This window comes from Camellia sinensis, unplaced genomic scaffold (assembly GCF_055761805.1).
Source record: "Camellia sinensis isolate YWXY unplaced genomic scaffold, ASM5576180v1 Unanchor1, whole genome shotgun sequence".
Lineage (NCBI taxonomy): Eukaryota > Viridiplantae > Streptophyta > Magnoliopsida > Ericales > Theaceae > Camellia > Camellia sinensis.
This window is the reverse complement of record NW_028128987.1, coordinates 26,438,119-26,510,207: the sequence shown is the minus strand read 5'-3', so window position 1 is coordinate 26,510,207 and position 72,089 is coordinate 26,438,119. Positions and strand designations below refer to the sequence as shown.

Sequence of the window (72,089 nt, the reverse complement as noted above, 5' to 3'; positions counted from 1 at the left end):
GATCATGCTGCTCAAAATTTCTCGTCTTTTGTTTATGCATTAGACACTTCATCTGGTTATAGTGTACACCAAGGAAGTTCATCTTCAGGTTTATGTGTAACAGATTATAAGTTATAGTTAACAATGCTTGTGATTTTTTATTTTATTTATTTATGTATTTTTAAAGTCCCCATACCCATCGAAATAATTACCTTAGATGATTATATGATAATTTTTATTAGAAATTAAGAGAGCAAGTTCAAGTAATACTTGACGTACACCAAGCCAGAGGCCACGATCTCAATTCTTGGCCAGACATTTTCAGATCCATAAGATTTTCACTCTCTGAAGTGTTTGGTACCGAATATTTCTTTAAAAACCTCTCTGCTTCTCTTTTCAGATAGACCAGAAGTGACATCTTTAGAGGGACATCTTCTCTGCATTGTTTTCTTTCTTGTTGTCTTTGTAGTTCATATTTTTACTCGTTAACTATAATAACAAAATTTCTTTGTTGCTGATCCATAAAAATAACTAAATAAAAACAAATTGCTGAAAATTTTGAGGTAAAACTTTTTCTTACTTCGTTAACACAGGATGCCGAAAAAGTGTTTTAGACTGCTGGTAAGTACTGGGCCTGAGCCCTGGGGTTGACCTGCAGTTTTTACAATACTATTTTTGAAGTGTATCTCAGCATAAAATAATGCATCATTATTAGTTTGAATCTGGTGCATAGCTACACCATTGCTTTGTTTATCTGATGTATTCCTTTAATTTACTAAATGGTTATGACAGTTTTCTCCATGCTTTTTTCACTATAATTACCATCTAGGTAGCTCAGCCTTTCGTTCTTTTTGCATTTGTTATGTAAATGCTGTAGAAGCAACTCTGCTGGTGGGAAACCACCATGCTTACAACCACCTTTGGAACATCACTTCCCAAAATAGTGGATGTACAAAGTTCTACCTATGCCAAGATGGCAATTTTTCAACAAATCATTTTTGACGCAAAACCCAAATGCATAGCTGTCCTACCTAGAAAAAGATTGAAATGCTTGAAGGACTGATATGAAGCTTATTTTTGCAGGGTTGCAATGTAATGCTGATTGGAGTTGCAAGGATAGCCTATGGGTTTCAGTTATTCATATCAGCTGTTGTGCCTCTCTATTTTTTGAATCTCATTCAAGCTCAGCGCATGTCAGATCAGATACCATTCCTCAATGAGCTGGAATGTATTGTTTTTTTTTAATCTATGCAGAGGTATGATTGCATGGATATGATTTTTGCTGAAATCTTGAGGTTATCTGAGCATTATGATCTGTTTTGGTCATTTGCTTCTTCTACCAGCGTTGAGGACGGGTTCTCGGATGTAAACACTGTAAATGAGTAGGGTCATGCTGTATGAATGACTATAGGATGGATGTGATCATGTAAATTGACAGAGGTGAAAAGAAATAGGTTAAAAAAAACAAAAAAAAGAGATAGGAAAATAATTAGATGTATACCTCCTTATCAAGGGAAAGAAAGGAAATCATTGTGGCTGGAATTTGGCGTTATGTTTTCGGCTGCAGTTTTGAAGTGCTCTAATTGATGAAAGCGTTTGTTCTTTCTTTGTCCAATATTAAACCTTTCTTGTATTGTTTTTTTAAATCGATCATTTGTTCTCTCTCTCTCTCTCTCTCTCTCTCTCTCTCTCTCTCTATGCTCTCAATTGAAGAGGAAAGGGGAAGCCACCAAACCTTACCCAGGTGATTGTCTGCCGCAATTTAATATTAACAAATGCTATGCTGATCAAAATTTGAGTAGTCTGATTTGTCACCATTTCATTGGTTTAATGAGTCCTGTCATTGAACTAATTTTTATTTTTTATTTTTTTGAATTTTTCAAACTATTAGTGTACCAAAGAAAATACGTATGATTGTAGAGGTCAAAGTCAAATAAATGAAAAACAAGGGATAATTGGCCATAAATTCACTATTCAAGTGGGATAAGGCATTAAAATAAATAAAAAAATAAAAATAAAGTGGGAACAGTTCATGAACTAAAAATCAGTTATATTAATGGGAAATAACAACTCAGCGTATCTGTAAAAAAAATTAAATTAAGGATAAATTTTATAAATTTTAATAATTAAATTCATAAAGTTTTTCATGTTTCAGTAATTACTTTTGAAAGATAAAACTGATTCCTTTATAAATGAATAAAAGTAAAAGCAATATGCAGAAAATACAAAAATAAAAATAAAAACAAAAAAAAAAATTAAAAAAAAAAGATCCAAAGGGCCAAACAAAAATCTAACAAGAACTACAAATAAAAAAGTTGTCAAAAAAATCAGCTACTGTATTGGGAAATTTACCAATTTTATCACAGATGTGGTTTGAAAAGAATACTTACAATAGTAAGGGATGATTGAGAAAAAAGTTGTGAGTGTTGAAAATTTAAAACTATCTCTCTTCATAGACATAAAAAAAATTCAAATTTACACGCTGAAAATGTTAAAGGTGTATAACATATGTAAATCAAAAAGTCTAGGCGCACAGAGGATCGAACATAGATCCAAACACAAAAGCTATATGGAGGTCATCGGGCTGGACAACGGGGCAAAACTCGTCGACTGCAGTTGTCATGGTGTCTTTCAATCGTCTGGTGGAACAGTTTTTATGTTTGGTCCTCTATGTGCGCAGCATTGTTGTAAGTAACTTATGTCATTTGTGAGTTTGATTATCACAAATAACATAACACAATATTGTGAGAGTTATAACTATAAAAAATAAATAAATAAAGTAGTTATAACCAAAGATCACATGAGGTATAACCAAAAAACTCTTGAATCATAACCAAAATTATGTAATAACTAACATCGTATCATAATTGACAATATAGTAGATTATAACTAAATATGTATATGGTAACAGAATTTCTCCTCACTTTTCTTTTTTAACAAAAAAAAAAAAATTCTATGGAGACAACATTTGTAGGTCCTGGCTCTAAGGTAGTTGGTTGATGGCCAGATTTAACCAAATTTATAGAAAAGAATCCATCATTGGGGTAAACAATAGACCTCACTCACACCCCACATCAAGAGATGAGTCTAACAATAAGGTCATGTTTGTTTAGGTGGACTGGATTAGCATTCCCATGACTAATAGTCTTAGGATTACGAATCTGTTGGATTATGTATCCTATCTTAACTAATAGTCAAGTTTAAAATAATTAGTCCGTACTTAAATTGTTTAACCAAACATCGGATTAATAATTTTATTGGACTATTAGTCAAATTCCAAACTCATGTCCACCCAAACAAACATGGCCTAAGAGTACAATGCCAACTCTAAAGTGTGCACCCACCAAGTATCGAACCCTACTATTCCGAAAAGCAGGTACATTATCCATGTTACCACCAACGCCATTACTTTCTACACCAAGACTGCTGCCGCTATTTCCGACAACCATTTTCCTGATTCAGCGATTATTTTTCCAGCTCCCATTTTTTCAAAACTACTGCATTGTGGACAATTTGATGGCAACAAATAACTGATATGATATGGGGGATGCATTGTGTTTAGGCTAAATTATATTGCAAGTAATATCACATTAACAATGTTATTCTTGGAAGTGCTCTGCACAACTAATGGTGAAATAAAAATAGAAGATAATTTTCATTAATATGTCATAATGCACAAGCATGAGTGTTATATATATATATATATATATATGTTATTATACAATTGACCCGTGCAATGCACCTGTTATTTTTTTTCAAAAAATATTTAATGGTACAATGTGGGTTATAAAAGAATAATTTTAATTTTAATTTTAATTTAAAATTAAAGTATGATTTTAATTATTTATTTTAATACTACTGGCGCTATCGTTCTATAAAATTATTACTTATATATATATATATATATATTAATTTTAGTTAAATTATTTGTGTATTTTGATAATTTTAGTTCTGTCGTATTATAAAAATATAATTATTATATAATGATTTTGTATGATATATATTAAATTATAAAATAGTAAAATAAATATTCATTTTGATATTAAAAATAATAGTTAAATTAGAAGAAGAATTAGTAACATAAAATTAAAAGTAATTCTAGCTATTTAATTTTCTTTTATATTAATTTGAAAAATAAAAATATGTAGAAATAGAAATTATATAATTTTATTTAAAAAACTAAATATAAATTTGTTATAGTTGGATTATCCTATAATGATTTTATATGATATATATATATATATATATTAAATTATAAGATTATAAAATAAAGTCTCTTAATTAAATTAAAATATCAACTATATAAAAAAAGGGAAATCCTTGGTTCCTTGAATTGAGCTACCTCGAATGGCTCGAATTTGTGTTCACCGGACGACTGGCCACTTGTCTATTGCGGTTGTCACCTTGTCGATTGCGGTTGTCAGCCTTTTTACCAGACGACCGACAAAACAAAATTCGAGCCATTTGAGGCAAGATCAAATTCAAGATACGTAGCATTGCTCATAAAAGAAATTCAGTTGTGCTAGGGACCACCAGCACCCCCAGTTTTTTTTTACTAGCCATTTTTTTTTTTTTTCTTTCCTTCCAATCACCCACAGCCACGTGGGGCTGGGGGTCACTGGGGGTGGGGGTCTGCCGTATTTTTCAAAGAAATTCAACAACAACAAATCAAGAAAGAATCACATAACAATATCTAAATCCAAAAAGAAAAAATAATAAAAACATCCAAATGATATATACATCTCAGTGTATGAAATGATTAATTATCTGTAATATGATATCAAAACATGAAAGGACTTACTATTCAACAATTGAAAAAGTAACTTAAGCAGTAAATCCAAACTTTAGCGGTTCCTTGAAAGTATCATTATTGTACAAGTTTTTCCTCCAGTAAGTTATGATTATATAAAAATAATGTAGGAAATGAAATATAATTTCATATATAGAATCACTATAAAATTTAAGCGACAAATTCATAATATAGAATAATATATAATTGGTATTGAGTATAAAATAATGCACGGAAAAATAAGGGAGGGGGAAAAGGCAATTTAGCATTAAAAAAATCCTAATACCCTTAAAAAAATTACGAAGAAAAATGTGAAACGCAAAATTGGTATTGGATTTGTGGATTATTTCAATTTACCATGAAAAATATATAGAAAAGAAAGAGTAAATTTCATTTTTACCCCTATACTTTTACACGATTTTCAAGTACACCCCCAGATTTTGAATAATTGCAATTTTACCCCCAAAGTTTTTGAAATTGTATCAATTTTGCCCCTACCGTCACATTTGACACGGAAAAATTTTAAAAAAATTACATTTTGACCCCAAATTTCAAAATAAGATGCAACCTCACCCTCTCTTACCCAAACTCACTATCTCTTCTCTTTTTCTCTTCTCTCTAACTTAGAGCTAGGGTTTTTGAAGATTTTTACTCCAATATTGCTCTAACAACTTTGAATCTGCTCATAAGGTTCACATCTACACCAAACCCACTTACTTCTCTCTCATTCTCACCCTCACCCTCCTATTCACATTCTCCCTCTCTATTCTCCTTCCTCGCAATTGCATCATCATCAAAAACCATAGACCTAATTCCAACACCATGGCCTTACCAATTTTACTCCCTACTCTTCATGAACCACAATAGAACACTCTAGAACACAGACCTCTGGTACAACTGGCTTAATGGTCGCAATTTCAACATCATCTAGAACCAACTTGGCAATAAGCTCACATACGACCTTCAATGGAGCAACGACACTTCCTATGTCTACACCTTGGATGATTTGGACCCAGAATGCCAAGTGTTGCATGTTGAAGTCGGAATCCTCAGACCTAATTGGCTCGACGACGCCAACTACCTCAGCCAACACTACATTGATGGATTTCTTTGCAATGTTTGGGAGAAGATTGAGTTTGTTTAAAGGAAAGAAAGTAAGAGCTTCTCTCTCTAGATTCTAGAGAGAAAAACCTCTCCCCTCGGAGTAACATGGTGAATGGTCAATTTCTCTACACATTTACAGTGAGAGAGAGTAAAATATCTATGTATTTTAGTTAGTTATTGTGATTGTAATCTGGGTGTCCTTGTTTATTTTTCCAACTGGTTGTGTGGCTTTATAGAGTGACAGAAAGCTTGGTGGTTTCTATAGATATGCTGTATAGATGGATATTGGATGAAAACCTCCATTGAGGAGTGGATGTTTCAATGGGTTTTCTTGAGAGAGGAAGCCATGCTTTTCAAAATGGCTTTGTTTCTTGGAATGGGTTTCATGTAGTCTAGTCTGGCGAGGTTGTGTAGAGATGTTGTAGATTCGTTTGTGGTGTCGTTGGTTCTTAGTGGACATCCAACCAATTGACCCAGAGGTCGTCCGGCCGGTTGACCGGCTCCGGTGTTTGATGTGTTGATATTAGTTGTTGTTTACTGGTGTTTTCCATCTGTAGGGTGTGTTATACTCTCATTGGATTGTTGTATCAATGAAGAGTTAGAAGGCAACGTATTAGTCTTATGTTCGGTCACCACCGGTGCTAGTATGTTCAGGTTCAAATGCAACATGTCACGACCCAAACCCGCCCCTATGGGTTTAGCACCGTAATCGACCAGTAATCCGTGATTACCGAAGGCCTGCTTAACAGTAATAACAGTAATATAGAGTACAGGGGCTGGCGGAAGCCAAAACAGTAATAAAAGATGTCCAATGAGCTGTGACAGTCTGTATGCAAAAAGACTTTTCATAACACATTCACATTCGGAACAAAAGCAGTATGTACATACATATACAATCATCCAGGGCAGGGACCTAATCCCTATTAGAACAGTATAATACAGGTATAGTCAGTCTATACAAAAACAGAGACAGAAATGATGAATCTAAAACACCCCAAAAAGCCCTAGCTTGAAGGACTTGGAACTTCTCAGTGAGGCACAGTGGTTGGCTTGACAAAAAGGGAGTTAAACCCAACGCTCCTAGCTTCGATCCGGTGCCTGGACACCTACATATATATATATATATATATAAATAGTGAGCTAAAGCCCAGTGAATAACATATGTGTAAAGAGGTTAGGAATGAATGTCCTTCTAGTATTTAAAACAGTCATTTGAACAGTATATCAGTTATTCGATCATAGCAGTCATAAGTGGTACATCCCATAACAAAACAGTACAGTAGGTCTTAACAGACCGAACAGTCAGTTGATGGCCATCATATCAGTAAACAGTAGTGGTTCCAAACATGGGAACCGACAGAGATCTCTGTGATAGTAGTAGTATAGTACAGTAACAGTAAATTGCTATGGACGCCACGAATACAGTTCGCAAATAGGACAAGCATTCATTCAGTAAGAAATATCATTTCAGAAAGCAGTACAGTTGATCATTCAGAAAATATTCATGATTGAATATATCTTTACAACATTGTCACTCACAGAGCACTAGGCTACAGATAGGCTAGAGCGTCATCGGATGCCAACCTTACACAATTACAGAATGAACACACACTAAGTTACACACTTGGGAATCAATGACTTAGTCCCTAACTTGACTCGGTGTGGTTCTACATCAATATCCTCATTAAGATGCCTTAAACTAGGCCTAGGATGGAATGAGGATGCAAAGATGTGCTTTAAAACACTTTTCAAATTTTTGTTAAAATAGGGGTCCCGCTCGAGCGTGTCTTTCTCCGCTCGAGGGGACATGCAGACAAAAGAGCTACGCTCGAGCGTGACTTTCCTCGCTCGACAGGACTGCAAAAGTACTGGATGCATGAAATTCACGCTCGACAGGCGCTCGACCCCCGCTCGAGCGTGAGACATAAGTCCTCGCTCGAGCGTGCATCCCCTCGCTCGAGTGGACTATAAACACATGCAAAGTACTGGATACACGCATTTCACGCTCGAGCGGACTGCATGAACTCAGAGTTTACGCTCGAGCGTGGATCCAAAATTTGGAATTTCTAGATTTGTCTCAAAGCATGAAACTCAACATTTAAAGCATCAAATCCGATCCTTTTGGGCTAATTTTCTGGAAAACACTTTAAAACTCATAATATGACATGTTTCAAAGATCAATTTGCAAAATCAAAGCCTAAAGATAGTTCAGTTAAACACAAATCCAAACAACACTTCATGAACATAATGCATATGTAACATGCATGAATTTAATCAACTTCAAAGCTTCTAATAAAAGAACAAATGAGTCAATCCTTCCAAAATCATGCTGAATTCATGGACCAAAGCTATAATATGAACATGCATGTAGCAAATTCCAAGAAAACAACCTCAAAATGCTAGAACACGTATATGCATGCATGATTTAAGCTTCAATTCAACATTTTGAACCAATTCTAGACTCTAATCACCAAACTTCCATGAAACATGCAAGATACAACTTAAATACAAGTTCAAGAAGATGATTCTCCTACCTTAGATCCTCAATTTCAAGAATAGAAGCTCAATTTGCTATTATCCTTCAATTCCTCTAAATTTCATGCCAAGATTTCAAGATGAATCAATTCTCTCCCAAGACACACACTCTCTCTCTCTCTGTGTCGGTTTTGGGTCTTGAATAATGGCTGAAGAGGTGCTAAGGCTAACATATATGAGTCAACTAAATGGCCATAGAATAATCTACTAAGTGGCAAAAGAGTAATAAACATAACTAGTGTAATTCAACATTATTTAATCCAATTTAATCATACCAAATCAAATTTCAATTAAACATACCATAAAATCACATAAATTCTAATTAACATGAAACACTAATCAATTTCATATTTGGCCGCCGATAAGGCCTTCAATTCACAGTTCGACACTTAAAACATGAACAGATCAATTAACAGTCAAACAGATAGAAATGCGTTTAGACTAATACACTCAATCAATCATTTTAGAATGTCAGTCAAATCAGTTACTTAATCATGTTCAGTCACAGTTTAGCATTAATCAGTAGTATTATCAGTAAACAGTGGTGAGGGTTGTCACACAACCCAATTCTTAATTTTCCATAACCATATCTTATGCGTTGAAGGCATGATATTGTGAGTTTTCACGGCAAATGAGTTGAATGTTACATGAACATACAACCCAGCTCTCAATTTTAAAGGACTTCGTGGTAGTGGTGGTGGTGGGAAAGATGACGACGAATGAGGGAGGAGGAAGTGGCAGAAGGATTTGGGTAATTCAGGGAATGATGAGAGAGAGGAAGAAATTGTGAGTTTGCATATTTATTTTGAAATTTGGGGTCAAAATGTAATTTTTTAAACTTTTTTCATTTCAAATGTAACAACAAAGGCAAAATTGATACGCTTTCAAAAACATTTAAAATTGAAATTATTCAAAGTCTAGGGGTGTACTTGAAAATCATGTAAAAGTATAGGGGTAAAAATGAAATTTGCTCAAAAAGAAATATTTATCAAATAGAGTCCATATAAAATAGGTAAAATTAATATAATTTAAATTAAGTTTGAGTTTGTGTAGAACTTTATATGTAATCAAAAAAATACATACAGACATAACTCTCTTAAAAAAAAGTAAGCCCTTATAATGTGCTCACATAAACATGGGGAAAGTACTACTTTTAATAATATATATATATATATATATGATTTGTGTTGCTAGGGGCACTCTACACCCACACCCTGAATTTTTTTTAATTATATATATAATTCAATTACAAATTTTATGTTGAACATTTTAACCCACTTTTTTAAACACTCACCACAGTTAGAACACTCATCCAACCCACTTTCTTGAACACTTAACCCAACTTAGCCCAGTTGATAATCTTTTAATCAATATATATCCTTTGTGACGGATGCATGTTTTGGAGTATTCCTTTCTCAGCCTGTGCAAAGTAACCAAACCAAACCAAGCCTTAAGTCCCATCAAATGGGGTTGACTATATGAAATTTTCTTTTCCACACAACTCTATCAAAGGCCATTTCGTTAGTCAAATTAAGTATATCCATATCTCTATTTACAATCCTAGCCTACGTTAATCTAGGCATACCTGGTCCCCTAACACTTCCATCTACTGTTACTACATTGCATCTCTTAACTACTGCCTTTACTGGTCTCTGTTGAATATGACCAAACTATCTCAATCGATTCTCTTTCAACTTATCTTCTATCGGTGCTACTCCTACCCATTTCCGAATATACTTATTCCTAATTCTGTCTTGTCTAGTCTTGCTACACATCCACCTTAGCATCCTCATCTTAACTACACTCATCTTATCTACATGTTGTTTCTTGGTTGCCCAACACTTCGTCCCATATAACATCGCTGGTCTAATAGCCGTTCCATAGAACTTACTTTTTAGTTTAGTGGGTATTCATTTATCGCACAGTACCCCAGACGCACTTCTCCACTTACATCATCCTACCTTAATCCTATGGGCCACATCCGCATCAATCTCCCTTGTTGTTGTGATAATCGACCCTAAATAACGAAAATGTCCACTCTTAGGCAGTTATTGGTTCTCAATCTTCACTTCTCCTCTACTTTCATTGTTACTGTTACTAAATTTACACTCTATGTACTTTGTCTTAGTTCTGCTTATCCGGAATCCTTTAGATTCAAGTGTTTTTATCCAAATCTCCAACTTTGTATTGACTTCTTCTCTAGTCTCATCCACTAGCATGATATCGTCTGTAAAAAGCATACACCATAGCATGTCATCCTAAATATTTCTCGTTAACTCATTTATAACTAAAGCAAAAAGATAAGGACTCAAGGTAAATCCTTGGTATAACCCTACAATGATAAGAAATTTATTTGTCTCTCTAGCAAGCAATCTAACAGTGGTCACAACCCTTTCATACATGTCCCTAATCACATCAATGTAACCTTTTCTCACCATTTTCTTCTCTAACACCCACTATATTATATCCTGAGACATTCTATCATATGCTTTTTCAAGGTCGATAAACATCATATGAATGTCTCTTTTCTTTTCTCTATACTTTTCTATTACTCTCTTCAAAAGATAGATCGCTTCTATGGTTGATCTGACAGGCATAAACCCAAATTGATTCTATGACACCTCTATTATACCTCGCAATCGACGTTCCATCACCCTCTCCCACACTCTCATTATATGACACATTAGCTTGATTTCTCTATAGTTGTTGCAATTCTGGACATCTCTTTTATTCTTATAGATTGGCACTAAAATACTCTTCCTCCACTTATCTAGCATGTTCCTAGTTAACAAAATTTTGCTAAACAACCTAGTCAACCAAGCAACCCCCTTTTTATCCACACACTTCCAAGCTTCAATAGGGATATCATCGGGTCCTAGAGCTTTATTTGATTTCATCTTCTTAAGTGCAATCTCTACTTCAAAGTTCCTAATTCTGCGATAGAACCTATAGTCTTGGTTTATCACATTACTGACTGTTTCTTCCCCTATTAATGTACCTCCATGTTCCTCATTTAATAATTTCTCTAAATAGTTCTTCCATCTTTCCTTAATCTCTTCATCCTTCACTAATATCTTATAATCCTCACTCTTGATGCACTTAACTTGATTAAAATCCCTTGTTTTCCTCTCCCGTATCTTAGCAAGTTTGTATACTATCTTCTTTTCCTCTGTACTATCTAGTCTAGTGTATAGGTCATCGTGAGTTTTCAACTTAGCCTCCCTCACTACTTTCTTGACCTCCTTATTAGCTAATATATAGCTCTTAAGGTTTTTCTCAATTCTATCTTTCTGTCACTTTTTAAAGCACTCTTTTTTTGCCTTAACTACCGTTTGAACCTCTTATCTTCACCACCAAGTTTCCCTAGAGCTAGGTCCTGTTCCTTTCGACTCTTCAAGCACTTCCTTTGAGATTTTCCTCATACAATTGGCTATCGAGTTCCTCATAGTGTTAGCATTATCTTCCAAGTCCCAAGTACCTTCCTTATTTATTCTATTCTTAAATATTGTTAGTTTATCCTTTCTAGCTTAGTATTTCCCTTTAAAACATAAATCTAGTACCAAAATCCTATGTTGGGAGGTCAAGCTCTCTCTAGGAATTACCTTATGATCATTGCATTTTAGGCGATCCACTTTTCTTACTAAGAAGTAATCTATTTGGCTCTTACCTGACCCACTACTTAAAGGTTATCAAATGCTCCTCCCTCTTCTTGTACATAGTATTGGCCACCACCAGGTCAGAAGCCAACACAAAATCAAAGATTCTCTCTCTAGCCTCATTTCTGTCATCAAAACCGTATTCACCATGCACCCTTTCATAACCTAGTTTATCTTTGCCTACATGGCCATTAAAATCTCTACCTATAACCGGGTTCTCTCCTACGAGTATTGTCACGACCCAAACTTGCCCCTAAAAGTTTGGATATGACCGGCCTGTACTTAGGCCTCAAAACGAGATTTCCTTAAGTTTTACTCAACATTGGGGCTTGAACGGAAGCAAATATAACATCAAAATAAAACATCCATTAAGCTGTGTCTAAATGTCAGGATTTTAATACAACATATCATACATATTTACATATATATATATATATATATAAGATTTGCATATACTACATGTAAGTCTATACAAAGGGTAACAACCTGAAAGTTAAATACTGGTAATGTAACCAAGACAAGTCATTCAAGATTTAACAAAATATACCACCACATGTAACTCCCCAAAATAAAACAAAAGGGCCACTTCGGGTGACTCGACAAAACAGGTCTAACAAAAAGGCTCCTGGAGTTGACTTAGGGTTGCCCTCTGGACTGATTACCTACATAACATACAAAAATATGCAGTGAGCAAGGATCAGTGAATAATAGTGATGTAAAGAGGTTATGTGTATGAGCATAAATTTTGTAGTGCATGATCGTAAGTCGTAAATCAGTCTTACTTATATTTTCATTTCTGAACGGCCTCGGGCCCACATAAGACAGAATGGCCTTAGGCCCAATGTAATACAAAACGGCCTTGGGCCCAATATAATAACGGAATGACCTTGGGCCCAACATATCAACAACTATTTGGAACATTAGTGTCACACCCTAAACCCGCCCCTAGAAGTTTGGGCATGACCTATGTAGAAACGGACACTTTACCTGATATATAACATAGGGGCCTGAATGGAAGCATTGATTTAACTGCTAATATCTAAGAATGCATAACATCCATTGAGCTTCTATTACTATGCCAAGATCACAGACATTGCATAAGACAAATGGAGTTAAGGAAATACACATTTGAGCTAGATATATACATGTAGATACAGATCCAGCCCCAAGGTTGGGCGGATAACAAAAATATTATGTACATTTCATCTTAAGCCAAAAACTAAGAACGAGCCATAGTCTAGGAAAACTCCACAAAAATGTACGACTTCGACCAAGTGCCTGGCTATGCTTAGGCTGACAAAAATGTGACGGTGACAGGACTAGGACCGACCTCCAGGTTGGTTACCTACAGAAACAGACATAACATAGAGTGAGCCAGGCTCAGTGAACAATAGTACGAAATGATTCGATGCGTAATTCAAATAATAATACATTTCAAAGCATAAGTGAATGCAGAAAACCATGTGCTTAGTCTGATTCTGTACAAATTTCCAGAACGACGGTTCACGATTTCACAAATAGGCCTTTGGCCTGAGGGTTCACACATTCACAATTTGGCCCTTGGCTTCATAGAGTCATAGCTTCACAAATTGTCCCTCGGCCTCATAGATTCCTAACTTCACAAAATCTTTCGATGTTTCCATAATTTCACATTGTTTCCCAAGGAGAATATATGTCAACATAGTTTCTTGCGAAGAACATAACTTCAATAACAATAATTATTAACGATGTTAAAGGTACATCGAAGTACTATTACTCACTGGGTTGCGGCGGGGCACTAGTTCCTCTTGAAGCGTGTCCTACACATACACAAAGATATAAATTAATTCCTTTTTTTTTTCTTGTTACATCAATTCTTGACTCGTTTTACTTCGACTGAATTAACGACCATTAAAACAACATCTATTGCAGGTTTCGACAACATTAGAGGACCCAACACATAAAACAGAGCATCCCATGTTTTCCAGCTTGGGCCATACGTGCGGCTGTGAGCCCCGCACGTGCGGCAAGGACTCCCGCACTGTAACAACCCTCGTACTGTTTACTGATTTATGACCGATTGATTACCGTTAATCACCGATTACTGTTAAACGAAGCTGATAATGACTGATAACTAACTGATAATCGAACTGAATGAAATACTGAACCGACTGACTGAAGTTGAAACTGAATTGACTGAGTATATGTTAGTTAATTGCATTCTATCTGTTTGATTGTCTGATTATCTGTTCATGTTTATATGTTTAAACTGCTATTTGAAGGCCTTATCGGTGGCCGAACTAGAAACCGATTGATGTTCCGTGACCCTCATAATTAATGTGATTTTATGGTATAAGTATCTGAAAATTGATTAGGTATGATTAAATTAGATTAAAATAAGCCAATTAAAGAGTTCGGTTTATTTACCATATTGCCACCCTTAGTGGCACACTACCTAGTGATGCTAGAGCCTTGCACACATTGAATCAAAACATTTCCTCAGCCTTTTCCCCTCTCATTGTCGACCATAGAGAGAGTTAGGGAGGGAGAGAAGTGTTCTTGTTGATTTAGCTTGTGAATCTTGAGGAATTGAAGTATAGATTACATATTTGAGCTCCTAGTCTTCTAATTCAAGCTCTAGGTAAGGATCTTATCTTCTTATTGATGCTATTGAACTAGTTCTTGCATGGTTCATGCTTCATTGTAGAACTAAGTCATGATTTGGGTCATTAATGGTGAATTGAAGCTCATTTCTTGCATGCATGGTTGAATTAATGAGTTTTGAGTTGAATTCATGGTAAATGGTTACATGCATGTCCATGTTGTAAGAGTAGACCATGTTTTCATCTTGTTTTGAAAAGAATGAGCTCATTTGAACAAGCTTTGAAGCTTTGATTTGGTTTAAATCCTTGCATGTTTGCATGTTCTTCACATTCTTGAAAATGGGTTTGAATATGGTTCTAATTGACTCACCTTTGGGGCTTGAATTCATAAATTGAGCTTTGAAACTTGTTATACATTGAATTTAATGATGTTTTCCAGAATTTGGGCCCAAGAGGTCGAGTTTGGAGTGGTTGAATGCTTGGTTTGAGCTTGGGAGGCAAATCTGGAAATTCCAGATTTGGCTTCCTCGCTCGAGCGAAGGATTCCCCGCTCGAGCGAGCACCTTTGTCCAGGGCTCCGCTCGAGCGACCATCGAGCGACCATCGCGCGTAGAATTTCAGCATCCAGTACTTTTACTGTTTTGCAGACCGCTCGAGCGAAGGATTCCTCGCTCGAGCGAAGCCTTTGATTTTGGACTTACGCTCGAGCATAGAAGGTCTCGCTCGAGCGAGGCTCTTATTTTCAGCAAAGTTTGCAAAATGTTTTCTAAGTGTATTTTTGCATCCTCATTCCATCCTAGGCATTCTTAGGCCTAGTTTAAGGCATCTTGATGAGGATATCATTGTAGAACACACCAAGGCAAATTAGGGATTAAGTTATGAGTCTTCCCAACTGTGTAGCTTAGTGTGTTCAACCTGTGAACCGTGTAGGGTTGGCAACTGGGGAGACACGCTCTAGCATACTGTAGCCCAGAACTCTGTGAGTAACAATTGTGTAAAGATATGTTCAACTGATTATCTTCTGAATACTGAACTGAACTGTTTACTGAATTGGTATTATTTACTGAATGAATGTATGTCCTTTATTTCTGAACTGTACTGTGGCATCCTTAGTATCTACGGTTTACTGTTACTGTTACTGTCACAGAGATCTCTGTCGGTTTCCTTGTGGAACCACTACTGTTTACTGACTGATGGCCATCATTACTGTCCGGTCTTTTAAGACCTACTGTTACTGTTATGCTAATGGATGTACCACATATGACTGTTTACTGTACTGAGCAACTGAATTACTGATTGAAATGAACTGTTTTCATTACTGTAAGGACATTCATTCTAAACCCCTTTACGCTTTATGTTATTCACTGGGCTTTAGCTCACTGCTCATATATATATGTAGGTGTACAGGCACCAGACCGCAGCTAGAGGCGTCAGGGTTACTCCAGTTTTGTCAAGCCAGCCTTTGTGCCTCACTGCGAGGTTCCGAGTTGCCATGCTATGGCTTGGGGGTGTTTTGTTGGTTTTCCCCCGCCTGTCTTCTGTACTGTCTAACTGTTTTGTATAGCCTGACTGTTTACGGTACTGTTATACAGGGATTAGGTCCCTGTACTGTGTGACTGTTAATTTTGTATACTGTTCTGTACTGTTTTTGTATAATGTATGAAAAGCCTCTTTTGCATACAGACTGTCACAGCTCAATGGACACTATTTATTTACTGTATTGGCTTCCGCCAGGCCCTGTACTCTGTTTCACTGTATTACTGTTAAGCAGGCCTTCGGTAATCTCGGATTACTGGCCGGTTACGGTGCTAAACCCATAGGGCCGGGTTTGGGTCGTGACAGAGTGGTATCAGAGCGATACTTAACCACGAGTTATACCGCACACACGTGTCCAAATGAGCTATAGGGTGTCCTAGAAAAGTGATTAGGGCATCTCATGAGCATGATAAGTGTGTGGTTATGTTATGACTGAATGCATGCTAATGTGGTAAACTGTTAAACAAATGACTGCTTATGTTTAAAACTGTTATAACTGCTTATAGTGAAATGGACAATGCAAATGAACCTGAATCCTCGTCTACCGAGGCAAGAATGGAAAGAATGGAAAGAATGATAGAACTGATAACTGCTAGACTTGAACAACAGAACCAACCACCTCCTCCTCCTCCGGTTCAGCCGGAACCTAATGTGAATGTGAATGATGGGGATATAATTGCTCTTACCCAGAAGTTCAGCAAAATGAAACCGCCATCCTTTCAGGGAGGCCTTGAACCGTTAAAAGCTGAAGCTTGGGTTCTTGAAACAGAAAAATTATTCGAAGTGTTTCCGTGCTCTGAAGCGAATAAAGTACTGTTAGCTACCTTCACCTTACAAGAAGAAGCTAGAAGGTGGTGGATGTTAATCCGTGAGACAAACACTGTTATGACTTGGGCTCAGTTCAAGGAGTCCTTCTTTGAAAAGTACTTCCCTCAGTGTGTCAGGGATAGAAAAGTGACTGAATTTGAACAACTGAAGCAGGGCATAATGTCCGTCGCAGAATACGAGACGAAATTCACTGAACTTGCCCGTTATGCACCACACATGGTGGATACTGAATATAAGAAGGCCAGAAAATTTGAAGGTGGCCTTAATGTGGCAATACTTGACCGGATAAATGTTCTGAAGCTACCGACTTTTGTGGGTGTTCTCGATCGGGCATTGATGGCCGAGTCGAACATTGCAGCAGTGAAACAATCGGAAACACCAATAACTGAATGGCATGGAAAAAGGCAGGGTTTTAAATTCAAGAAAGGCAAGCACAACCCGTTGAACAAAAAGCAAAACACAGGGTCAATGACTACTTCTAGTCAAGGAAACCGTACAATACCGCCCTGTTCTGAATGTGGGAAAAATCATAAGGGAGTTTGTTACAAACTATCTGGAGCTTGTTACAGGTGTGGCAAGGTGGGCCACATGGTTAAAGATTGTCCTTCTGCTCCTCAGGGCAACAGCAAAGCTGCAGCCAGCGGCGCAGCATCAAACGCTCCACCAAAACCGAACCCTAAAGCTACCGGGAAAGAGCCTATGAGGCAAGGCCGAGTGTTCGCACTAGTACCGGGAGATGTGCAGAATACCGAGACCGTTGTGTCAGGTATTCTCTCTATTTGTGCACAAAATGCATATGTATTAATTGATTCGGGGTCTACGCATTCTTATGTATCGCATGCTTTTTCGCATAAATTGAATAGACCCTTGGAACCTTTGAACTATCTGTTATCAGTATCATCACCCGTAGGAGGATCTATGACATGTGCTTATATGTACCCCGCATGCGAAATTATTGTTGGGGATATGCATCTGTTTATTGATTTACTGCCATTGAACATTGATCATTTTGATGTAATATTGGGGATGGATTGGTTACAAAAATATCATGCCACTATTGACTGTGTGACCAAGCAAGTTGTTTTCCGTCCACCTGGTTTGCCTGAATTTGTGTTTAATGGGAGTGGAGTAGTACCTCCTCCGTACTTGATTTCGTCTGTGAAAGCTGTAAAATTGATTAGAAAGGGCTGTAAGGGATATTTGTGTTTTGTACTGACGGTATCTACTGATGATAATGCTAATGTGAACTGTATTCCTGTAGTCAGAGAATTCCCAGATGTTTTTCCAGATAATCTTCCGGGGGATTTGACTGACAGGGAGATTGAATTTACTGTTGATGTGATTCCCGGAACACAGCCAGTTTCCAAAGCTCCTTACAGAATGGCCCCAACTGAACTGAAAGAATTGAAAGTGCAACTGCAGGAACTGCTGGATAAGAAGTTTATCAGGCCTAGCACTTCGCCATGGGGTGCACCGGTTTTGTTTGTAAAGAAGAAAGATGGCTCACTGAGACTGTGCATTGACTACCGTGAACTGAATAAGGTAACTGTAAAGAACAAATACCCTTTGCCACGCATTGATGATTTATTTGATCAGTTACAGGGTGCACAAGTGTTTTCTAAGATTGATCTCAGATCGGGGTATCATCAACTGAAGGTTAAACCGGAAGACATCGATAAAACTGCTTTTAGAACGAGGTATGGACATTATGAATTTTTGGTTATGCCTTTTGGAGTCACGAATGCACCAGCTGCTTTTATGGACCTCATGAACAGAATTTTTAAACCATACCTTGATGACTTTATTGTTGTATTTATCGATGACATATTGATTTACTCCAAAAGTATAGAACAGCATGAACATCATCTGAGACTTGCCCTACAAACCTTAAGGGAACAGAAACTGTATGCTAAACTGTCTAAATGTGAATTTTGGCTTGACCATGTTATGTTTTTGGGGCATGTTGTTAGCAAAGATGGAATTTCTGTTGATCCGTAGAAAATTGAAGCTGTGGTGAACTGGCCTAGACCAACAAATGTGACTGAAGTCCGAAGCTTTTTGGGATTGGCTGGATATTACAGAAGATTTGTCAAAGATTTCTCCAAAATTGCCCTACCATTGACTCAGTTAACTCAGAAGGGGACATCATTTGACTGGACTGACCAAAGAGAATCTGCCTTCCAGGAGTTGAAAACTCGACTTGTGACTGCACCAGTTTTGACTTTACCCTCAGGTACGGATGGTTATACTGTATTTAGTGATGCTTCTCATAAGGGTTTGGGGTGTGTTTTAATGCAGAATGGGAGAGTTATTGCCTATGCTTCCCGACAACTGAGACCACATGAAAAGAATTACCCGACCCATGATCTGGAACTTGCTGCAGTAGTATTTGCACTGAAAATTTGGCGTCACTACCTGTACGGGGTAACATGTGAAGTATACACCGACCACAAGAGTTTAAAGTATTTCTTCACACAGAAAGAACTGAACATGAGACAGCGGAGATGGCTGGAACTGATTAAGGATTATGACCTACAGATATTGTACCATCCGGGAAAAGCCAATACCGTTGCCGATGCATTGAGCCGGAAATCGATTGGAAACTTAGCCTGTTTGCTTACAGGACAGAAAGAGTTGCTTTGTGACCTTGAAAAATCTGAAATTGAAATTGTTTTACGGGAACAAGGTGGAACCTTAGCTGCTATTTCTGCTCAACCGGCACTGATTGAGGAAATTAAAGAGAAACAGCAACTGGACGATTTCTTGAAGAAGATCATCGAGGAAAGAGAATCTAAACCGAGACCGGGATTCAAATTTGAGAACAACGTACTGAAATTTCAAGAAAGACTGTGTGTACCAAATGATACTGAACTGAAAAGAAAAGTTCTGCAAGAAGGCCACAATTCGAAATTGTCTATCCATCCGGGGAATACGAAAATGTACCAAGATCTGAAACAGAATTTCTGGTGGCCGGGAATGAAGAAAGAAATTGCTGATTTTGTATCCAAATGTCTTTATTGCCAACAGGTCAAAGCTGAACATCAGCGACCTGCCGGACTATTGCAACCTCTACCCATACCAGAGTGGAAATGGGAGCATATCACGATGGATTTTATCGTTGGATTACCTCGCTCCAGAAAAGGTATGGATTCAATTTGGGTTATTGTTGATAGACTAACCAAATCTGCTCACTTCTTACCTGTCAAAACGATTTATAATGCGGACAAATTGGCTGTTATCTATATTGATGAAATCGTTAGACTGCATGGAGTGCCTGTGTCTATTGTTTCTGACAGGGATTCGAAGTTTACATCGAGGTTTTGGCAAAGTCTACAGACTGCATTGGGTACTGAACTGAGACTGAGTAGTGCCTATCATCCTCAGACAGATGGACAGTCAGAAAGGACCATCCAAACTTTGGAGGATTTACTGAGAATGTGTGTCCTTGATTTTCAGGGAGATTGGGAAAGCCATTTACCTTTGGCTGAATTCGCCTACAACAACAGCTACCATTCGAGTATTGGTATGGCGCCTTTCGAGGCATTATATGGCAGAAAATGTAGATCTCCGATCTGCTGGGCAGAAATTGGAGATGGGCCTTTGCTTGGGCCCGAGATTGTTTATGAAACAACTGAGAAAGTTAAACTGATACAACAGAGACTGAAAACTGCACAGAGCAGACAGAAGAGTTATGCTGACGTCAGGAGACGAGACAGAGAGTATGAAGTGGGTGATCACGTTTTTGTGAAAGTGACACCAATGAAAGGCCAGACTCGTTTTGGAGTCAAAGGCAAGTTAGCGCCAAGATACGTCGGACCGTATGAGATTATTGAGAAAATCAATCCGGTGGCGTATCAAGTTGCGCTTCCTCCTGAAATGGAGCATATGCATAATGTTTTCCACATTTCGATGTTAAGAGACTATCTCCGGGATCCCTTCCATGTAATAGAGCCTACCCACGTAGTGTTGAGTGATGACTACACTTACGAGGAACGGCCTATACAGATTGTAAACCGACGGATCAAGAAACTGAGGAACAAAGAGATCCCGTTAGTGAAAGTTGACTGGCAGAACCATGGTGGCGTGTATGCCACTTGGGAAAGGGAAGATGACATGGCTAAACGATATCCTGAACTGTTTCCATTGAATCCTGTTTTCTTCCAGAATGAAGGTAACTCGAGTTTAGAGGACTAAACTCTTTATAAGGAGGGGAGACTGTAACAACCCTCGTACTGTTTACTGATTTATGACCGATTGATTACCGTTAATCACCGATTACTGTTAAACGAAGCTGATAATGACTGATAACTAACTGATAATCGAACTGAATGAAATACTGAACCGACTGACTGAAGTTGAAACTGAATTGACTGAGTATATGTTAGTTAATTGCATTCTATCTGTTTGATTGTCTGATTATCTGTTCATGTTTATATGTTTAAACTGCTATTTGAAGGCCTTATCGGTGGCCGAACTAGAAACCGATTGATGTTCCGTGACCCTCATAATTAATGTGATTTTATGGTATAAGTATCTGAAAATTGATTAGGTATGATTAAATTAGATTAAAATAAGCCAATTAAAGAGTTCGGTTTATTTACCATATTGCCACCCTTAGTGGCACACTACCTAGTGATGCTAGAGCCTTGCACACATTGAATCAAAACATTTCCTCAGCCTTTTCCCCTCTCATTGTCGACCATAGAGAGAGTTAGGGAGGGAGAGAAGTGTTCTTGTTGATTTAGCTTGTGAATCTTGAGGAATTGAAGTATAGATTACATATTTGAGCTCCTAGTCTTCTAATTCAAGCTCTAGGTAAGGATCTTATCTTCTTATTGATGCTATTGAACTAGTTCTTGCATGGTTCATGCTTCATTGTAGAACTAAGTCATGATTTGGGTCATTAATGGTGAATTGAAGCTCATTTCTTGCATGCATGGTTGAATTAATGAGTTTTGAGTTGAATTCATGGTAAATGGTTACATGCATGTCCATGTTGTAAGAGTAGACCATGTTTTCATCTTGTTTTGAAAAGAATGAGCTCATTTGAACAAGCTTTGAAGCTTTGATTTGGTTTAAATCCTTGCATGTTTGCATGTTCTTCACATTCTTGAAAATGGGTTTGAATATGGTTCTAATTGACTCACCTTTGGGGCTTGAATTCATAAATTGAGCTTTGAAACTTGTTATACATTGAATTTAATGATGTTTTCCAGAATTTGGGCCCAAGAGGTCGAGTTTGGAGTGGTTGAATGCTTGGTTTGAGCTTGGGAGGCAAATCTGGAAATTCCAGATTTGGCTTCCTCGCTCGAGCGAAGGATTCCCCGCTCGAGCGAGCACCTTTGTCCAGGGCTCCGCTCGAGCGACCATCGAGCGACCATCGCGCGTAGAATTTCAGCATCCAGTACTTTTACTGTTTTGCAGACCGCTCGAGCGAAGGATTCCTCGCTCGAGCGAAGCCTTTGATTTTGGACTTACGCTCGAGCATAGAAGGTCTCGCTCGAGCGAGGCTCTTATTTTCAGCAAAGTTTGCAAAATGTTTTCTAAGTGTATTTTTGCATCCTCATTCCATCCTAGGCATTCTTAGGCCTAGTTTAAGGCATCTTGATGAGGATATCATTGTAGAACACACCAAGGCAAATTAGGGATTAAGTTATGAGTCTTCCCAACTGTGTAGCTTAGTGTGTTCAACCTGTGAACCGTGTAGGGTTGGCAACTGGGGAGACACGCTCTAGCATACTGTAGCCCAGAACTCTGTGAGTAACAATTGTGTAAAGATATGTTCAACTGATTATCTTCTGAATACTGAACTGAACTGTTTACTGAATTGGTATTATTTACTGAATGAATGTATGTCCTTTATTTCTGAACTGTACTGTGGCATCCTTAGTATCTACGGTTTACTGTTACTGTTACTGTCACAGAGATCTCTGTCGGTTTCCTTGTGGAACCACTACTGTTTACTGACTGATGGCCATCATTACTGTCCGGTCTTTTAAGACCTACTGTTACTGTTATGCTAATGGATGTACCACATATGACTGTTTACTGTACTGAGCAACTGAATTACTGATTGAAATGAACTGTTTTCATTACTGTAAGGACATTCATTCTAAACCCCTTTACGCTTTATGTTATTCACTGGGCTTTAGCTCACTGCTCATATATATATGTAGGTGTACAGGCACCAGACCGCAGCTAGAGGCGTCAGGGTTACTCCAGTTTTGTCAAGCCAGCCTTTGTGCCTCACTGCGAGGTTCCGAGTTGCCATGCTATGGCTTGGGGGTGTTTTGTTGGTTTTCCCCCGCCTGTCTTCTGTACTGTCTAACTGTTTTGTATAGCCTGACTGTTTACGGTACTGTTATACAGGGATTAGGTCCCTGTACTGTGTGACTGTTAATTTTGTATACTGTTCTGTACTGTTTTTGTATAATGTATGAAAAGCCTCTTTTGCATACAGACTGTCACAGCTCAATGGACACTATTTATTTACTGTATTGGCTTCCGCCAGGCCCTGTACTCTGTTTCACTGTATTACTGTTAAGCAGGCCTTCGGTAATCTCGGATTACTGGCCGGTTACGGTGCTAAACCCATAGGGCCGGGTTTGGGTCGTGACACGCACGTGCGGCAGTGATGCCCTGCACATGCCTTTTTAGCAGTGTTCAACACCAAAATTCACCATTTTCTCCGTACGTGCGGCCATGACTCCCGCACGTGCGACTCAGGTTCCCGCACGTGCGGCCATGACCCCCGCACGTGCGGCGATTCTGCTCAAAACAGTCCGAAATTTCCTTTAAAATCCCACCTTTTAGTGAATATATACAAGGCTCAGCATAGCTCTCTTAGTTGCTAAAACATGGTCTAGAACATATTAATGGGATCCTCCAATACACACATACTCTAACTTATGATTTAAATTTGTAATTCTTTGAAGTTCACAACACAACATAACTTAATCTCCTCATAAACTAGATATACATAACCATAGTTGATAATCAAGTAAGTATGTAAATAAACACTACACAATAAGTAAAATCAAGAGAGGAAAGATGGGATTTCAAGCGGAGATTACCAATTCATTCATTAACACAACTAAACAAGATCACACACACCCTTGATTCTTTAATTATAACGTCCACTTAAGTATTTGAGAGAATTTCTTACTCCTTTGTCATGAGAACTTAACAAAAGCAAGAATTACATACCTTGAGCTCAAATAATGCTCACCAAATTCCCAATCCTCTTCTTGAACTTCCTTTCAACCCTCTCTAACCTTCTCCCCTCCAATGTTTTCTTTCAGGAGCTATGTTTGAGTTAGGAATTTTTTCTTAATCAAATGGTCAAAGAACACACACATATATCCATAAGAAGGAAATAGGACAAAAATCAATCGTTTAATCATCCCAAATTGAAATTTCACAGAAAGGCTCATTATTACTTAAAAATTATGCTGATTCCAATTATGTAATCAATTTTGGATTATCAAGCCTCTAAGGCCCTCAATTTCTGATTTAACATTCTAATTGTAACAGATACTTTCCTTACCCAACAGATACAGGTTCAATTCATAATATATATATATACTTAACCTTAATTTCTCATGAAGTTTCACATTAAGCATTTGAAAGCACAGAATAAGATACTAGAAATGTATCAGAATCACATACGAGGGTCGGGTTACTACACTTAGAGGGTAGATAGAACATCAACATGTCTCCATCTCCCTCGGCCTTGGGCCATGAGTCATAAACAATTCAGCTAAACGACCTCGGGTCCATTATATATATCGCCCTTCAATCATTTCCATTTTTCCAATAAAACACAATTGATATAATAAGCATCATTCACAAGTAACATTATAAGATTCGTAATCACAACACATAAATGAAACATAGCATTACACTACTACTATTCACAGTGATGTGGATGAACAACGGTTCCTTCTAGCACGTGACTTACACAAGGCACATACACACAACTTGTAAGTTATTTATTTTTCTTTAACCTTTTCATATGTCCAATTCATTAAATTCTCATTCAATTATAAGCATTTTAGAAGGATTAAATATATACATTAACAGTTTCAGAGGGTCAAACAGGGGAAATGAAGCTGACAGAATTTCTCCCCAATGGCGCACGTGCGGGAGTCCCCCACCACACGTGTTGGAAGGTGTGTCGCACGTGCGGCCCGCACGTGTTTTTATTGTAGAATGCCCCAGTCTATCTCCCCTATTTTCCGCACGTGCGGCTACGAGCCCCGCACGTGCGGCTGTGCATCCCGCACGTGCGGTCTTGGGCTCTACTATTCAATCCGAAACTTCAACAATTTTAAGCTTTCAAGTGATAGTCATGCTACCAAAATCAAGTAAATTTACCTCAAAAACATAGCATATAAACACAATAAACATGAAATCCCAACCCATTAAGATCAAGATTTGATTTATTTGGGCCTTTACACGTCCAATCCATGATTCCTTGATTTTCATTATATATACACATATATCTATATTTATATGAGCTCAAGCATGCAAAAGGGGTAAGATTATGCACAATTTCTCCCAAGCCAATGCAAATTAAACATAACATAAAAGAATCAACTTTTCCATTACACACATCCAAGAGATACATGATCATTTATGAGATTTGATCATTCTCAATTATAACTCATAACCCTAACTTCCATGGATGACAAATTTCATTTCAAAGCTTGATTCAAAGCAATTGAAGATGGATTGAGAGTTTACTAGTGATTTACACTCACTTTTAAGTTGTATTCTTCAAATCTCCTTAGCAAGTTCTTCAATCTCCTAACCTTGACTGATCTCCTTCTCTCTCTCTCTCTCTTCAGAATCTCTCCAGAAGATATTTTTGAGTTGTTTTGACTAAGTCATCTCAAGGTCATATGCATAACCCTTATATTTATTAAGGCATACTAGTTAAGTTAATGGAGCCTAATTTACATCAATTAATTCATTACAAATTAGATTTTGAAAAATGATTCGTAGCTCAAAACTTATGAGCTCGAATGGCTCGACTGCTCGAAACTTATGGGCAGTTTTTTTTTTTTTTTTTTTCTTTTTTCTTTCGAACACAAACAGGAGAAGAGGAGAGAGAGAGAGAGAGAGAGAGAGAGAGAGAGAGAGAGAGAGAAAAGAGAGGAGAGAAGAGAAGAGAAGAGGAAGAGGAAGAGAGAAGAGAGAAGGAGAAAAGATGATCGACGGTGATGGTAGTGGCGCCGGTGGGTATCACCGATCTCTCTGTGTATCACCGATCTCTCTGTTTTCTCTTTTTTTTTTTCTAAGTAGATCTGGATCTGAAAAAAAAAAAAAAAATTTGTTGATGATGATAATGTGTTGATGTTGATGTTGAAGTTGATGAAGATGTTGTTGATGTTGATGAAGATGAAGATGTTCCTCTGAAACTCTGTTTTCTCTTCTTCTTCTTCTTCTTCTTCTTTTTTTTTTTTCTAAGTAGATCAGAATCAGAAAAAACTCTACCGGGGTTGTTAACAACTCCGCCGGTCCCAAGCCCGGGTTAAAGAGGAGAGTTGTGTGTTAGGTAGCCGACAGCCAACACGTAAAAAAACCGCTCGGATCCCTTATGAAAATGAATCCTACTTTGAATCGTTTAAATGCTAGGTCGTTCCCCTCAAGTGATGCGTTGCGCCTGCCTCCGGGTGTTTCGAAAAGTGAGCAAGGGGCGCCGTATCGACGCCTAGGTGCGGTGAAAAATGGGCAAAGGTTTCCGCGTTTTTCTGGACGAGCGCGGGTAAAGAAGCTAGTCCAAGACTATAGGTTTAGGATAGCCACTTGGAACATAGGAACCTTAACTGGTAGGACGATGGAATTGGTAGATGTTATGATTAGGAGGAGAGTTAGTATAGCTTGCTTACAAGAAACTAAGTGGACGGGAGAGAAAGTTAGGGAAATTGAGGATACTGGTTTTAAACTTTATTATAGTGGTAAGGATAGACGCAGGAATGGGGTAGGAATCATAATTGCCAAGGGTCTTGTGGAAAGTGTGGTGGCGGTCACTAGGAAAGGAGATAGGATTATGCTAGTTAAACTAGTTATTGGAGGGAATATAGTGAACATTATTAGCGCTTACGCCCCTCAAGTAGGGTTAGATGATCAGACTAAGAGGGATTTTTGGGAACAAATGGATGAGATCTTACAGGAGATACCCATAGGAGAGAACCTGGTTATAGGTGGAGATTTTAATGGCCATGTGGGCATAGATAAAGTAGGTTATGAAAGGGTGCATGGTGGATACGATTTTGGTGACAGAAATGAGGCTGGAGAGAGAATCTTTGATTTTGCGTTGGCTTCTGACCTGGTGGTGGCCAATACTATGTATAAGAAGAGGGATGAGCATTTGATAACCTTTAAGAGTGGATTAGTTAAGAGCCAAATAGATTATTTCTTAGTGAGAAAAGTGGACTGCCTAAAATGCAATGATTGTAAGGTGATTCCTGGAGAGAGTCTGGTCTCTCAACATAGGATTTTGGTACTAGATTTATGTTTTAGAGGGCAATACCAAGCTAGGAAGGATGATGGGCGTCGTAGGACGAGATAGTGGGACTTAAAAGGGGATAAACTAGAAATACTTAAGAATCGAATGGATAAGGAAGGTACTTGGAACTTAGAAGGTGATGCTAACACTATGTGGAATTCGATGGCCAATTGTATGAGGAGAATCTCAAGGGAAGTGCTTGGAGAGTCGAAAGGAACGGGACCCAGCTCTAGGGAAACTTGGTGGTGGAGGGAAGAGGTCCAAGCGGTAGTTAAGGCAAAAAAAGAGTGCTTTAAAAAGTGGCAGAAGGATAGAACTGAGGAAAACCTTAAGAGCTATAGATTGGCTAATAAAGAGGTCAAGAAAGTAGTGAGAGAGACTAAGTTGAAAGTTTATGATGACCTATACACTAGACTAGATAGTAAGGAGGGAGAGAAGAGGGTATACAAACTTGCTAAGATACGGGAAAGGAAAACAAGAGATTTTAATCAAGTAAAGTGCATCAAGAGTGAGGATTCTAAGATATTGGTGAAGGATGATGAGATTAAGGAAAGATGGAAGAATTATTTTGAGAAACTGTTAAATGATGAACATGGAAGTACGACAATAGGGGAAGAAATAATCAGTAATACGATAAACCAAGACTATAGGTTCTATCGCAGGATTAGGAATTTTAAAGTGGAGATTGCACTTAAGAAGATGAAATCAAATAAGGCTTTAGGACCTGATGATATCCCTATTGAAGCTTGGGAGTGTTTGGGTAAAAAGAGAGTTGCTTGGTTGACTAGGTTGTTTAGCAAAATTTTGTTGACTAGGAACATGCCAGATGAGTGGAGGAAGAGTATTTTAGTGTCAATCTATAAGAATAAAGGTGATGTCCAGAATTGTAACAACTATAGAGGAATTAAGCTAATGTGTCATATAATGAAAGTGTGGGAGAGGGTGATGGAATGCCGATTGCGAGACATAACAGAGGTGTCAGAGAATCAATTTGGGTTTATGCCTGGTAGGTCAACAATGGAAGCGATCTATCTTTTGAAGAGAGTAATAGAAAAGTATAAAGAAAAGAAAAGAGACATTCATATGGTGTTTATCGACCTTGAGAAAGCATATGGCAGAGTACCCCGAGATATAATATGGTGGGCGCTAGAGAAGAAAGGGGTGACAAAAGGCTACATTGACGTGATTAGGGACATGTACGAAGGGGTGGTGACCACTATTAGATCGCCAGCTGGAGAAACAAATGAATTTCCTATCACTGTAGGGTTACACCAAGGATCTACCTTAAGTCCTTATCTTTTTGCTTTAGTTATGGACGAGTTAATGATAAATATTCAGGATGACGTGCCATGGTGTATGCTTTTCGCAGACGATATTGTGTTAGTGGATGAGACTAGAGAAGGAGTTAACACAAAGTTGGAGATTTGGAGAAAAGCTCTTGAATCTAAAGGATTTCGGATAAGCAGAACTAAGACAGAGTACATGGAGTGTAAATTTAGTAACAGTAACAATGAAAGCAAAGGAGAAGTGAAGATTGAGAACCAAGAACTGCCTAAGAGTAAACATTTTTGTTATGTAGGGTCGATTATCACAACAGCGGGAGAGATTGATGCACATGTGGCCCATAGGATTAAGGCGGGATGGTGTAAGTAGAGAAGTACGTCTGGGGTATTGTGCGATAAACGAATACCCACTAGACTAAAAGGTAAGTTTTATAGAACGGCTATTAGACCAGCTATGTTGTATGGGACGGAGTGTTGGGCAACCAAGAAACAACATGTAGATAAGATGAGTGTGGCTGAGATGAGGATGCTAAGGTGGATGTGTGGTAAGACTAGACAAGATATGATTATGAATGAGTGTATTCGGGAATAGGTAGGAGTAGCACCGATAGAAGATAAGTTGAGAGAGAATCGTTTGAGATGGTTTGGTCATATTCAACGGAGACCAACAGAGGCAGTAGTGAAGAGATGCGATGCTGTAACGGTAGATGGAAGTGTTAGGGGACGGGGTAAGCTTAGATTAACGTTGACTAGCGTTATAAATAGAGATATGAATCTACTTTAATTTGACTAATGAAATGGCCTTTGATAGGGCTGCGTGGAGAATAAGGATTCATGTAGCCGACCCCATTTGATGGGACTTAAGGCTTCGTTTGGTTTGGTTATCAGAATCAGAAAAAAAATAAAAATAAAAAATAAAAATTGTTGATGATGATAATGTGTTGATGATGATGATGTTGATGAAGATGTTGTTGTTGTTGATGATGATGTTATTGATGAAGATGTTGTTGATATTGATGAAGTTGTCTAGCTCCAGCTCCAGCTCCAGCTTTCTCTTCTCTTCATCTTCACTTTCATTTTCTTCATCTTCAGAAAAAACGAGAAAGAGAAAGAAAAAAAAAAAATCAAAACATCGTTGTTTTCGACTCGGGCCATTCGAGCCCCATAAGTCTCGAGCTACAAAATGGGGTTGTTAAATTTTTACAAAAATTCATATTATACCCTAAAAATCATGTTGATCATAACTGTGAAGTCAATTTTGGATTATCACGCCTCTAAAGCTTCCAATTTCCAATCTAAAAGTCTCTATTTCAACAGATTTCCTCATAACCAATAGATATAATGTCATAATCAAATAATTCACATATTTAAACACAATTTCACATGGAATTTCACATTAAGCACGTAATTACTCGTATAATTAAAGATGTAAAGCATATAAAAAGGTCGGGTTATTATAGGTATCTCCTGTAAGATCTCATCCATTTGTTCTAAAAAATCCCTCTTAGTCCAATCATCTAATCCTACTTAAAAGGCGTATGCACTAATAATGTTCACTATATTCTCTCCAATAACTAGTTTAACTAACATAATCTTATTCCCTTTCCTAATGACCGTCACTACACTCTCCACAAGACCCTTGGCAATTATGATTCCTACCTCATTCTTGCGTCTATCCCTACCACTATAATACAGTTTAAAACCAGTATCCTTAATTTCCCTAGCTTTCTTACCCGTTCACTTAGTTTCTTGTACGCAAGCTATACTAACTCTTCTCCTAATCATAACATCTACCAATTCCATTGTCTGACTAGGTAAGGTTCCTATATTCCAAGTGGCTATCCTAAATCTATAGTCTTGGACTAGCTTCTTTACCCGAGCTCGTCCAAAAAAACGCTGGAACCTTTGTTCATTTTTCACCGTACCTAGGCATTGATGCGACGCCCCTTGCTCACTTTTCGAAACACCCAGAGGCAGGCGTAACGCATCACTTGAGGGGAATGCCTTAACATTTAAACGATTCAAAGTAGGATTCATTGTCATAAGGGATCCGAGCGGCCTTTTTACGTATTGGCTGTCGGCTACCTAGCACACAACCCTCCTCATTTACTCGAGCTTGGGACCGGCGGAGTTGTTAACAACCCCAGTGGAGTTTCAGCTTGTGCAAAGTATTTGACAAAATTATGTGATTTTGCAAGTGTACCACTTAAACGTTAATGTTGATCAACAATTTTATAATTTATCTCAATTTGAATTAAATGAGCTTTTCTCAATTTTTTTTTTATCATACTAGTGATAAAAATAAAATATATTTATATAAATTTTTCTATCTACATTTTATTTTTTGAAACAATAATATAATATATTAGAATTTTATTTCATTTATTTATATGTGTGTGATTTGACAAGTCAAAAAAAAAATTAAAAATTTTGAATGTCTACCTTGAAAAAAAAAATATTATAGAGTACTCACTATGAACACTCTGAAAAAAATTTCTAGAGTTGCCACTGTCTATTATGTTTTTATACAGTTTTTCAGGTAATCTGTAAGGGTGTTTTTATAGTGGAATTTTGGATTTTACCACTTTTGTAGAGATGGTTTAATCAACTTGACATATAATTGGATTGTTGTATCTTGGGGTAGACGAGTATGATTTGATTTTTGAATAATTTACCAATCATATAGTCTTGAATCTCCTTAAAGATAGCAATATTACCGTCTTTTAGTCAACTTTATAAAAATACTTTATTTTGTGTAATCACTATTAATTTTTGTCATAGTGAATGATGCATAATCACATATTTTAATAGTGGATAAAGAGGGGGGGGGGAATGTGAACGTAAATTGAGTTAAACCAGCCATCTTAAATTTGATATGTTGTCATTATTGTAGTTTTTTGCTCAATATTTTTTTATTTTTTTTAATGATAATTACACTAAGGGGGTGTTGTTTGATGGGATTAGGCTATGTGATTGGACTCCATATCCATCAAAACAAATAGTCCAACGTTTGGTTAAAAAAGTAAATGTTAGACTAATAGTTCTATATGTGTGGGATAACTTAATCTCATGGGAGTATGGGACAACAATGGCTGGACTGAGCCAAAACTCTGAATTAACTAGTTAAATGTTGAAATTAATCTGAGTATATAACATTTCTTTTTTTATTTATTTAAATATAATTTTTTTTTTCAACTTGTTAATTTTTCTATGAACATGTGTAAATTAATATTGTAATATAATAATTTTTTTAACAAAAATAATAAAAGGAAATATACTTTTAATGTTTAAAAATAGAGAAAAGTGCCCATAAATCCAATTTGAGGACCACATGAAAAGTTAGGTCCACTTAGTAATTTTTTTTGGTGAGAAGTACACGTTTTGTCAAATATTGTTGTGAGAAGTCCCTTTTGTTGTTTTCAATGACATTTTCTTTTTAGGTTTATCCTTTTTATGCTAAATTTGTTTTTAACCTATCTGTTCAAATTATTAAAATTTGTATCTGCTCAAAATTCTTATTTGTTAAAATTATTGTTCAAAAAATCTATCTACTGAAATTTTTTTATCTGTTTATTTTTTTGAACCTATCTATTGAAATAATTTTTATCTGTTCAATTTTTTTATTGATTCAATTTTTTCTTCTTATCTGTTCAAATATTTGTCCAAATTTTATTATCTGTTCAATTTTAACACTTATCTGTTTAAATTTATATGTCTTGGTCTCTCTATCTGTCAAAAATTAAATCTCTTTGTTTTTATCTATTGAAACACAATTCGTTGAAAATATGTGTCAAAACTTTTTTGTTTATCTGTTGCAATCAACAAGAACAACAAAGAAAGAAAAAATTGATAAACAGAACAAGCTAGATAAAAATTTTAAAAAAAAAATCATATATGTCACTCTTGCTGTGCATTTTTATGATTTGTTCAAATTCAACACAAATCTATTCAAATTCACACAGGTATCTTATCTGTTTGTTTATTCTATATGTTCATCATCATTATCAACAGCAACAATAATCATCAACAATTAAAAAAAAGGTAGATATGAAGATCTAGATCTATACATCTCAGATCCAAAAAATATACTTGTTTGCTCTTTCAACCAAAAAAAGTACCAGAATCTAGACTAGCAATAGGAACAAACAACACGATAGAAGCCTATAATTCAACAAAAGGATTGAATTCCATTCCGCTCAACTTACAAATCATATTCATATAGATAGAACATAATATAATCCCTAAAATAGTTCCCAAGATCACAATTTTGTTATTAACCAACAATTAAACCAAAAGAGGCTAATATAAAGATAGTTCCAAAACTGGGTTCATTTAAGCAAAATTCATCTCATGTTTCAAATAGATTTTCTAGTGTTCTTTCGAACATGAATTGATTGGACCTAATGTGATCATCATTTCAATTTGAAGATGATGAGGACTATAGTAGTGGTGGGGGTTCAGGTTTTCGAGTTTGAAACCCTAGAGAAGTCGGTTGAGACAAACACAGTTCGTGTGCTCCGATCGTCTTTCTCCATCGATCATCTTCACTCCAGGTACTTGATCCATTACCGCTACTGTCGTCTCTAGCGACGACAGCGACGAAGAGATGTATAGATACAAGTGAAGACAAACTCACGCTAACGGATTTGACGGACGTTGGTGGACTTGACGGTGAATTTGACGAAAGCTGGTGGATCAGAACAAACCCTTCGAGAAATCAAAATCATCGACTATTACTAGGTCAAAGAAGAGAGAGAGTGTGGAAGATCTTGTTGACGAACTAGATCTAGGGCGGCGGTGGAGATCGGCGGAGGAGTTTTCGGAGAAGCGACAAATGTAAATGGAGAAGTCCATAAAGAAGAGGGCGATGAAGACAGTGAGGGCCATGGAGGACCGGTGGAGGAGGAGGCGGTTTTCGACGCTTGGATGGCCGCAAAACCACTGCGATCGGAAACCCTAAACCAATGATGAAGAGAGAGAAAGAGAGAGAGAGAGAGAAAATAGGTTTTGAGAAATATAAATTGAACAGATAAGAGAGTGATCCAAATAAATAAATGCGTGAATTTTGAGAATAATATGGTTATTTCACAGAATGATGTCTTTACGACATACTATTTAAGAGCTTGGACCTTTGGGTTAAGGAAATCCAAAATTGGATTTTATCGCTCGAGTGTTCTTAAAAGTAAAATAATATATCACATCTTTTTTATTTTTTATTTTTAAACATGTTGAATTATTTAAATATATATAATAGTCTCTCTTATTTCTATTTTTTTTATTAGCAAAATTATAAGTAAAAAAAATGCTTTTTCTATTTAAATAAAATAAAAAGTAAATAAAATATATTTGAAATTTAGTATTATCATTGTAGACAATTCAAAATGACAACATGAGTTATTTTTCTTTATAATTTTCTAACTAAAATGAGATTCACATAATTTTGAATAAAATAGTCCAAAAATTATTTATCCCAAATTAACAATTTGTTAGATTGCAATCTCCTAACTCTGTTGGTCCAGACAAACATATATAAGAGCTTGGAGTTGGGATTGGGACACACACTTGGGAAGCGCCCGCGAGAAAAAAACATGCGAGTCTGGAGTAAACAAGCATCCCGAGCGCTTTACAGCATCGTTGCGACTTCACCATCATCATTCGCTTCTTCATCTTCATCTTCATCTTCATCTTGTTCTTTGATAGCAAGAGCCCTCACCACTTGGCGGCGATCACACCCTCTGATCCAATCTCCCCATCATGCATTCGGGGCCGTCCTCGAGTGTCCATGGTCCGCCACGCAGCTCCGCGGTGCCAAGTTCCGCGGCTCCGATGTCTCTCTCTCTCTCTCTCTGTATTTTGCAATGATGTGATGTGATGTGATGTGATATGATATAATTACTTGTAATTAATAATTGCTCAATCTATGTGTTTGAGGTTTATGGAATGGAATGGAATGGAATTTCATAGTTCCATCCAATATCAATTTGATTTGCAATGACCCTTATTATGTGAAGATTGCTGTATTCTTGATTTGTTTAGTGTTATTAATCATTTTCTCAATTTGCTCTACAGGTCAAACCCGGAAACGTCATTGAAAGAAAAGGTTTGCTTTTCATTTTCCTTCTACTTTTTATTTATTTATGTATTTATTTATTATTGTTATTATTGGTAACGAGGGAGGGCATCTGGGGCTTTACTTCGATTACCCCCCTACTAGTATCACGGCTCAACTTTCTACTTATTTCCCAAGAAACTCTCCTTCTCTACACATTTTCACATTCATTTTTCTCATATATATACTTCTACTGACTGTAATGTCTTACACTTTTGTTATCTACGGGACTTGTCATCATACTTCAGGCAAAATTTATCAGGTACCTGATTTAGCATTTTCACATTTGTGTCTTGTTTTTTTTCCTTTCTTTTTGGGATAAATTTTCGTTATTTACCTGTACTCGTGGATATCTAGGTTGTAAAAGCACAGCACACAGTGCAAGGAAGGGGGGGTGCATGCATACAGGTTTGTTTACAAATTCCTTTAGGCTTAGTTTACCTCCAATCGGCATCTAATTTAGACTTGCAATACACATTTAATGTATGCTTTGGTATGTATTCTCTTGGGAATACTTTACAAGCATGTGCTATACCCTTTCTTTACTAAATCAATTGAATCAGTTGCTGTCAAGTTTGCAAAGTTTTAAAAAATTATAGGATTTGAAAGGATCTCCTTTGATAAATTTCACATCGAGTATGCTCTAAGTTAGAAGACAAATGTGTAGATGTTATACTTATATGATTATTTGAATTGACCTCATAAATAATTGAAATTCTCTTATAGAAACGTTGACTTCCTAGCCCAACTAAGAAATGGAAACAAACTTCTTATACTCACTGTACTAAGATATGGCTTTTAACAAAGTCAAACCAGAGAAAACAAAACATGTGGCTAACCCCAAGCAATTGGGTGGGACTTAGGCTTACTTGACTTCACATATACCAATTACTTTTGAAACAAAAAGGACATGAGTTAAAACTAGTGACTAGTAATAAATAGCTAGGTTTTTTTCTATGTAATCAAAATCAAATTAATCAATAGCTGTGGTTTGCGGGTGATTGCAAGTATCTGGGATTACCCTATAGGGGTGGGTCCAATGTGGCCCTATGTCATGGACTAACTCTTTTAGACACATTGGAACAATTTTTTGCCCATGTGGTGCTCAAACTCGACCAAGTTTAAGCTCGTTATATTTCACTGACAATTCGAGTGTTTATCCATTTAAGGCCTAATGCTTTGTCAAGTAAGAACTCCCACGAAGGAAGCTCCGTCTTCCTAGATACTACAAGAGTTGATGTCTCAAGTGCACCAAGTACAGCTTAAGTCGCTTCATAGTGCCAAACTTCTCAAGGTCAATTGGTGCTCATGTTATCAAGGCACCTAGCCACACAAGAATGTACTAGGGAAGGCCTTCAACCTAGCCGACAAGCTTAAATAGCATGCATGGTCTTTGACAACACCTCAAAGAGTCACAAGGTCTAGCAGGCCTCATTTCTTGTATATAAGTCACCGAGGGTCACTCTCATGCCCATGGCAGATTCCTTGTGCATACACGTGTGCTAGATTCTGCCTAAGGCCATTGTGTGCTGGTAGTGTTGCACTAACGTGCCACCCAAGTAAGGCTACATGTCAATCTGTAGCTTGTTTGTAGCGTTACACCATCCCACTTGCTAAGCACAAGGTGATTATTTCATAGTCCAGCTTGATGCCTTCATTCGATAGCCCACATATGTGGTGTTGCCTCTTGGCCGCTTGCTTTAAGCCATGGGACCCCATGTGCAAGTTAAAACCATGCCCCATTTATAGTAGCATTTTAAGCCATTGACAAACTAGGAGGAAACATGACCCATGTCCGAGGAGTCAATCATTTTTCATAAATTCCACAATTTGAGAAAAATCATCAAACTTGGTTCCTTTACACCTAGGCCTAATCCCAATAAAAATCTTGGACCAAACTCTATTTGGCCCTTCAAAACAAGCCCCAAAAACCTGCCTAGCAAGCTACTAGCATAGGCGTGGGCGGCCGGCAAGGCATGCATACATACGAGCAGGCGTGGGTGGATGGCTAGGCGCATGCACGTAATGGGCTAGACACGTGCATGCAGCATGCTGTTGCTGCTTGGGTGTGTTGCTGGAGGATGTCAACGTGGGTGCCATGTGTTGCTTAGGGCCAACCTTGGGGCCACGTTGAGGCTCCGAACTATCAACTTGGAATCTAGAGGTCATTCACTTAGGTACTTCTAAAAGGTCACACCCACACATGCAAGGGGTCACTGAGTTGTTCTTGAAAGGCAACTAGTGACACCCTGCCTTGGGAAGGTTCCTTGTCATCAAAAAAAAAAAATCAAATCACCGAACATCCCTTGTCTATTATTTGTGTTGCTTGCAACTTCTTTAAAATAGTGTATTGTGTGGTACTAACCTAACCATACTAGTGGGCTAATGGTTCTGTATCAAATTTACCCCTGTGGGTGTGTGCGCTTGTGTGTGTGTGTGAGCGCGCGTATGTGAAGATTTTTTTGTTTATTTATTTATTTATTTTTTGCGAGAGGAATTGAAGAACAATATTTCATTGGCATTCTTGCAAGAAGAGATTTTTTTTGGGGGGGCTTGTTTTATTATTATATTGATTTTATGTTCTTTATGTTTTTTGGCAAGTAGATTGCTCGTATATAATTACCATGAAAGCTACTGCATCAATTTATTTTGCAATTGTCCCTTCTTGATTAGACTTGTGATTTTTCTTAAGCCTTAAGCATATCATGACCTTTTCATTTCCCATTTTAAACGGGTATCTTGCTCAAATTATTGTGTATTTAATAGTTGTTTTCTTTTAAACTACAGGTGGAGCTTCGTGATATTGACAGCGGGAACAAAATAAATGAAAGGCTTCGTACAGATGAGGCTATTGAAAGTATGCATATTGACTTCTCAAGTCTTTTTGCAAATATTTGTGAAAATATTTTATATTGTTAATGCATCTTAAATCCTTTTGTTTTTTTGTTTGTTTTGGGTAATAGTCCATGTTGAATGTTGCATAACTGAGTTTTGTTAAGTGTCTTTCTCATTTCTAAGCTTCCATGAGGTTTAATGATAAAAAATCAAACCTCATTAGGAGGGCAATAGGTGAGAGAGAGAAAGAGAGACGTACAATAGAAAATTTATTTTGTATGTTAAATGCTACAGGAAAGAAGTGAAAACAAAAACTCTATTACAAACATCTCAAATATTCATAGATAAATTTGAAATTTTAGGATTTAGTGGAGTAGATATTAAGAAGCTCAAATAAGAGATTAATAGTATGGTCTAATGTGTGCAATAAGGTAGCTATTCAACCAAAAAGGAGAAAAAGAAAAAGAAGGAAAAGGAAGCTTAAGGACGAGGATGTTGTCAACCCAGCTAAGCTCAGTTGGCTTGAGTAGGCTCATCGTGAGGTTTGAGTGGCCCATGACACACTCTCTTTTTCTTTTTTTGTTCTCTTCTTTGTTTTTACTTCTTTTTCTTTTTTTTTTGTTTTCTGTCTTTGTTTTTATTTTTCAATTTTAAAATGTAATTGGATTTTTGGCCTTCATTTAATTATTTTTTTCGACTCAAGTAATGACCACAAATGCGTTTCATGCATGTTAAGGCCTTATGTTTGAAGTGAATTTAATTTGAATTACATAATTGAAAAATCATACACATTCACATGCTAACATGTGTCTAACACATGACATTACACATTAAACATAGATGGGTGGTTGTCACGACCCCAACCCGCCCCAAACAGGATGGTGTAGTGATCGGCCAGTAGTCCTCAACTATCAAAGGTCTAACAAAGCAAAAACAAGACGGACTCTTAATATAATTGGGGCAAAATTTCTTTAATAGATGTGCGGAAGCCATTATCTGTTATATTGAGTTCGTTTGCAACATCCATTCAGAGCAGTGTATAACAATATGAAATGAAAGTATACATTCTTTTTAATTTCATTACGTTACCTTATTACATAAATGATAAAATAAAATACAACACGTGTCAAAACTTTACAAATCAACACAAGCACACAAGTCTAGCTTCTAATTTAACTTCCTTTCATACCTGAACTCTTCGTCACCTACATATATATATATATATATATAAGGGAGAGGGGTGGGGCATTGCCCAGTGAATAGTAATAAAGTAAGGCGGTAAATGAATGAACATTCATGAGCCTTTAGAAATATAACATTTAACATAACGTGTTCATATCTATAACTTGAACAAGGCAAAAACATTATATAATGATGAGCATTTAATGGATTACAAGGTGCAAGCTATGAAGCACGGACACGGACACGCATACGGATATGGACACAGACACGGACACGGACACGGGACAAGGCAATTTCTAAAAAATGGGGACACGGACATGGACACGGCAGGGGACACGGCAAATTTTTTAATTTTTTTATAAATATTTTTATTTTAATATACATTAATTATTTTATTTATTTATTATATTTTTTAAATAATGTGTTATTGTTAATTTATTATTTTTATTTTTAAATGATATATATTATATATAAATAAAAATATATAACAAATAAAGAATAATAAAATATGTTAAAATAAATAAAAAGAAAAATTAGATATTTTATTTTATATTTTTTTTATTATATATGATTTAATTAGATTTCTTTTAAATAATTGGATGATTTATTTTATTTATTATATGTTAAAAAGTTAAGAAATAATAATTTACAAAAATTATTATTATATATGATATTTTAAGAAATAACAATTAAATATTTTATTTTACAAGATAAAAATTATAATTTATAAATTTTATTATATATATTATATATGATAAATTATATTATATATATATATATATTATATATGATCAATTATCTTATATAAAGTACTTTTTTAACATTCTTAAGTACTTTTTTTTTCTAAGTATTCCTAAGTACTTTTTTTTCTTCTTCTTTAACATTCTTTCTTCAAGGCTTCCTAGCCATTCACTTTTTACTTTATTTAAATATTTAACATAGCGGATTGGTTGGTTTAAGTTAGGGTATTTAAAGATGGGTAATAATATAATTATGGCATATGGCGTTCTTTGGGGTGTCACAGTGGTGATGCAGGACGATTGGGGCAGCAGCAAATCTGGACTTTTAGGGCTGATTTTGATTATGTTTTATAGCCGAAATCGTAATAAGAATATAGGGTTTTGAAGGGTTTGTATTGGGTGATAAAGGGGCAAGAGTTTTAGCATAAAAAAATGAGATTGTGGCACTGTTTTAGGGGCTGTTATGAGGCTGTAAACAGTGACTCGTGAACAGTAAACTGAAACATAAAAGAAGAAGAGAAGAAGATAGGTCTACACATCACACCTAGATTCCATAAGCATCACACCTAGGGTTAGGGTTGCATCACACAAACCCAAAAGAGGCTTCAAAGCTCTAAAAATTCTATAAAATATCAATTCTTCTTTGAATTTAGCCTTCCTTGAGCTTCTTATGCTTTACATCAATACATCAACCCCATCAATGGCCATGTCTTGACTTTCGTACAAAAATATATATATTTTTGTGTATATATTATATATCTTGTACAAATAACAATATAAAAATGGAAGAAAAGTACGCTAATTATATTATTTTATATAACTAGGGTTGAAAATGAAATAAAAATAGAAGGGGCTAGATTCCAAATTATGAAAAGTAATAAATTACATTTGATATATTTCAATGAGAAAATGACAAAGAATTAATTTCGGTCCTGATGGATCAAATAACCAAAAAAAAAAAACGAAGGACCGGGCGTGTTTAACATTAACTGGAAGTTAGGGTTTTTAAGTAACAAAATAACACCCTAGGGTTTTAATAATAATTATTTAGGGTTTAAAAGTGATAACTAAAACACCAGGATCGATTAGGGTTTAAAGCACATCTACTCGATAACTCAGGGTCTTCATTGAAATAAATCTTAAAATTAGGGCTTCAAAGATAATTACAAAAGTCAGGGTCTCTACATCTTTACTTGGTGTTGGTCCCACTAATCTTTGGCATTATTTGCATAAAACCTACTTTTAGTTTCTAACCTGTACTCTTGCACTTGGTAACTTAAAGCTTTTGGTACTGCACCAGGCATTGTTCCCAGTGCAAATGGATTTCAATTGATTATGATATTTGAATTGGCTAAATCTATATAATCTTTAATTACCCACTTAGAGATGGACTGTTAGTTGTTATGCATTTAGAACATTCAACCTGGAGATGGTCTATATATTTAAAATTTATAAAATTTTCATTGCTTAGTAATATTATGTGTCTTGGTTTCTATTGAGCTGTATTAATTATGCGAATTTGGGAACTTTGGGGACTAATGCAAAGCGAATGACTTTCAAATTCTACTCATTCAATACCCTTAAATGGGTTGAATTAATTTTGTTGGCCATCCAAGCGCTCTCTTTGTTATTATTTGATCAGCTGAGATAACGCAAGTTGGTGGGATTACCTTGTTTGTTAAAGGATCTTTTGTGCTTGCTGTTTGCTTTCTCACTACCAAGAAACAAGGCAGCATGTCTAGTGATTCAAAGTCTAGCATGCAGCCAGACATTACGTTTTGCTGGTGATCAAATCAGATCCATTTAACGCCAAAACCTCTAGGCTGGGAAGCTAACAGCCTAAGAAACGCACTTCAAACCTCTTCTATTATGTGTTTCATTTACTAGTTCTAGCAGTTATCTTCTACTTTGAGCTCAATATATATTTTTGATGATAATATTATTCAAATTCATGGATATCAGGTTATGTGGTATGTAGCTTGATATTTATTGTGTTTGGCACTTCTTTGTGTTATTTTAATCTCATTTGATGTGGTGCAGAAGTATTTGTTGAAGAAAAGCCCTATACATACTTGTATACTGAGGATAACTTTGTGGTGCTAGCGGAGTAAGTTCTGTTTTTTTCTTCTTTTTTCCTGTTCCATTTTCTTATAGTCAAAGATACACACACACGTACTCAGAAAATTCACTCCCTGTGTTTTTTGTTTGCAAATTCTGTCAGGCCTAAAACATATGATCAGTTGGATGTGCCCAAGGACTTGTTTGGTGAAGCTGCTGTGTATCTAAAAGGTTGCAGACATTTAAGCCTTGTTTGGTTTGTTTTTTAGAAAATTTTTTGGGAAAATTCTCTACAAACAAATTTTCAAGAGTAATAAAACCAAACAAATTTTTCCAAAAAAAATCTCAAAATTTTGTTTGGTTACCTAATTTCCAAAATCACTCTCTCTCTCATACGCATCAAATCAATCACTTTTTTTAAAACTCTCTCCCCAAAACAATTTTCCAAAACCATTTCTGAAAAAAGGCAAACAAACAAGTTTTCGTACTTTTTATCTCAAAAACTACTCTACAAACACAAACCAAACACACCCTTAGTATTCGGCCTTGTGTTGCATGCATTTCAGTTTTTGCATTTTGAACTTATTGTTTGCAACAAGACATCTTTAATTGGCTGCAATTTTTCTTCTATTAATGTGCCTGTGCCAAAAGATGGGCTTTGTTATCTTAACAAGCAATGCTTAAGGATATAAGTAAATTTGATTAAGTGGTTGTTTGGCATGTGCTAAACTAGCACATGCTATTTTAGCACATTATCCTATTTAGGTGACAATCATCTTATTTAAGTCAGATCATCTCTTCATCACATCACTTCAAACCCGACCCATATTTCACGTTTTTTTTATAAAAAGTCAAAAAGTATACTAATCTAGCACTTCCCAAACAACCCCTAAATTAAAATGAATTTAATCATGAAGTTCAATAGCTAACGCTTTACTGAACCATTTGCTTGTCAAGGAAGGAAAATGTTATAGGAAATGGGTGTAGTGCTGAGATGTGCCCATTGAAATAGTAAAAGATCCAAAGAGTATAATGCATTTAGCTTTATAAGCAGGCACTATTCTAGATGAGAAGATTTTGGTTGTCTAAGCTGGGCTAGCATTTGTGGATTGAGATGATGATGATAAAATGGCATGAGAGTGAATGATTTAATGAAGGATATAGTGTTGGTTTATGAGTGAAAAATGCTGTACAAAGCAAGTGTAGTTGGGAAGACTCACTTGAGGTGAATTATTATTCTAAATGCTAATAGATCTTGTCAATGTTTTCACAACTATAACCACAATCATGACCTGATTGTTGCTATTGTCATCTTTAACCACCACCTTCTCAACATTGTCAATGCAAGATCCACCACCCTGACATCCACCTACATGACTACCTAATGTGATGCGCTACACTATCACCATGCTCTCTCACCACCATTCGTACCTTTGCTTTAGGTGTTACCCTACATACTTCCATTGTGTTGCTCTTACTTACAACTACTTCATAATGCCACATTGGTGGTAAGGCTACTCAGTAATACTTCTTTCCAGTTCATTGAAGTCAAAGTACATGTGATGCAGAACGTGCATGCATGCATGGAGATTTGCCTTTAGTATTTTTTATTTTATTTATTTTATTTTAATTGTAGTTTAATCAAGAGTCTTATTTTGGCTAGGAATTTTTATTCATATTTGCTTCCTTTTTTGTTAGGATTTAGTTTTCTAAGTCAATTGAGTTTTATTAGGAGTCTAGATCATGATTTAGTTTCCTATTTTGATATGGTTTTCTAGCCTATAAATATTAAGTATTTGCATTTTATTATTTAGTTTTGATTAATGAATTGAGAGTGTTTTAGGCTGTGGTTGTGTTAGGGCTATGGCCCTCTTCTCCCTCATCTCTTCTTCTCTCTTCTTTCTTTCTAAGGTGTCCTACATCTACATGTACACGTATAAAGCATTATTAGTCATTGGAAGCTTCAAAAATACAAAGATTTGTTTTTTTATCATTTTGAAATCATGCTATTGTGACTGTCTTTTTTTTAAGCATCATATGTTTTGTGTTTTTTTTTGTTTTGTTTATTTTCCTTCTCTTCTAAAAACTTGTTAGTTTTGCGCGTATGATGTTTGAGACTTGTCCTAATGTATTGAGACATTGTTTCCCTTTTTAAGATTGAAAATAATTTCGAGATTAACTAAGCATTTCTGGAAGTAGCATTTTTATTGCAATAAATTATTGGCCTACATGGGGTTTGTTGAAGATAAGATAATATTGTTAAAGCTATCAGAATATATGGAAGATATAAGAATATATGGAGATCCCATGATTTATGCTTATCATCATTTTTTGTGTCTTTGATTTATTTTAATCCCTTAATTGAAAGGATTTGATTGTATCTCCCACTTTATATATATGGTGTACCATGCAATCAAGAGGATCAAGTTGAGTGAATGAAATTTGTAGGCCATAGAGCTTTGTATGTGTGGATCAAGTTGAGTGAATGAAAGATGTAGGCCAAGATTGGCTGAACCACTTTAACCCTTTGTGTTCTTTCTTTTCTCTTTTATGTCTTTATTATCTCTTCATATTTAACCTTATTGTCATATTACAAAATTCAACTTGGTATCAAAGCCCAAATTCTAGCTGCATCTCATTCATATGTCCTCCATCCATCGGCACCCCTAAGGCCTACTTGACAGCAACCATCCCCTCTTTTGCTTTCCTCCAGCCCTAACGGGCCCTCTTTCGCCTTCTTCTAGACCTAGTAGGTTTCAAAAGGCCTTTCCAACCCTTGTTGAGGCCTCCTTCATCACTGACCAGACCATTCCTGGTATAGGTGTTGTCCAACGAGCCCTCTAGGGTGGTATGGTTACTTCTATATCCTTTGTGTTTTGGGCTACCCGTGTATTCGGTAGCATTCATCGTGATACGTCATTCTTCCAGCCTTTTTGTTTGTGGTGATTTGCCATTGTTCAAATTTGTTGCTTTCTCTCTGTCGGTTGGTTTCACTTGCTTCCATCATGATTGATTCCATGCACATTTCTTTGTTGCAAGATGTTGATTCCTTGCTCTCTTTGTTTTTTTTTCGTGTGTAGAGGTTGGTCCATCTCAAAATCAATCAGCCTCATAATCTAGAGAAAACTTTTCTTTTTGCATGACTCAATACCCTGAGCACATGCAAGTAAGGCTGCAAACGAATCGAGCCGAGCCTTCTGGGCTTGAGCTCATCTCGTTTGTTTATCGAGCACAATTATCCAACTTGAGCTCGACTCGTTTTGTTAATATTAGTCGAGCTCGAGCTCGGTTCGAAGCTCGATAATGAAATTTTTTATCATGATTATCTACATTATTTAAATATATAAATAACATATTTATATATTATTTAATAAAAAAATTTAATAAAAATATTATTTATATTATTTAACATATAAATAATATATTTATGCTATTATTTATACATAATTCTTACATTATTTAATATATAAATAATATATTTATTTTATAATTTAGATAAAGATAAGCGAATCGAGATTGACGAGCCGAGTTTATTTGAGGTTGAGCTCTGCTCGTTTACTAAACGGGCCTAAGAGTCAGGCTCGAGCTTGTTTATTTACTTAACAAACCAAACTGTGCTGAGCTCGCGAACAACTCAGTTCATTTGCAGCCGCAAGACATGTAGAGAGAGAGAGAGAGAGTGTTAAGATGAGAGATTATAGGGAGAAAAGCTCAGAGTTGAGGACTGAGCATAAGATCATCATTATTCAGATTGATGAAAAGTCAGGAGGGGGGTTAGTGGAGATTATCGAAAGAAATTGAACATGAAGCTTTTCTTTGAAGATCGATTTGGGAGGTGTCTTTTGGGCGATGCAAACTCTAAGTGAGGGGTGGAAAAAAAAATCAATGATGGAATCTTTTTCAGCAAATATAGCAGCAGTTCGGCAGTATTTGTCTACAGAAGTTCGGCAACAAGAGAGGAGCCTTCATTGAATTGTCCAAGATGGGAAATCAGAAAACAATCACAGAGGTGGTTCTTATGCAGACCTGGTTAAGGGTCTGAAAACAGGGGTGAACAAAGCATGCTTGTATGCAGATTTGTTCGAAGGAGATCCTTCAAAGCAAGAGGTGATTTTCTCTGATTCTGATATGGGAATAGTGGTTGGGCACAAAGCAAGTGGTGGTTTGCACTAGGACTGATTTCTTCAGTAGTTGGGCACAAATTGAAAAGGAACTGAGCAAATTTTTTGAGAAGACTACAATTCTCCGTCCATTTCAATTAAATCGGGCTATATTCTTCGCCATTAATAATGAGGAGGTTGGGTTCTTTGGAGATCATGGTGTGCGTTTCTTTGACAAAGGAATTGCTTGAAGCTAGAGAGATGGTCAAAGGAAAGGCATAGCAATCCTGGTGTAATCGCTTCGTATGGAGGATGGATTGCTATTTGCGATCTACCTTTCAATCTTTGGAACCATAGGACTTTCGAATTGATTGGGAAAAAATGTGGTGGGTTATTAGAAATTGATCGCAGAACAAAATCCTTTGACAATCTGTTTGAAGCAAGAGTGAAGGTAAGGGGATTCGATTGTGGCTTTCGCCCAGCAACCATGGAGTTTGAGGTGGCTGCAGCTCCTATTAAAGTCTGATTAAAACCATTATCAAAACCTGTTTGAAGGAAAGTGGAGCATCGACAATGGAGTTTCGACAAGATTTCTCAGCCAGTCCCAGCGTCGGAGAATGGAGAGATAAGGAGTCAGAAGGGACAGGTAGGACGTGTGGCAGGGGAGATAGTTAGGATGTTAGAGGTCCATTGATTGTGTTGGAATCGAAGCAATGAAAGGTTTATAGCAGATTAAAGTCAACTTAGAGAGTAAAGCAAGGGTTGAGGAGGAAAGACATGAGTTTGGGTCAGATGGGTTAAGAAATGCGTTGGTCCAGGACCCTTTTGATTTTCAAAAGCCGAATGGGCTGAGCAAATTTTCAGTCCAAGGCCCCTTCGAATGGGCTGCAGTTTGAAGTTGGGTCAACACCAGAAAAGAGGCCACTTGTTTCTCATATGTTAGAGAAAGGCCAGCAAGTAGGCCCAATCAATAGCCTTATGGGCCATTTTTCCAAGACCCGGAGTTTTAGTGACAACCAAAGGGGGAAATGGGCCAAATTTCCTGAAGGGTCCAAGTAATATTCAAAGCCACATCAGAAAGAACTTGAGGGTGGGTTTGGGTGTGCCTTATGGTTTGTGTCACGAGGATTCACAGGTTAGGGCTCTCTCCTTGCAGCCAAATGAGCTTGACTGGGAAGGAAATGAGCCGATGAGATTCGTCATGACTGGAGATGCACATTGCAAGGGAGTTTTTGAGGACCTGAAAGCTTATCTCAACGAATCCGAGATTCATTTGGGCTTAGCAGATGTTGTTGATAGATCAAATGGAGAGTTTTTACAAAGTGGATTTTCGAAAGAAGGCGACAATCTGGGAGGGGAGGTAGAGGCATGAGAAAAAGAGCTCAATGGGATAGATCGGTTGATGAATGATGTGGAAGAGGGGTTGCACAATCCCCAAGAGGTGTTATAAGCTTTGGAGGGGTATGGATCATCCGAGTTATGAGGATTCAACAATTCCGGATATAGATGGAGGTGACAAGGATGATGAGATTAATATTTTTTATCCAAAGTTGAATTGGCTTTTCCATGAAGAAAACATTCTGTCTTCCTCATGCAAGGAGTGTACTGAGACCCCAGAATGTGAGAAGGCCTTCGAAATTAATTCTTGTGAAAAGTTATGTGATTCCTTTGAGCGGGACAACATGAGTTCTTCACTTTTAAATAATAATTAGGGTCTTTTTTCTAGGTCTGCTCTTGGGGGAGGGTTGCACAATATTCATATTCTTCCATAGTCTAATAGAGTGGTCTTCAATGGGGTTGACACTGCGTCTCACTTACCTATAAATAGTTGTGCTATCAATGACAATGTAACCCATCTTGAGATTGATTGTTCGAGGGAGATGTCTAGTAACCACAGGCTTGGTAAGAACAGTGATCATGGGGACAGTGTTGATGAGACAGGTAAGTGGTTGAGAGATATGAGCATGTATCTTTTCCTTTGGAAGAGGGAGATTTGCCTCACTTTGTGCATTTGCTAGACACTTTAGGGCTATCTTTGGTTAGAAACAATGGGAAGAGGTCTAAGATAAAAAAATAATGATACTGAGTATAGGAATAGGGAGGGATTAATTATCAGGGAAGGATGAAGTGAGGGTAATGCCGGTTCTTAATGAAGATTTTAAGTTGGAATATTAGAGGGCTGCAGTTCTATAGAAAGAGGGCGGTGGTTAAAGAGTTTTTGAAAGTTCATCAACCGAATATTGTGATGTTTCAGGAAACTAAGAGCGAGATGTATGATAGGTCTTTTATTAAAAGCATCTGGGGGACAAGATTTCGTAAGTGGGCTTCTTTGCCTTCTTGTGGGAGGTCAGGGAGAATTTTGATTATTTGGGATTAGAGGGTAGTGACGGAGTGCGAGACACTTCTAGGGGATTTTTCATTGTCTATTAAATTTCAAAATGTTGATAGTAGTGAATGGTGGTTGACAGGGGTTTATGGTTCCCAATAGGCCTAATGCTAGGCTGGGTTGGTGGGAGGAGATAGCAGGTTTGTTTGGGTTATGTTCTCCGAATTGGTGTGTGGGTGAGGACTTCAATGTCGTTAGAAGGGTATTAGAAAAGCTCAATGGTATGAGTACAAATGGGAGCATGAGGGATTTTGATTGATCTTCCCTTGAGCAATGCTCGTTTTACCTGGTCTAACCTTCAGGAAAACCTAGTGTGTTGCAGATTGGACAAATTTCTTTGCTCGTTAGGCTGGGAAGAGTTGTTTCGCAACATTAGGCAAGAGGCTTGGTCAAGGGTTGTTTCGGATCATCGCCTTGTCCATTGAAAGGGGGGACCGTCACCTTTTATGTTCGAAAATGTGTAGTTGGAAGATCTTTTGTTTAAGGAATATTTTAGAGAGTGGTGGGTTAGCTACAGAGTCCATGGGTGGAAAGGTTTAGATTTATGAGAAAGTTGAGAGGGATTAAGGAAAAGTTGAGTGTGGAAACGAGAGGTTTTTGGTGATTTGATTGAGTCAAAAGTAGAGATAGTTAGGACTGAAGAGTTAGATACAAAGGAGTCCACGGAAGGCTTGTTTGGAGAGTTGAGGGAAGAAAGAATTATGATGAAAGTGAGCTTGGAAGAATCAATTTTTGAGGAGCAAATTTTTTTGGAGTCAAAGGGCAAAGTTGATATGGGTAAAAGAAGGTGATATCACTTCCAGATTCTTTCATAGAGTTGCATCGGGGAAAAGGAAGAAACATTTCATTAAGTCTTTGGAGGTTGGTCAAGGGGTAGTGGTAAATAAGGAGGACCAAATTGTAGATGAGGTTTTCAAGTTTTATTCGAATCTTTATTCTAACAGGGGAGTGGAACGACTAGGGATTGAAGGGATTAATTGGAAACCGGTGGAAGCATCTAAAACTAGATGGCTTGAGAGAACTTTTGATGAGCATGAGGTGTATCAGGCTGTTTTTGATTGAGAGAGAAATAAGGATCTAGGACTGGATGGGTTTTTAATGGCATGGGATAGATGCTAAAAAATACTGATATATTATTATTGATTGTATTGATTACAAGCTTGATTCATTACAATTCCTATACAATCTATATATAGAAGAAAATGTGGTAGTAGGTGTAGTGGAGGTGATAGTGGGTTAGGTGAAGTGGAGTGTGTGGTGAAATGGAGGTAGGTGAAGTGGAGTGTGTAGTGGAGTAGGTGAAGGTAAAGATGGGAAATTCTAACAGCCCCCCGCAAACGCAAGGAGGAGAGAAACTAACCAACTTGAGTTTGGAGAGAGTAACAAAACAAGAAAATACATAAAAATAAAAAGAGGATAGGTGACACTGTATGGTCGTGTCAGACCATTGGTGAAGACACTGGATGGTGGTGTCATAACGTTGTAGAGGACACTGTATGGGGGTGTCATAACGTTGTAGAGGACACTGTATGGTGGTGTCATAACGTTGTAGAGGACACTGTATGGTGGTGTCATAACGTTGTAGAGGACACTGTATGGCTGTGTCAGACCGATGTAGAAGACAGTTTATGGGGTCATGTCGGACCGTTGTAGAAGACAGTTTATGGGGTCATGTCGGACCGTTGTAGAAACTAACCGGAATCAATGTCGGGACAGTTTATAGAGTCTTGTCGGACCCATAAAGAAGCTAACCGGAATCAATGTCGGGACAGTTTACAGAGTCTTGTCGGACCCATAAAGGAGCTAACCGGAATCAATGTCGGGACAGTTTACAGAGTCTTGTCGGACCCTTAAAAAATACACGGTATGATGGTGTATATAGGCTGCCCAAATATATATATATATGGATATATATAGTGAGCCCTCAAAAGTCGTGCCCAATTTTTCAAAAGGCGTGCCATCAAAAGGCGTGCCCACTTTATCAAAAGATGTGCCATGAAAAGGCGTGCCAGTTTGTCGGGCGTCAAGAGGCGCGCGATGCGCGTGGCTGGCCCTGGCTATTTAAAACAAGGTTGAGGCGAAGGTTGTGCATACTAGTCTGAAACCTCTGAACGCTCGGAGAGCTTGTCTCTGCAAATCTTGAAACACCCGGAAACCAACCCTTCTCTGAAACACTTAGCAACCCAAAAACATGGCCTCTTCTTCCCGTCCAGCTACCCAGAACATGGCCTCCTCTTCCCGTGGGCTGCTCACGCTCTTTCCAGAACTGAACGAGTCCACAAGAGAAATAACTGGTGCGGTGGCCAGTGAACCTCAACCAAACACCTCTGGTTTTGCTCCGTTGAACTTTCCGATGCGGTCGGTGGAGCAAAAAATGGCGGTGCAAACTGATATTGAGGCTAATCAGTATACGTTGAAGGCATGTGTGGAAAGCATGACGGCGGTCACAAATTTGTCGAACCGGCTGCAGAGTAGGACAAATGAGGTGCAGCATTTAAACTCCCAGCTGGCTCTGCTCCAACGCATGTATAAGGATGCGCGAGCAGAGATAAGCGTGCTAAGGGCAGAAAACAAGGAGCTGAAGCGGAAGGCCACCGTGATGTTCCGATTTGGAGGGCCGCCATATGCTGCAGTGGAGGAGCAGGGACTAAATGTGCTCGGTGGCGTGGGAAGCACGGAGGCAACACCGTCAAGGGTCGGCCAGGACGGAGGCAAGAAGAAGAGACCTGCAGCAGAGTAGAGAAGAAAAATCCTGCCTGTGGTTTTTTTTTTTTTTTTTTATATTGGTGTAAAATTGTGATCGGGGTTGATCCCCTGATATGAATAAAATGAGTTTGGTGTGCAGTTCGTCTTCTTCTTCTGCGGTTTTTTTTTTTTTTTTTTTTTTTTTGGTGGAAAAGAAGAATAATAATAAGAAATAAAATGAAGTGGGGGATAAAGGTGAAGAAAAATTTCGGAAGGGTAAAGTAATAAAAAATAAAATAAGGGAAAGAAGGTGATGGGTGTGCAAAACAGTGTGTGGTTCGTGTCCTTGTCAAAAGAGGGAATAAAATAAATATAAAAAACTATGAGTGGGGAACAAGAGTGGGTGGAAAGAAGGAAATAAAAGAAAAAAATAAAGAAATGGAGTGGGTGTGGCGTATGATAATACTGTTAGATGTAAGAATGACATGGATCCAATAATTTAATTAATCGATAAAGCAGCAACTAAAGGTGGTGGAAAAAAAAAAATAATAATAATAATAATAATAATAAAAGAAAGGTGCACATGGGTTGGAAAAGTGAAGAAAGGAGAGAGAGAACAGTGTAGAATAAAAAAATTGATAAAAAATTGGAGGAAGTGGGTTGAATAAAAAAAAAAAAAGGAATGTGACTGTGAAAGGGGAAAGAGGCGAGAGATGAAAGTGCATTGGTGAGTGGGATCACGTGAGTGGTGTAAGGTTAGTACTCCTTCCCGTTATCAATTCTGGTGGTCTGACCCCCAGCATCGATCAATGCAGAAGTGACTGCCAGTGCTGCTCCTGCTGAAATTGCTGTTGAAATGCTTCTTCCTTTGTAACCATGCTTCTTCCCGTTATCAATTCTGTAGTCCTCTTTTTTTTTTTTTTTTTTCACTCACTCCCCGATCTCCAATCGTCTCCTACACAGATCAATTTTTGCATCTGTCTCTGGATCAAAGGAGATCTATGGATCCTTCAGAACTTAGGTATTTGGAAGATGATGATACCCCAATGATGAAAACGATCAAGGGTGCAACCACTGGAGCTCTTGATGGTACCCCAAGAGGGACTTTATTAAAGGAGCTGTTGGTGGTTTCGTATGTTGCCCTTGATTATGAGCAGGAGTTGGAAACTTCAGTGGAGAAAAGCTATGAATTGCCAGATGGGCAAGTGATCACTATTGGGCAAGTGATCACTATTGGAGGCTCAATCCTAGCTTCTCTCAGCACCTTCCAGCTGATGTGGATATCCAAGGGTGAATATGACGAATCTGGTCCAGCTATCGTTCATCGGAAGTGCTTTTGAGCTAGGTGAATACGTGATTGGTGATCAAGCACTTGGTAGCAAAAGAATACACCAAGATGGTGGTAGTGAATCGAACGGAGGAGAGAGTGGCTGCAATCCGTGAGGAGTGAAGGTATGTGTAAAAAATTCCAGCGGGCAGCGAAGGCAAGGTTGCCGGCCGGCTGCCCGCCGGTGAGAAAAAAAATACAAGTCTAAATCTTATAGCTCTGATACCATGCTAAAAAATACTGATATATTATTATTGATTGTATTGATTACAAGCTTGATTCATTACAATTCCTATACAATCTATATATAGAAGAAAATGTGGTAGTAGGTGTAGTGGAGGTGATAGTGGGTTAGGTGAAGTGGAGTGTGTGGTGAAATGGAGGTAGGTGAAGTGGAGTGTGTAGTGGAGTAGGTGAAGGTAAAGATGGGAAATTCTAACAGAGTGTTTAGGGAATTTTTTGAAAGTTGGGAGGATAATCTTTGCACTAATGCATCATTCATGTCTTATTCTCAAGAAAGAGAGGTTGGTCAAGATTTGGAGATTTTAGACCCATTAGTCTGGTCACATCTCTTTACAAGATTTTGGGAAAGGTGCTTTCGAAGAGACTTAGGGATGTCCTAGGAAGGAGATATGATTTCGTCAATACAAGGTGCCTTTGTGCAAGGGAGGCATATTTTGGATATGGTCTTAGTTGCCAATGAAGTTGTTGAGGAGTATAGCGGTTTTGCATAAGGAGGGCATCATTTTCAAGGTGGATTTTGAGAAAGCTTATGGTCATGTGGATTGGGATTTTTTGGATTTTGCTATGGAAAGGAAGGGTTTTGGAGATGGGTGGAGGAAGTGGATTTTTGGAGGAGGGGGTTGTATCTTCCTGCAATATATCTGTTATAGCAAATGGGATAGATGGGAAATCTTTTTAGGCATCTGGGGGATTAACACAAGGTGACCCACTATCGCCTTCCCTTTTTTTTATTGGTAGTGAATGTGTTGGGAAGATTGATGGAGAAAACGAAGGAAAAGGGTGAGATTGAGGGGTTTGTGGTGGGAAAGGATAAAATTTGTGTCACTCATCTAGAGTTTAAGGATGACACTATTTTTTTCATCAATTAAAGCAAGGTGAGAAATCTTCTCGCGCTTCTGAGTATTTTTGAAGTTGTTTCTGGTCTCAAAGTCAATCTTACTAAGAGTAGTGTCGTAGGCATTAATCTGGAGCCTAGCTTTGTGCAATAGATGGCGGCAATTTTGGGATGTTCAATTGAAAATTTTCTTATGAAATATTTGGGGTAACCATTGGGGGGAGATCATAGGTCAAAGGCTTTTTGGAATCCTGTCCTTGATAAGGTTGGGAAAAAGATTGGAGGGATGGAAGAAGGCCTTGTTATCTAGAGGGGTAGAGATGTTTGGTACAATTTGTGTTGAGTTGTATTCCTATCTATTTTTTGTCTATGTTCAAGATTTCGGTTAGGATTGCTAAGAAAATTGAGACATTAATGAGGGACTTTCTTTGGGAAGGATTTAAAGAGGGGTTTAGGATTCACTTAGTTAAGTGAGAGGTTGTTGCTCTTCCTAGAAATAAAGGGGGCCTTGCCATTGGGAATATTGTTGCAAGGAACATTACTCTCTTGAGCAAGTGGTTATGGAGATTTCCAATCGAAAGTGAATCGCTATGGCACTCCATAATTGAGAGCAAGTATAGTGTTCAAGCCAATGGTACTCTATTGTGGTTAGTAGAGGTAGTTGTCGATCACAATGGAAGTCCATTTCTCATTTGCTCCCACTTGTTTCTACATTCTTTTCTTTAAAAGTGGGTAATGGGGAAGTGTATGATTTTGGGATGATACGTGGGTGGGGGATTCCTCTTTTGATAGTCTTTCCACTTCTTTATAGATTGGCCCGATATCAGAATGTTTCTATTGCGTCAGTGGCATGTTCTACCATGTCACCAAAATCATGGAATTTCAATTTTCTTAGGAATCTAACCGATAGCGAGTCTCTTGAGTTGGCTTCTTTACTGTCATTGCTTGATGGAGTTTCTTTGGTTCCTCTCTATAGAAACAAGAGGGTATGGAACATCATTTCTTCGGGAGTTTTCTCATGTAAATCTTTGTTTGATATGATTATTGATGTACCTTCCACTACTTTGTTTCCACTTTATAAAAAATTTGGAAAGCAGTTATTCCTCATAAAGTGAAGTTTTTTATGTGGTCTTTAGCTCATGGAAGCATTATGACCAATGATCTTCTCCAAAGAAGAAGGCCTAATCTCTGTCCTCAATGGTACGTAATGTGTAGAGGGGAGGAGGAATCAGTTGATCACTTATTTCTTCATTGCCTGGTGGCACTTATTTTATGGCAGCGTCTCTTTGGTCTCTGTGATGTTTAGTGAGTTGCTTCGCAGATGTGCACGCATATGCTGTTAGTTTTTTATGGCGGGTTTGGAGGTAATAGGAAGGCCAAAACATTGTGGTCTTGCATTGTCTTTGCTATTTTTTGGACCATTTGGCTAGAGAGAAATGCAAGGATTTTTAATGACAAGGATTCAGAAGTGGAAGCTATTTGGGATAAAGTGAGGCATTTGGCTTCAATTTAGGCTTGTGTGTTGTCCCTTTTCGAAGGAATTCCTTTGTTTTTGATTTCTAAGGATTGGGCTATTGGAGATAAGATTATATTGTCAAAGATATCAGAAGATAAGAAAGATATTATAATATATGGAGATCCCATAATTTATGCTTATTATGATTTTTTTTTAATCTTTGATTTATTTCAATTCCTTAGCTAAAAGGATTTGATTGTATCTCCTACTTTATATATATGGCGTATCATGTAAACAAGAGTATCAAGTTGAATGAATGAAAGATGTAGCGCTTTAGGGCCTTATGTATGTGGTTGTAGGACAATATTGGCCAAACCACGTTAAATCTGTGTTCTTACTTTTCTATATTCAACCTTATTGCCTTATTACAAAATTTAACTTGGTATCAGAGCTTAGTGAACCTAGGAATGTTTCTGTATGGAGAACTCTCTCATTTCACATTTTTTTTTATCAAGGTGTTTTTCCCTCTTCCTTGAGTTGACCTCTAGTTTGCTGATGTGGTAAGCAAACTTTATGATTTTTACTTATTTCGGGGCTTCCGTGGATTTGGTAGCATTATTTTGTGATATGCTGATTTTTCCGGCTTCTCTACCCTTTTAGGGTCCCTGTGCTAATGTGATAAGCACGTATATGATTCTTTTTTATTTTTAGGCTACTGGTGTGTTCGGTAGCATTCTTTGTGGGATGCCGTTTTTCGGTCTTTATGTTTGTGGTGATTTGCCATTGCTTCGGTCTTGTTGATTTCTCTCTCTTGATTGGTTTATCTTATTGCATCATGATTGATTCAGTGCACATTTCTCTATTACAAGATATTGATTCCTTGCTATGTTCATTGAAGTTGTCATTGAAGGGAATTATTATAATTGTTGTTGTCTTTTGGCAACTTCATTGTAGTTGTTGGATACTTAACTTCAACCGTTACATATTCCAACTAGAGGGGGAGTGTTGGAGATAAGATTATATTGTCAAAAATATCAGAAGATATGGAAGATATTAGCTTATATGGAGATCCCATGATTTATGCTTATTATAATTTTTTGTATCTTTGATTTATTTCAATTCCTTAACTGAAAGGATTTGATTGTATCTCTTACTCTATATAGATGGTGTATCATATAAACTAGAGTATCAAGTTGAGTGAATGAAAGATGTAACTCTTTAGGGCTTTGTGTGTGTGGATGTAGACCAATATTGGCTGAACCATGTTAAACCTTTGTATTCCTACTTTTCTCTTTTCTATCTCTATTCTCTCTTTATATTCAACCATATTGCCTTATTACAAACTTCAACTTGGGCTGCTGTTTGTCATCCTTAGTGATTGACTGTTTTCTATTTTGTTTTCTTGTTTTTACTATTTGGATTTAGATTACTGCTTTGATCTTTAGTCATTTTATGAGGACTTGTCCTCCCCTTGTTTTCAAGTTTTGTTACCAATAAAGTTCTGTCGTTGGTTGTCTCTCCCCCCCTCCCTCAAAAAAAAAAAAAAAAAAAAGAAGGAAAAAAAAAAATCCCGATGTTGATTCATTTCTTATGTTCTCCCAAGTTGTCATTGAAGCGAGGGCAGTGATTACAATTGTTTTCCTTTTTTGGCTATTTCATTATGGTTGTTTGTAATGATCAGCCTACTTTCGAGTTCAAGTTGGATACTTCACTAAAACCGTTCTGTGTTCCAACTTGATGGGGAGTGTCAAAGATCAGATTATATTGTTAAAGATATCAGAATATATGAAGATCCCATGATTTGTGCTTATCATGATTTTTTGTATCGTTGATTTATTTCAATCCCTTAACTGAAGGGATTTGACTGTATCTCCTACTATATATATATATATATGGTGTACCATGTAATTAAGATGATCAAGTCGAGTGAATGAAAGATGTAAGTCATAAGGCTTTATGTAGGTGGACGTAGGCCAAGATTGGCTGAACCATGTTAAACCTTTGTGTTATTTCTCATCTCTTTTCTGTCTTTATTATCTCTCCATATTCAACCTTGTTGTCATATTACAAAATTCAACTGATTTAACAGAGTTTTGTATAGTTTTAAGAGTTTTTTTGTATAGTTGAGAGTTGTTAACGGGAACTTCTATTTGCACACACCATTTACTCTATTTACACACACTTAATGAATTTTTTTTTTTTACATTTTTGTCCTAAAATGAAACTACCAAAATACCCCTCTCTCTCTCTATCTCTCTGGTGACCACTCTTCATCTTCCCTCTGAACCATCGTCGTCTTCTTCCTCTCATCTGTTGTAGTCTCTCTCTATCTCATTAATGGTGGGCTTTGAAGTCGGAGCAGTCCTAGCCGACTAGATCCGCAACTACAACCCTACCCGCAACTCCACCAACCCCCGCAGCTCCACCCATCCCTCCGACTCCGTCTTCGATTTCACCGGCGACGATTCCTTCGGCAGTGGCACCGTTGCCAACGACGACGCCACCTTCCGCCTCGTCGACAGCAAGCCACCTTCTCGCCCTCGCTTCGGCCCCAAATGGCGGTTCCAGCAGCAGCGCAACCACCTCCCCCAGCGCCGCGACGAGGAGGTGGAGGCCAAGAAGTGCAAGGCCGAGAAGGAACGTCCCCGCCGCGACCTTTCTCTCTCTTTCTCTGAACACCATTGATGAGAGATAGGGTTTGATCGTTGCTTGCTGGTGTGGAAGAAGGTGTGTGGATGGGAGTGTGTGTATGGGATATAACTAGAACAAAATTGTGTGTGATGAGTAAATTTTTTTTTTTTTTTTTTTTTTTTGGTGTGTGAATTAAGAAGGATGTGTAAAAAGAGGAATGTGTGTGTGTAAATAGAACCTCCCGTTGTTAACCCCTCTCTTGGCCAATTTTTGGATTTTATTGAGCTTTTTGATACAGGAGGAGGAGGAGGAGGTATATATTAATGCCATTGCTTAATGAATTTACTATTTACATTGTTAAAATTGGGAGAGAGCCAAAACATTGTTAAATATGTAGTAAATGATATATGAGTTATTATAACGTAACAGTAGATGGTTGGTGATTTCTTTACTTTTGGCACTTCCATTGATGGTTATGTATATTCCTTCTTCTGGATTATAATAAGGTTACAGCTGCTATACTTGCATTTTAGCAAACTAAAATATTGTACTCATCATAAACAGATAACATGACAGTCACCGTGCAGCTTTATGATGAAAGGCCGATGTCTGCATCGGTCCCTCAACGGGTGACATGCAAAGTTGTGGAAGCGCAGGTTCCTGTGAAGGGGATTGCAGCCACTCCACAGTAAGTTTATCATGCTATAAATCTTTAGTTATGCATTAGAGCTCTGTTTCTGAACAGATTTGTCCATCAATAATTGTTGGAAATATGTGGTGGGTTAGATAGACACCTCAAATCACAATGAGGGAGAAAAGTGAATAGGAAGAGAGCACTTCATAATTTTCGTTTTACTAAATCATGGGTTATTACACCATATTACATCTCAATTCTCATTTCACTCTTTTTCACGTCTCTACTTAATCCCTAGAGTACATAGATATTAAATAGAATGCTAAGAACATGAACCAAGACATTAATGACTCATGACCCTTCTCCTACATACATGAACATTATTTAACTACATACATAAACATGAACCACTTCATGCATGTATCATGTATGTATAGACATTTAATTATCTAAATGAAGTTTACTTCTCAACAATAATGAGGATCACATGGTGAGAAGAAGTTCATGCTTTAGAATTTCACGATTTATAATCGTCCATCAAAGAAGTTTCATATATACTCTTTTATTTTAAACTCATTGGGGACATAGTTGGCCTTTGTTTGATATATGTGTTTCTCAAGAATTTGACACGATCATCTGCTGAAAATACGATCAAAACATGCCCGCAGACACAAACATTAATACATGTCCTCTTTCAAACAATTGCTCCATACAGGGGAAAAAAATGTAATACTACGCATTCCAACACACTTGTCTAATTGGGGGTTTTCTCCTCATTCTTTGGATTTGCAGTTATAAAAAAGTTCTTCTGGACAATGGTCTCACTGTTCAGGTAAGTTGTTGTATTGTTCTTATTTGGTTGTTTCTCTCTCTCTCTCTCTCTCTCATTTTTTATTTTTTTATTTTTTTTTATTTCTTATAGTTTGCCGTATATTTTTCAATTTACTAATTTTGTTGACTATTTCTTTCTCTAACAAATATAATTTGTTATTGTTGGATTCTTTAAGAGATAACTATCACAACATATTTATTTTGTTAGTAGAACATGAAAAAATGATTCCAAATAATTATGTTGCTGAAAATTCAAATGCAACATAAGGAAAAAATTTAGTACAAATGATAGTCATGTATTGGAATGGTGTGAAACACCATGTTCAGGATTTAAATATAACTATTAGTAATATTAGAATTTAGTAATAGACTATTACTAAATTCTAATATTTGCAGGAATCCATAAACTTGGGAACAAGTGGGGTAATTGGTAACTGGTGCTGTTGGACCTTATGGTGTGTAATGGTGGTAGATTGTGGATTTTCTATGACAATATTGGTGTCATATTTTGAGTTTTCAAAATACAACTCAAGTTTACGAACAAACAGTTGGAAAGGGGTAGAGAGGATCCTAACAAACATTGGAAGGTGTCACGTATTTGCAAAGGCAGTCCTACTAGAAATTGTATTGTTGATTGCTAGCGAGCATTGAATTCGTAATTAATGCTTTGCTACCTTCACTGAAATAGATAAACCCAAATAACTAGCAAGGTACGGAAAAGTTTTGGGGGCAATAAACATGGAAGATGTTTGGTAGCATGGTCAGTAAAGCCTAATGGATATTCAATAGCAGGCTTGTCTCCAAGTCTTTTCCAGTGAATCAACAGTACTTGATTGTTTTTAATGAGAGTTGTATAAACAAGAGTTGCCTCTACAATGACCAATCTCTGGACCTTGAGTGAGGGCTTGAGAATGTAAACTTTCGACATTCATAAGACTCGGAGCATTTATATTATATCATTTTTACATTTTAATTTGTACTATTAAGCATTTTTGTATTGTTATCATCAAGTATTTATATGATCTTTGTCCTAAGTATTTGTAACATGTCTTTCACTAAGTAGGAAAAAAATGTTACATCTATATATCCTAATCTAGTTGATTTAATTAAAACAGAAAAAATTAATCAATAAGTCAAGTGTTACAGCCTTACACATTAGTGTGGTAACTTTGTTGGTTAAAATTTAGTGGACTGCTTGGTTGCTTGAATGAAACCATTCTGTTTTAAATTAACTAATTCAAAATTCACCTATGCATGAATGAACCAATTCTAGTTTTTTTGTAGGTGCTAAACAAAACAATTTTTGAATCTCTTAATTTTAGATTAGGTTATCCCATGTAATAAAAAGAAATGACCAATTTAAAGTTCCCTGAAAATAAAAAAGTTAGTACAATTTTTAGTTAACTCATTTGTACAACCAAAAACATCTAATTATCTAATTCATGAATGAATTCATTTATGTTTTCTTAATTTTTTGGAACAACCAAACTGGACAGCTGGTAATGCAATCCAAATGCAAATCAAAGATCAAATTGAGAGAGAGAAGACAAATGCCTCAATTAGGGGTAAAACCCCGAAGGGCTAAAGAGAGAAACCAAGTTCTACTCCAATCACAATGTATATTCTTTAATCCAAAACTAAGTACAAGGAGTATTACATCACCTATTTATAGAATACACTAATAAGCTATTTAACAAAAACTTAGTCTATTTATTCTACTACATCATACTCTCCCTCTTTAAGAAACTTGTCCTCAAGTTTAAGTAGCAACTAAGTAAACTCAACGTAACACTACTCATGTAACTATATGTAAGGAATATGTGCTGCATTTCCTTGCTCAATAACAAACATGATTCTCTCAACTTCAAATACATTGAACTTCATCTTTGCATACTTGGTTCAACAACCATAGATGTGTCCATATACACTTGCTAAAAACTCGGATAAACCCCCATTTCCAAATCCTTCACCTCTAACCTGCATACTCGTGCAGAAGAGTACTCATTCTATTGGAATGAGACCAATGGTTGCAAATGACATCTTCCAAAGCAAAGTTGAGAGGATTGACACAATGATAGGATGGACGATGCATCCACTAGGCAAAACCATGAGGGTAGCTTATCACGAGCTGGAATTCAGCACTGCATGCTTTCTTTCTTTCCTCCCTTGGCACAAAATGTGAACTGAGCACACAAGAAACAACATACTCAACTCAAAACAACTTCGTAAAGAGGTATAAAAGAGTCCTAATGATAAACTTCAAATAATTTCTTTGAACCTTTCAAAAATTTTAATGGCGGCTTGTGATGCATTAAGTCGTCCATTTATTTGCTTCAACTTATCTCTTTGATTATGAGTTTGAATTGAATTAGCATCATACCCCTTCCAATTGACGAATTCATATCAATTTCACAAAAATTCGAAGCATAAGCTCTACAACGGCCACCTCGATGACCTCAACCCCGATTAGCCATAACAAAGCAACCCAACATGACTCACAAACAACTCAGATATGCAGATTACGGAGATCACAATTTCCAGACCCAATTTCACAATTGAGGACAACTCAATTTAATATCAATTCACAGCAGTAAGAAGTAGTAAATAATCAAGATCCAATCCCAAAACAAGAATCAAGACTAACATGGCCACATTAAGAATTGATTCAGAATAGTTCCAATTGAGAAGAAACTTGAGTCAAACATACCAGATCAAATCTCAATTTGCAAGTCAGATCGCAAGGCCAAACTGAAATCGCAAGACTAGGTCAAATTCGAAGTCTATGAACTTCGACCCAAGAAGAGGATTCAAGAACTCCAACGAATACAAACTCGAATCTAGGAGCTAGGTCACAATCGTGATGAACAACAACAACTTTGAGTTTGCGATGGGTCTTCAACTTCGAGTCCGGGTTCACAAAGGTGGATCTTCATGTCACGATAGGTCTTCAACTTCAACTTCAGAGATATTCGAACTTCAACTTCAGAGAGATTTGCAATGGTTATCCCCTGGTTTCCTGATAGTTTCGAACACATGAAGGGCTTTGAACTGGAATACGAACTCAAACAAAGGCTTCAAACTAGAATCTGAACTCAAACTAAGGCTTTGAACATGTACGCTAGTCAGATTGTGGGTTGCAAAGTCGATCGAAGAAATCAAAACCCCAAATCGTGAATCACGATGGAAAGTCGAACTGCAACCTTTGGACTCAAAGGTCGCAATCTCGAACGGAAATCTAGATATGAATTGAAATAGCAAGAGCAGGTTGAACTCGAAATCTACGGTTCTACAAACTTGACTCATGAACTCGAATCAAGAGTTAGATCACCTTCCAGGTCGCAATCTTCATCGCAATAGCAATCATGAACTCAGATCGAAATCAGACCAATATGAGAAGTCCATTTGCAAAGAATTTCAGAACTCAAAAAGAGTTTCATCCAACGAACTTGAATCAAGGAGAAGACACTTTGTGAATCAAGAGGAAGCTTCGTGAATCAAGGAGAGTCGATCTTGAATCTGAGAGTAACCTAGAATCTGGAAGTCGACTTTCAATCAACAAACAACCAGGGCCTAAATCAGGTACGTGAATTCCCTGGTAGTGAATTAGGTGATGAACCAATCAGAATCTGAGATAATAGGATCAAAATCTGATGCTCTAATACCAAATAATGCAATCCAAATTCAAATCAAAGATCAAATTGAGAGAAAGAAGACAAATGCCCCAATTAGGGGTAAAACCCCCAGGGGCTAGAGAGAGAGAAACCAAGTTCTACTCCAATCACAATGTATATTCTTTAATCCAAAACTAAGTACAATGGGTATTACATCACCTATTTATAGACTACACTAAGAAGCTATTTAACAAACACTTAGGGTGTGTTTGGTTTGTGTTTGTAGAGTAATTTTTGAGATAAAAAGTACGAAAACTTGTTTAGTTTGCCTTTTTTCAAAAATGGTTTTGGAAAATTGTTTTGGGGAGAGAGTTTTGAAAAAAGTGATTGATTTGATGTGCATGAGAGAGAGAGAATGATTTTGGAAAATAGGTAACCAAAGAAAATTTTGAGATTTTTTTTGAAAAAATTTGTTTGGTTTGATTATTCTTAAAAATTTATTTGTAGAAAATTTTTCTCAAAAATTTTTCTGAAAAACAAACCAAACAAGGCCTTAGTCTATTTATTAGTTTATTTATTCTACTACATCAGCTAGGCTCCTTGTTCAATCCACATGCTTTGAATTAAAATTTTGTAAAATGTTTTGAATTGGAGTGTGTTGTCATGGCCCTGGTTATTTCCAAGCGCTCCGTAAGGCACTTAGACATTCACAAGCTAGGGAAGTGATGCTAAGTTAGCCTTTAACCTTTTAGTGAGAGAGAGAGAGAGAGAGAGAGAGAATTTTACACTCAAGTTGGATGTGAGGGAAATGAGCACTCACTTCTTTTATAGGCAACCTTGGCCTTTTAAAAACAATCTAGAATACATTATTAAATGAGGTGTGTAGAAGCTTTCATGGAACTCTCTACAACCTTAAAAGAACTCTCTAGATTCTATTATAGAATATTCTGTACACTTTCTAGAATTATGTACAATACTCTCATATTCTCTTGAGTCTTCTTGGAAGTTCTAGATTCTTCAATTAGCCTCTCTTCCTTTAGACCTCCTCTAGGATGGACTTTGTTTAGGCAAACTTGGCGGGGCGTGACAGTGTGTACATGGTGCTGGAAGTAATTGGTGTGTGCGGTGCAAGCAGAACCACAACTGGACATGATATCGTGTGTGATGCTTATTATGAAAACAGGCACATGTCATCATATCATTTGTCAAATTAAAATCTGTTTTGAATTCACAACCTTTTCCAGAAGAGTTCCAAGGATTGACATCAGTGAATCTGCAGATTCATGGTGAATTCACTCTAAATCCGTTGATCTGCAGATTAGAGCACGATTTGGCACCCTAGGGTGGCTGATTAAGTTACTTGGGTACTGTTCAAAAAAAAAAAAAAAAAAGTTACTTGGGCAAGGTAATGTATGTGATATAGAGTTACCAAGATGTCGGATTTGTGAAGGCTCGTGGTTATGCACATAAAAAGAATTATCACTAAAGAATCTTCTCTTCATTTTTTACTTCCGAGAAAAAAGCAGCCCAATGATTTGGGGAATTTATAGAATTGTACATATTGTTATTTTTATTTGACTTGTATTGTATTTGTTCCTTCTATTTACTGTTTTTTTGATTTTTTTGGTAGGTACCAGCACATGTCTTAGCTGGTGATCAGATTGTTGTCAATACTTCTGACAACTCATATATTACCAGGTGAATTTTTGCTGCCTCATTTTGTCATATTTGTAGACTGGCATACTTTCTTGTTTATGTCATTCTTCATTTTATTAGTTTGCCTGTAGTTATGTGTGATTATTAGTTAAAGCTACGTAGCTTGGATGTAATAGTAAATGCTGCAAATGTTGTTTCGTTTTCTGAAAAAGTTGTAGCTTTTGAGAGTAGACATGTATTCCTTCCAATGAATTAAATTTGGATATGAATCTGACTGAAAACATAGATTTGGTAGCAAGTCTTTGATCAGATAGGCTAAACATGAATTCTACCTGGCAGATCCATTAATAGGCGAATTGGTTGGATTATGGTTGAAGGATTAAATGTGGTTTAGCCATCTTCCAATTTAACACACCTGAACATTACTTATCTTTCTACTATGATATATTAAATATAATTATGTTTCACAGCCCCTGTTTTGATCTCTTTCCTCCCGTTTTGTCAACTGTAAACCTAGTTCATTACACTCATTAATTGAAAGCCTGAAATTCTCATTGATTTTCCACTTTAAACCACCATAAATATCCATGAAAATTCAACGTTAAAGTCTTCATAGCGCTGTCCTACATCATTTTTTGTATCAGAACTTAAGGTTTTGCCACTATGTTCTTACAAAGGGCGAGTCATACCTAATAAGAAAGAAGTTTCAGATTTTGAAGGGATGGATGGTCCTATGGTGTTCTCTAATTGGCTTGCTTTAGTTGAGGATTTTTTTGATTGTTATGACTGGATGGATGATTAGAAAGCAAGATTTGCTAAGTTAAAGTTTTCACGTTTGGCACTACTTTGTTTGTATCGCGTTGAAGAAGATATAAGAAGATTGGAATTGCGACCAATGAACATGTGGCAAGAGATGAAAGCTAAGCTTCAAGAGAAGTATATGCCTTCAAATAAACTTGTAGTGTCGCATGAGCAAGTTGTTAATTCAAGACACAACAACACTTTCTTTGAAGAATATACGCAATGATTGAGGCACTTGACACTCGAAAACAAGTTGTGGGAGATTGACGCCAAAGACTTCCTGGATTTAAAGAATTAAGGCGGCTTGTTGCTCATCTAGAACTTATTGTATCTTTTGAGGTCATGATATTACAATCCGTGGCCTCAGATGTAGTGCCACAAAGTTACCTAGTGAATTTGCTTCAATTATAATCTGCAAAGAGGCCAAAAGTGAATCAAAAGATGATCTTGTGCTGGGAAAAGATGTTAAAAAGAATGGGATTGAGGTTGTTGCTGGAATATCAAAGAAGACTTTATGAATTCAAATTTGGATCAATTCAAGGATGTGCTGCCCACATCAATAGATTTTGTCATTCCAATCAACTTCCATGACACAACCGATAAGAAGAATCAATTGCTATGCAATTTGTTGCCTCAAGCAAAGAAGGCAAAGCAGCATCAAGTTGAAGTCTTACATACTAAATTGCGGTTTGAAATTTGAAGCTCATGGATTCTTATACTTAAATATTTTAAGACTTGAGGTCAAATTTTTTCCAACCAGGGAGAATGATGCAATCCATAAGATGTTCAGGGAAAATCAAATTCACAGATGCAAAGAATTATGGAATTTGGCTAGCATTTAACACTAAAACCCATGGGAATTTGCACACTCTGATTCAGAGTCATTGTAAGTTATATTATATTTTATAGAAGTTTTGGTTCAATTTTAGGATCAAGGTTATTTTTGTAATTTGTAGAATTTCTGGATTGGGTTTCAAGAATGGGTCATTGTGCTGACTCATGGGTCTTGGTATTGGTTTAATATGTTGTGGGTTTTATTTGGTATTAGATAGGTTTTAGAAGTTGAAGTCTTTCGGAAGTTTCCTTCTTGGTTTTTAGTAGTTTCCTTTTTAGGTTCTAGTTGGTTAAGTCAGTCTCTTATTTCTGTAAGAAGTTATGTGTTGCTTCTAACTCAGGAATGATCTGATTTTTATAGAATTGTAGAGCTTTTAAGCTTTGTTATGGATTGTGAGATGCAATCAAACCCTAGGTGATGCTTAAAGGATTCTAGGACTGATTCCTAGAATTATCTTCTTTCTTGTCTTAAATTTCAGCACTTTCATAGTCCGTTTTATCAATCATAAACCTAGTTCATTCCATTCATTATTAGAACTGTAAAATTCTCACTGATTTTCAACTTTAAACCTCCATAAAAATCCACTGAAATTCAGCTTTAAAGGCCTTACTGCGCCGTCCTACATTTTGGCTGAAACTTTGGATGGATACCATATGCACTCTTTTGGGGTGTGTATGGTAGCATTTCCCTATATGATGAGATGAGGTTTGGTATGTGAAATTTTCAATTAAATTACCGTTCTAGTGGGTAGATTTTTATTTATTTTTTATTATTTTTCTTTTTCTATTTCTTTTATAAGAATTCATGTTTTGTGAAAAAGGGAAAGTTGGCCTGATGGTAAAACTTTTCGTTAGCATCTTGGTGGCAGAGGTACGAGTAACAAAAACCACCTCTCCAATAATGAGGATAAGGCTACATACATCTTGTTTTCCCCAAATCCCGTTTAGCGTGAGTCTCATTCATGGGTCACCTCTTTTCTTTTCTTTTCTTTTCATGTTGTGTAGAAGACGTTGAAAGATAGGGAACACAAACCTCTAAGGGAAGAGTGAATGAATGAAGAGCGATGGGTCGTGTGCATGTGTGCTCATGTATTTGCACACATAGATATGCATATACACATTTATGCTGGTGTGTAGATGGGGAGTGGGCGTTTTCAAGGACCAAGGCCTTCCTAACTCCAAACTTACCTTTGACATAATTAATATGCATTTGAATAGTGTACTTGATTCCTTCTCAAAAGTATTAATTAATGTGCATTGAATGAATCAAATATTGTGTGTGAATTGACGAGTATGAGGAAATTCATGGGCTTTGGATATATAGACAAATTATTGATGGGTTTTGGATGTATAAACAAATTATTTATTGGCTTTCTTCTACACTAGTGTTTTTTCACATAGCCAAGTCATGTATGTGGGTGTTTGGGAAGTGGGTTTTTATGTAGATTTTTTTAGTTGTAATATATTATTGGATAAAAAAATTTTGGTGTTTGGGAAGATAGTTGGGTTTTTTTGTGGTTGGATGTGATGTTTGTGAGAGAAAAAGTGGAATGATTATGGGGTTAGATGTGATATTTTGTTTGGATGTGTTTTTTTTGGTTTTGCAAAAGTTTGTTTTTTTGTGTAAAAAATAAAAAAAAAAGCTCAAGTTTCAAACTTCCCAAACATATGTACTATTTTTTTTATTTTTTATTTTTTTTAAGATTTATAGAGTAAATTACAAATGCATCTTTTGAGATTTGCTTAAAATACGGATTACTCATTGTGGTTTGGAAAATTACAAACACCCCATGTCATAATTTTTTATTTACCAGAACTAGCTAAAAAAATGAAATTTCTAACTGCTCTCCTATACAATAATAAAATTAGTTGAATTATTAATTGAAATAAATTTTTATATCATTAAAATTTGTTAATTAACTTGATGATTTATTAATAAAATGAGTTATTTTTTATGAAATTAGAAATCTCATGGAGTGAGATGTAATTTACAGAACCACTGGGCACAATCTGTATTTTAAACAAATTTTAGAGGGTGTGTTTTGTAATTTGCCCATATTAATTATTATTGTTATTATTATTGGGGTAGGGATTCGTCTTTAATTGTGCTTGATATTGCTGATTAGTGGTTTTGACTGCTTTTCTCAGGGCATAGAAGTGTACTATATCCTCTTCCAGATTAGCAGAGAGTGCTATTTAGCATTTTTGTGTCACTCTTTACGACTATATCATCATTGTCCAGCTTTTGCTTATGAGACAGACGAGGAAGATTGGTTTAAATTTAAATGGAGACATTTATTGAGGTTTGGTAGTATTTTTTTTATAGAATTGAGATTTCTGGCACACATACATACTATATATTATTGTTTGCTAACAATGGATGTGGAATGGGGAATAAGAAACAATCAATTCAGTTCTATATATAGAGGTTAGGATTGAAGTTTTGAACTGTGCTTTTATATCTTTAGCATTGATTAAAAAAAATAAAAAAGTAAAAAAAAATAATAAAAAAAAAAACTAGCTTGATTCAATAATTGTAACCTTCATAATTTTGTTGTGTTTGTCTTCAATAAATTGGATGATCTATTTTTAAAATTATATTCATTTTTTTTTTTAAAGGCAAATGTGATAAAATAAGATGTACTCAGGTTATAGATCCATTTTATTGACTTTTAAGAATATAGATTCACGTGCCCTTTTGTTTGGGTCCATAAGGACAGATGCATAATTTGATTGGGTCATAAGAGGGAGGTGCTAAGAAGATTTCAATGGCTTCGCAGTTGGAGGATCCCTCCTGGCCATTCCTCTTTTCCATAATCCTTCCTCAATTAATTTTTGAAATTATTTCCTGTGAAATATGGTTTTTGAACCTGTTAGAAATGTGTCATTAAATAAAATTCACCAAATTCTCAAGTATTTCTGACAATTTCAAATTTCATTCCACACCAAAACTTCCAATCAATCTCGAGTTATTTGTCAAGGACTTGGTTGTTTCCAAGCTATCCGTGCGGCACTTAGACAATCTCAAGCCTCACTTGATACAAACTAACAAGAAAGACAAATAAGAAGACAATGAGAGTTTAAGAGAATGCCTCTTGTATTCTTTTGAGAGAATTTTACAACTCTTGAATCTTTGATGGAGCAAATGAGCCCTTCTCCTATTTGTAAGCATCTTAGGCCTTCTCTAGAATATTCCAGAGCATACAAAAAAAGGACTATGGAGAGGCTTCTCATGGAAGCTTTCCTTATCCTACAAGAGGGCTCTAGAATCCTCCTTAAAAATATCTATACAAACATTTACCTTATTCTAGTAGGTGCAAGGATCTTTTACCACCTCCATTTCTCTAGAAGTTTCTATTGCCCATTCTTCCAATCTTCACTTAATTGCTATAAAACCTATTCTAGATCATTCCATGTACATTATAGAATTATGTACTATGTTTCTACATTTTCTCAAGTCTTCCTAGAGCTTCTAGAATATTCCATTAGCCTCTCTTCCTTGAGACTTCCTTTTGGTAAGCAATTTTGTCTAGGTAATTTGGTTGGACGTGACATTTTCTCAATTATGCTCGCAAAGCCCTCATCGCGCCTTCTTTTTCGAAGTCGCAAATTTTTTCCTTGACTTGCGCCTTCTTAAATCTGGCGGGATGTGACATGTTGCTCTCAATCTCAAACCTCCTGTGGGGTCGAACCCACCTGTTTTTCTGAAGCACACCACCTGTTTAATGAAAATTCCCCAAGAACCACTTTCTCTTTGAGTACTCTTGCAATAATCTTAATGTCTAGGCTCTGAATCTCTGTGGGTTGTACTTTGAAGATTTGTGGATGCCTATTTAATCAGATTGTTGGTAAACAAGTACATTGTTTTTATTTTTTTATTTTTTTATTTTTTTTTTGGTGTGGAGAACATGAAAAATATTTATATTAAAAAAAAAACATACAGAACAAGACCCCAAAGCGTCATACAAGCCATACAACAAAAAAAATAAATAAATAAATAAATAAATAACAAATTCGTCAAAAAAACCAATTACAATTCAGGAAAAATTTACTAATCTTTTTAAAGATGTGGTCTAGAAAGCAAGATTTGCATCAAACCAAGCAAGATCTGCTTGAAAGTCCTTCGTCCTCGTCGCCGCTACCCAACTTCACCATTGCTGCCGCCGTACTTCAGACACTGTCAAAAGCTAGAGTTGAGAAGGAGGTACACCCACAATGGTATAGGAGAAGGCTCAAGAGCTGCCCAACTTCACCATCATCGCCGCCATACTTCGGACACCCGCCAGAAGCTAGAGTTAAGAAGGAGGTACACCCACAATAATATAGAAGAAGGCTTAAGAGAGTAAGGAACCATTGTGGGTGTAAAAAATCTAAAAATCGATGCCGAAAATGGGAGAGAAAACTCTCAAACCCCTATTTCAAACATAAAAAATCCAGATCTATACTCTAAAACTGTAAAGCCATATTTTAGGAGTGTAGATCTACACTTTAAAAGTGCACAAGGAATTGTCAAACTATCGCCAAAGCACCGCTGGAGCATCGTTGAAAATCTCTCTATGGAACTCACTAAGTACATAGTTATTGCTTCCTAAAAAAAAACATTTTCATTGCATTATATTTGGGTTTGTAGAGGATGTTAGTGTTGGTAAATAATTATGATAAATAATTTGGACATATAGATTCAATTTGGACAAATAAGCAAAAAATAATAGGACAAGTATATTCAATTTGGACAGATAAGAAAAAACTATGACATGTAAATAAAAAGAATTTCAATAGATAATTAAAAAAATTAAAATAATTTAGACAGACAGATTAAAAGTATGTTAAAAATTGAATGTTATAAAATAATTTGTACAGATTGATTAATTTGAACAGATGTAAAAATAATTTGGATAGATAAGTTAAAAAAATTGAATAGATATGTTAAAAAATTGAAAAGATAGATAAAATAGCGAATTACACTAAGAACATCCACAATGCACATGTTAAACACATTGTTAGTGTCAGATGTTATCAGCTAGTGGGCTTGTGTGCATTTTATGCTATGCAATAGAGCTGCTAAACTATGCACCAGTGGTGTGGGTTAGTGTCAGACACTAAAGTGTGTGTTAACTGTGGCTATCATCTTAGTGAACCCAACAAAAGAGAGATAGACAGAGGGTGGACGGATAGGCACTGCAACAGTGCAGTATGGTGGGCCCACTACATTTTAAAATTATTTATTTATTTATTTCTTGTTTATATATATATATATATATTTTTTTTTTAACACACACCTTAACATATCAATTGCACTACCCACTTACTCTTTAAAATTAACAAACTCTTAACACACCTTAACACATACTTTTAGGTCTCACTTTTATCATTTTTTTGTCATATAACACACTTTAACACACTTTTTTAGCTATCCCATTGTGGATGCTCTAACGATCCTTATAGTTTGGGCCTTGTGTCATTTTAGTTCATGACTTTTCAATTATGACACATTTGATTCTGAATTTTGAATCTTGTTTCGAATAAAGACAATTGAAGATACCAACAAATGCCTTTATAGAATCACCTTTGTCCTTTATAGCTGATGGCCCTATTTGTTTCTAGAGTTTGAGGATGAGATTGGACTAGTAGTGAGGTGAGATTCAAAAAATCATATTTTTTTAGAAAGTGGCCATGGGATTAAGAGTCTCATAGGATTATGAAAGCCTTTCAAGGAGGAGACTAACAATTCCATCGGAGAGGTGGTATTTTTTAGTCCCCTTACTAATAATTTACACACTAACAATTACACCTAACCTAACTCTGAAAACAACCAGACCAAGGGGTGGGAATATGAATTTATCAAATCTTTTTCCTAAAATAAAATAAAAAAGTTACAATTATTAGATTGATCTTTTTTTTTTTTTCCTTTTCTTTTCATTGATGATATACTTTGATGACATTCTAGATAATTACAGTATAATAAGAAAAATAGATCGATTCTGAACACAGCACAATAAAAAGAAAAACTGAGAATATTATAGTAAAATAAAAAGTAAATTGCACTAACATCCCTTCAAAATTTCAAAAATAAGAACATTGAAAAATTCAAAAAATATTTTGACATCCTGAACAAGTTAGTATGTTTTCAAAAAAGTAAGAAAAATAAAATGAAAACACAACCAATCTCCAATTATTTATTTATTTTTTAATCAAAAATTGGCAATTTGAAGACATCGACAATTTAGCCTTAAAATTTAATATTGATTCTTACATTGCGACATCCTCCTTCCACCACAACTACGAATTATTTGTCCACCCAATAATAAATAATAGAGCAATTACTATTTT

At 36.6% G+C, this 72,089-nt stretch overlaps 2 protein-coding genes across 3 annotated transcripts in view; both read left to right on the top strand.

The window, feature by feature from the left end:
* The window catches only part of LOC114291563 (calpain-type cysteine protease DEK1), a 42,093-nt gene extending 40,448 nt beyond the window's left edge, over window positions 1-1,645 (top strand). For both annotated transcript variants that reach the window (XM_082910781.1, XM_082910782.1), the window contains exon 32: window positions 1,063-1,645. The gene's annotated coding sequence lies outside the window, so the exon portion shown is untranslated. The remainder of the gene's footprint in view (window positions 1-1,062) is intronic.
* Window positions 1,646-34,327: 32,682 nt separating this feature from the next.
* Window positions 34,328-68,180, top strand: LOC114303489 (uncharacterized). Its single transcript, XM_082910780.1, has 11 exons — window positions 34,328-34,633; window positions 34,875-34,905; window positions 35,163-35,176; window positions 35,272-35,322; window positions 37,702-37,771; window positions 41,712-41,778; window positions 41,893-41,960; window positions 57,957-58,080; window positions 58,819-58,858; window positions 64,099-64,166; window positions 67,908-68,180. The coding sequence occupies exons 1-11, from the start codon at window positions 34,394-34,396 to the stop codon at window positions 67,912-67,914; spliced, it is 780 nt and encodes a 259-aa protein (XP_082766906.1). The 5' UTR covers window positions 34,328-34,393; the 3' UTR covers window positions 67,915-68,180.
* Window positions 68,181-72,089: the final 3,909 nt, after the last annotated feature.

What these genes read in the sequence shown, in the direction of transcription:
- LOC114303489 (XM_082910780.1), top strand. Translation starts at nt 34,394, where the DNA reads ATGCGAGTCTGGAGTAAACAAGCATCCCGAGCGCTTTACAGCATCGTT. An exon ending in AGCTGCTGTGTATCTAAAAG is followed by an intron (nt 41,961 to 57,956) that starts GTTGCAGACATT and finishes CATCATAAACAG; the next exon opens with ATAACATGACAGTCACCGTG. An exon ending in ACAATGGTCTCACTGTTCAG is followed by an intron (nt 58,859 to 64,098) that starts GTAAGTTGTTGT and finishes TTTTTTTGGTAG; the next exon opens with GTACCAGCACATGTCTTAGC.